The sequence below is a fragment of the Vombatus ursinus genome, unplaced genomic scaffold (assembly GCF_900497805.2).
Source record: "Vombatus ursinus unplaced genomic scaffold, bare-nosed wombat genome assembly UNPS02014779.1, whole genome shotgun sequence".
Taxonomy (NCBI): Eukaryota; Metazoa; Chordata; class Mammalia; order Diprotodontia; family Vombatidae; genus Vombatus; species Vombatus ursinus.
The window spans coordinates 23,322,284-23,394,372 of record NW_020954557.1 but is presented as its reverse complement, the minus strand read 5'-3'; the positions used below and the strand labels follow the sequence as shown (position 1 = coordinate 23,394,372).

Sequence of the window (72,089 nt, the reverse complement as noted above, 5' to 3'; positions counted from 1 at the left end):
TTGAGCATAGAATATCTAAAAGATATACACACCATGCTCTGAAAGGGAATGTTCACCTTCAAAACTTAGGTTTCAAAGCTATCCTGCTGCTTGACATTGTCTTGCTAGTGTGAAAATGTTCTGAGTGTTTTAAGAGCAAAAGATAAAAATGTTTCTGTCTTTCAAAAAATTCAAGAGCCTTCACCAATTCTGCAGCTGTGTATGATTAAGAATATAAATATACTCAGGAGACCAATTCCATTTTCAGCTCTACTGCTTGTGAATCACCTACCCAGAGACACAATTCTAATTCTAATGAAAATAATGGAGTTTGGCAACAATCAAAAACCATTTTGGAGGAACCAATAAAGGTAAGTTGCAGAAAGGATGTGAGAGGACAATATGTATTATAAAAGAAATTGTTATTCAAAATACACTGAAGATACAGGCTCCATTTCCCTTATTTAAAGGCATTTGGAAGAGTTGATGTGCAGTCAGGAAGTAAGGGCTTCTCTATTTTTCATTTTCTTGGAAAAGAAAAATGTTAAGCTTACCTTCCAATAATAGCAACTAAGTCTCCAAATTCTGTTATGGAGGATAAAAGAGCTTTCACTGAAAGGTGCAGCATTTTTAATGTTAAAAATAGAAGACACTGGTTATGGTTATCCAAATTAATATTTTTAATTTAAAGCACTCTTCCAACCTGAAGATGCCTCACTCAGATTTGCTGATAAAGAAATGTACAACCACTTCTCTCAAAATCAGAGTACTAAATAAGCTGCTTAATTATTAAACCAAAAAAGCAAGCATAAAGAACCCACTTCAAAGTTAAAGTCAATATATTGTTCTCTTCTATACAAAAGAAGGAAATAAATGGGGAACAGTAAAATAAATAGCCTAAAGCCCTTTATATACCAAATGAGATGGAGTTAGTCACTGAAATTGATGTTTACTTGTAGAATTGATCTTAACGGATTTGTTTTTTTGCCTCTCAAAATGTAGAGCCAATGTAAAGGTGACAGTTACATTACAAACATAAATATATACATATGTACACATATGCATATTAAATATATATACAGACTATGTTGATGAACTTTTACCAGTATAATCAACGAATTGACAAATGAAAATAAAAACTGTCATACAACCAAAATGTTTACCTATGAGAATTAATTCATGACAACTAGAAAATATTCATTGTGAAAGGAGAAAAATTACCTAAGGACTAAAATTCCATATTGACTTTCTATAATCAAACCTTACAATCCAGATTCTCCTGTAGTCCAGTGGTTCTGTGACTTTACTGGTGTGGATATTCTTTCCAATGATTCAGAATACAACTTATGTATGACCATTCTTTCTTACTCTTGTCCATGTCCTCCCATAAATTCGACACAAAACGTACACTCAACATTGCAGGGTCCATCCCCAAGTTCTCTTCACATGGCAAGGATACCAGTGGAGCATGTGGACCACCTATCAGTTATCTCTCATCATGCAAAGATCTCATCTTCTCTTTGGATCATAAATCCTCTTGACAAGATTCTGTATACCACTTCCTCTTCATAATTCCTTATTTGTTACGTGTCACTGGCTTCTCATGCCCACCACATGCCTCTCTATTGCCCCACAGGTGATCTTCAACTTTCATTCTTTGGAGAATATAGTGTTTCAGATTTGCAGCCAAAAAACATCACTGGTAGACCTTTTAAGATGTATTTTTTTGTTTTAAGTTCTAAACTTTCTCCCTCTCTCTCTCTCCATTCAGCACTAGAGAAGGCCACTGTTTGACACAGATTTATGCCTACTTCTATTTATCAGTTCTTTCTCTGGAGATGGACAACAACTTCCTTCATAGGTCCTTTGTAGTTGATATGAGTATTTGTAATACTCATAATAACTTGGTTGTTCACCATTATTTTTCGAACAATATTGCTGTTACTATAGATACAACATTCTCTTGGTTCTGCTCATTTCACCCTTCATTATTCCATACAAGTCTTTCTGTTTTTATAATCAAACAGCTCATCATGTCTTATAGCACAATAGTGTTCCATCACAAACATATGCCACAACTTTAGCCATTCCCCAATTGAGGGGTATCCCCTCAATTTCCAGTACTTTGCCACCATAAACAGAGCTGTTATGTTTTATTTTATTTTCAATTTGGGTAACAAAACAAGCATTTCCATAACACAGTACAATAAAAAGGATGATTGCACATGGAACTGCAAATCTACCATGTACAACTTGCTATTCCCTCCAAACATACAACAAAGTTATCACATAAATTTCTTCTTTGTCCTTTTTTTCTTCCCTCCCCCCTACCCTAGAGATGTCTACCATTACAAACAAATAGCTATATATACATGAAATTACTCTATACATCTTTCTATTTATCAATTCTTTCTCTGGATGCCAATAGCATCTCTCTTTGTATGTCTTTTATTTTTAATTTGTGTATTTATAATAGTAAAAAATGACAGTCACAGTTCTTAAAACAATATTGTTACTGTATATAATGTTTTCTTGGTTCTGCTCACTTCATTCATTTCTTTGCTGCAAGTATCATAAAATATATAGGTTCTTTTCCTTTTTTCCCTTATCACTTTGGAAAACGGACTTAACAATGGCATTGCTGGGTCAAAGGATATACACAGTTTTATAACTCTTTGGGCATAATTCCAAATTGCTCTCTGGATGGTTGGTTCAGTTCACAATTCCACCAACAGTGTATTAATGTCCCAATTTTTCCACATCCCCTCTAACATTTGTCATTTTCCCTTTCTATCATTTTAGCCAATTTACTAGGTGTGGGATGATTTCTAAAAATTGTTTTAATTTGTATTTCTCTAATCTTAGTGATTTAGAACATTTTCATATGACTATAGACAGCTTTGATTTCTTTATCCAAAAACTGCCTGCTCATATCCTTTGACCATTTATCAATTAGGGAATCATATTCCTATAAATTTGACAAAGTTCTCTATATGTTTGAGATATGAAACCTTTAGCTGAGAAACTGTCTATAATTTTTCCCCTAATTTTCTGCTTTTCTTCGAATTTTGGCTATATTGGTTTTATTTCTGCAAGAACTTTTAAATTTAATGTAATCACTGACAGGTCTTTGCAGCAAGGAGAAGCTTAGGGTCATTAAAAATAAGTCAGCAGTTTCCCAAAGGCTATCTATCTTTCTCTCCTACAATTGAATTTTGGGCCCCTTTCTCTCTGTCTGTTTTTAATATCTGTCAAAGATATATATGATGACAGAGCAATTCTATAAATTGTCTACTCAACTGTCTGGACAACTGTCATTATCTGTCCTCTTCACCTTTCCTGTATGAATAGATATGTTAATTCTTCTGAGTAATCTCATTTAGGAGTCTCTTTAATGTTACAAGGAATGATACAACCAATACAATAGAACACAAACAGGAATGTCTAGAGAACATTGCCATAATACCATGGTTGTGAATCTGGTTGACTAGAAGGATAGTTGTGGCCTCTAAAGGAAATTCAGAAAGGGTAGGTTTTGTGGGGAGATGGGGAAAGGAATGGTTTAGGAAGGTATTTCAGTTTTGAACATGTTGAGTTTGAAACATTTATGAAACGTTCTGTTTGGGGCCTAGTTGAGAAAGGGCTTTAAAAACTAAATGGGGGGGCAGCTAAGTGGCACAGTGGATAGAGCTCTGGCCTTGGAGTCAGGAGGACTCGAGTTCAAATCCAGCCTCAGACACTCGACGCTTACTAGCTGTGTGACCCTGGGCAAGTTACCTAATCCTGATTGCCTCACCAAAAAACAAAAAGCAAAAAAAAACAAAAAAAACTAAATGGAAGGTTATGTTTGATCTCAAAGACAAGAAGGAGCCATTAGAGAAGGGGTGTGACATGGTCAGATGAGCATTTTTAGGAAAAAATCACTTTAGCAAAAGGATGCCCACTCTAAGTAAGTAAGTAGCTCTAAGTAATGATAAGCATGATGAATTCAGAGAAGCATGGAAGACTTACATGAACTGATGCAAAATGAAGTAAGCAAAGACAGAAAAACAATATACACAATGACTACAACAATATAAATGGAAGAACAACCACCACAAAGCAATTAAAATTGAATGCTACAAAATTATAAAGAACAAGCTTGGTTCCAAAGGAGAAATATAAGAAGATACCTCCGCCCCCCCCACTCCTTTGCAGATGCTGGAGTGCACAGGTGTGTAAAATTACATATAACAGATTTTTTTCAGTATGTTTGGTTCTGCTGAATTTTCTCTTCTTCCTCTTTTTCTTTTTTCAGAATTATTTGTTATAAAGATTGGATCTTTGGGAGAAAGAAGGGAAAGGAATATAAGAAGAAATAAAGGCAATGTAAAAGTAACAATTAATATATTTTCCACTTCTTGCTTACTGTTGTGTCAACTCTACCTCCACACCAACTACCTTGTCCCTCTCCCAAAGGTGTCCTCACTCCACAACTTTCTAGCTCCCCTTTATGTTTTATTTTTCCCTGTCAGAATATAAGCTCCTTGAGTATGGGCCATCTTGTTTTCTTGTTTTTTTATCCATAGCATTTAGCACAATGTCTAGCACATAGCAAGCACTTAATGCTTTATCTATCTTTAAATTTTCTTAATGTTTAAAAATGTTAGTAATAATTTTGAAGAATGCAGTTTCACTTGAATTCTAAAGTCCAAAGCCGTATTGCAAAAGGCTGAGAAGACAGTGAAAGAAGTAGATGCAACATATATAGCCAAGTTTATCCAGGAGTTTGGCTTGTGAAGTGGAGGAGAAATATAGGATGATCACTTAAGGGGATGGTAGGGTCTGGTGAGGATTTTTCCAGGACGAGAGACTTGGACCTATTTGTGGGCAGCAGAGAAGAAACTAGTGTATATAGAGACTGAAGATTAGAGATTGGTTGGGGGAGAGAAATGGGTGGAATCTGCTTCACAGGAGGGAATGGAATCAATGGTACATGTAGAAGGGTAGCCTTGGTAAAGAGAAAAGTCATTTCTTCCTCTAAGACTACAATATAGGAGGAAACTATGAGAGACAGGGATTTGAGATGTAAAGAAAGGAAAAAGAGGCAGTTCATAGTGAACAGTCTCTATTTTCACAGTAAAATATGAAGTAAGATGCCCAGTCGAGAGGGAGGAAGGAAGGAAAAATGTAGGAACTTCAAGGAAAAAAGTGTGAACAGCCACAATGGTGAGTAGGACAGAGAATCAATTACAGCAAGAGCAAAAGAATTATCTTACTATGGAAAAAGTCCAGCTGAGATTACCTCATTATCATAAATAATGAGGTAACTAAATGGCTCAGTGGATAAAGAGCTGGGCCTGGAGTCAGGAACACATGAGTTCAAATCTAGCCTCAGACACTTACTTACTAGTTGTGTGATCCTGAGCAAGTCACTTAATCTCTGTTTGCCTTAATCCACTGGAGAAGGAAATGGCAAACCACTCCAGTATCTGCCAAGAAAATGTCACGGACAGTACAGCCCATGGGTCACAGAGTCAGACAGGATTGAATAACTAACCAGCAACAATAAATTATAAATAACCGTGGACCCACTTGGCTCAGCTGCATGATTTCCTCCAATTCCATTCATGTGTAACGGTAGCAATATCCCAAGCATTGCCACCATCACCACCCCAAAGTTGGCAATTTTTTCCTTAAAAACACAGAAATTAGCAGGGCAGAGCCAAGATAGCTAAAAAAGGCAAGGACTTGCATGAGTTCTCCCAAATTCCTCTTCTAAACAACTTTAAATAACTCCTCAAAATGAATTCTGGAGTGGCAGAACCAACAAAAAGATGAGGTGACAATTTTCCAACCCAAAACAACTTATAAGGTTGGCAGGAAAGATGTGTCTCACTAGGGTTAGAGCGGAGCACAGTCTAGTGCAGGCAATGGCCCAGCAAGACAACAGCAGGCTTAGGGAGCTACTAAATTAACAGCTTCAACTTCCAGAGCTCTCAGTCAACAGATGGTAAAGGGGTCAGATAACTGGTTAAAAGAATATTACGAGGGTCCCTTGCTGGCACTGAGTGCAGGACACAGATCCAGGCCACACTCCCAGGTTGTGGTCCTATGGCAAAAAGAAGCATTAGACACCAGAACTTGCAGTTATGGGGTACAAGGGCCTTGGTCACAGTTCCAAGGTGGAAAAGTGTGGTCACTCACAGACCAGAGTACAAGCCAGGGGAGCAATAAACACACCTGTTCTTAAATCATACCACCCTGAAAGAACCAAAAATTTACAGACACCCCCAGAACTAGCTCTGAAAACAGCTGCACAAAAAAACCTGAAACTTGGGACTGTGCCCCCTCTACCCTGGGAAAAGAATCCAACTTTAACATAAAGTTAAAAGTCATGAAATAGGTTGGAAAAGTGAGCAAACAATAACAAAAATGAACCTGACCATAGAAAGTTACTATGATGATAGGGAATATCAAAACACATACTCAGAAAAAGACAGCAAAGTCAAAACTCCTATATCCAAAGCCTCAAAGAAAAATGTGAATTGGTCTTAGGCCCCAAAAGAATTCCTAGAAGAGCTCAAAAAAAAAGATTTTAAAAATAAGAGAGATAGAGGAAAAATCGGGGAAAGAAATGATAACACCTTAAAAAAAACAAAAACACAGAATAGGCCAGATGGTAAAAGCACAAAAATTCACTGAAGAGAAGAACTCCTTAAAAAGCAGAACTGGTCACATAGGAAAAAATGTACAAAAATTCACTGAAAAAAAGAATTCCTTAAAAAGTCGAATTGGTCAAATGGAAAAGGAGGTACAAAAGCTAACTCAAGAATACAATTCGTTAAAAATTAGAATTGGGCAAGTGGAAACTAATGACTACATGAGACATCAAGAAACAATAAAACAAAATCAAAAGAATGAAAAAAATAGAAAAAATGTGAAATATCTTGCTGGGAAAACAACTGACCTGGAAAATAGATCTAGGAAAGATCATTTAATAATTATTGGACTGCCTGAAACCCATGATTACAAAAAGAGCCTAGACATCATCATTCAAGAAATTATCAAGCAAAACTGCCCTGATAATCTAGATTCAGAGGGTTAAATAGAAATTGAAAGAATCCACCAATCATCTCCTGAAAGAGATCCCAAAATGAAAACCCCCAGGAATATTATAGCCAAATTCTAGAACGCCCAGGTCAAGAAGAAAATATCACAAGCAGACAGAAAGAAAGAATTCAAATATCATGGAGGCATGGGTAAAAGTTGAATATGATGGGATATCTAAAAATAAAAATTAAATTAAGTGAGAAAAAGGAATGTACAGTCAGCTAGGTGGTGCAGTGTGGGTAGAGCACCGGAACTGGAGTCAGGAGGACCTGAGTTCAAATCTGGCCTTAGACACTTGACACTTACTAGCTGTGTGACTCTGGGCAAGTCACTTAACCCCAATTGCCTCACTTAAAAAAAAAATGGAGTGTACTGGGAAAAGGAGAAAGGGAGAGCTAGAATGGAGGAAATTATCTCATATAAAAGGGCACAAAAGAGCTTTTACAGTGGAGAGGAAGATGAGGAGGGGAGAACTTGAACCTTACTCTCAACAGAATTGGCTGAAAGAGGGAATAATGTACACACTCAGTTGGGTATAGAAATCTATCTTACCCTACAGTAAAGTAGGAGGGGAAGGGAAGAAGAAAGATGGGTACCGATAGAAGAGAGGGCAGATTGGGGGAGGTGGTGGTCAGAAACTGAACACTTCAGAGGACAGACAAGGTGAAAGAAGAGAGAGAATAGGATAAAAGGGGGGGGAGGAAATAGGATGGAGGGAAGTATGAAAAAAATTTGTAAGCAGTATCTCTGATAAAGGCCTCACTTCTAAAATATATAGAGAACTGAGTCAAATTTATAAAAACAAGAGCCATTCCCTACTTGATAAAATGGTCAAAGAATATGAGCAGTTTTCAGATGAAGAAATCAAAGCAATCTATAGCCATACAAAAAATGCCCTAAATCACTATTGACTAGAGAAATAAAAATTAAAACAACTGTAAGGTACCATTCCACACCTATCAAATTGACTAATACAACAGAAAATGGAAATAACAAAGGTTAGAGGGGATGTAGGAAAATTGAGACACTAAAATACACTGTTGTTGGAGTTGTGAACTGATTCAACCTTTCTGGAGAGCAATTTGAAACTATGCTCAAAGGAATATAAATGCATACCCTTTGACCTAGCCAATACCACTACTAAGTTTATATCCCAAAGAGATTAAAAACAAAAAGGAAAAGGACTTTTAGGTACAAAAATATTTATAGCAGCTCTTTTTGTGGTAGCAAAGAATTCGAAATCAAAGGGATGCTCATCAATTGGCAAATGGCTGAACAAGTCATGTTATACGATTTTGAGGGAATACTATTGTATTATAAGAAATGACGGGCAGGATTTTTTTTTTTTTAGGCAATTGGGGTTAAGTGACTTGCCCAGGGTCACACAGCTAGGAAAGTGTTTGGTCTGAGGCCGAATTTGAACTCAGGTCCTCCTGACTTCAGGGCCAGAGCTCTATCTACTGCGCCACCTAGCTGCCCCAATGAGCTGGATTCTTTCAGAACAACCTGGAAAGACTGACATGAACTGACACAAAGTGAATGCCAAAAGACTCATGATGAAAAATGCTATCCACCCCTAGAGAAAGAACTAATAGAGTCTGAATGTAGATCAAAGCATACTTTTTTAACCTTATTTTTCTTGGGTATTTTTGGTCTGCATTTTCTTTTGCAACATGACTAATATGGAAATATGTTTTGAATGACTGCACATGTACAACCTATATAAAATTGCTTGCCTTCTCAATGATGGGGGAAGGGGAAAAGGGAGAAAGAATTTGGAACTCAAAATTTTAAAAAAACAAATGTTAATTTTTTTACATGTAATTGAGAAAAAATAGAATATAAAATAAATATTTTTAAAATATTAAAATTGACTCAAGGTATTAGGGTTGGTTGCTTGGGTATTAAAAAAATAGGATATGAGGGACTAGAGCTTTTCCCATCAAGCCTATGACTACAGACTAAACTATATTCTGGATGAGCATCCCTTTATGCTCTAAATGTCCTTCCCCTGCTATAACTAAGTAAACCTTCTTCTCTTAACTGTTAGATGGACTATTAATATCATATGCCATTATAATTTTGGACCTAAAATATTGGGGCCCTGGCCTAAGTCAGGCCCAGCCCATGACAACTTGTCAGTAGAAGAGGAGGTGGATGGTGGGAGTAATCACTTTTGATTGTGAGGGTATGAGTATTGATAGAGAGTTAAGGGATTCCAGAGCAGCAGAGGTTATAGTTTGAAATGGTTAGCCATAGGGTCAAGACTGGGGAGGAAGGAAAATCAGATTAAATCAGGGGTGATGACATGAGAGAACACTGTGGGATGAAGGGATTGAAAGACACAGTGAGGATGAAGAATAGGTTTAGGAAGGGTGAGGCATAGAGGAAGATGGAATGATAGAAGGTTAAAAAAGGGAATTTTTTATCAGAGTAGCAGAATACCTGTGGGAAATTGCTCTGACTATCCATCCTTGTGTATAGCTGAGGTGGAAAGAAGGCTAGGTCCTGATAGTTGAAAAGTTGGAAGTTTGTTGGCTAAGACATCAACATACATGAAGTCCCTTAGTATGAGGGCAAGTGTCGAGTAGAGAAGATTGTGAACCACATAAACTAAACTTGAAGTAAAGAGGCAAAATGCCATAGGGAATGACAGATGTGATTATTTTGATTGAGTGATAAATTGTAATAGAATGAACCTCAAGGGAAAAGAAGTTGCTAAGGGATGAAGGCAAAGGAAGAGTCCAGAAGTAGCAACTGGGACCAAGGAGTATTTGGAATCCTACTCCAAGACCAGCATTTTATTGAAAGACATGAGAAAAAAAGATAAGCCAGTGTTGTAAAACAGGGTTAGGGAAGTAGTGTCATACGAAAGAAGCCAGGTCTCTGTGATTGTGAGTAGACTGAAGAAGTAAGGGAGAAAGAGACCTAAAATGAAAGGATATTTGTTAACTATGGATCAGGGAATTCCAGAGGGCACAGTGTAAGGAGAGGGCAGGGCTGAAGTGGGACATGGAAGAGATAGGATTGAAGTGAATAAGGATGAGAGGAATGGAAGAAAGGGTTAGGAAGGAGCATGACTTATGCTTAGGCAAAAGGTTATTCAACATCACAGGGATCTGAAAAAAAAAACTCAACGTAAATTTATTTTTGTATATTTATGTACATGTTGTCCCTCCTAATAGAATGCAAACTTCTTGATGGAAGAAATTTATTGCTTCATTTTTGTCTTTGTATCTCTGGCACATAGCATAATGTCTGGCACCTCATCATCCTGCCCAGGTACTCATCACTTCAGCCCTGGTATTCATACCCATCAGTATCCTCTGCCCCTGGGGTCCCTCTGATGGAAGAGGGTATAAGTACAGAGTACTTGAAGTACAGAGCTCATCCCACAATCTCTATTTAAGAAGGGCCAACTATTTCTTCATTTCCCACACAGCTGTACTCTTTTGGATATCTCCATCATGCCCCCAAGCTGGGTATCTTCACTTTTCTCCCCTCCCCCAAACCCGGATTTGCAGATTCCTTTGAGTATTGTCTTTCCTTATTAGATTGTAAGCTTTTTGCAGGCAAGAACTGTCTTTTTTTTTTTATTTGTACCCAGCACTTACCACAGTATCTGGAATGTAGCAAATGCTTAATAAATGTTTCTTGACTGACATGGTAGATATTTAATAAATGTTTATTGAGTCAACTTGAACTCCAGGCTTGAACTCTGCATGATAGTGCTGAACATCCTTGGCAAGCACTTATCTCCCTATTTCATGACTCCTCTGATATTAATGATAGAACAAGGTTCTCTTTGTTGTTATATCTTTTAAGAAATCTTATCTTAATTCTGACATGTGTATGATCTGATTCTAAATCCAATGCACTTTCCCCTATACTATATGGATTAGTACAGAAAATCACAAGCAAAATATTACTTATTCCCTTTCCTACTTACCTACTTATCAAGCATAAAACTGGAAAATACGTGGAGTGTTATCAAGTTCATTCTATACCAGTTCCATTTAATTTTGGGTCCAAGTCTCCACTGGCAAAGAAAAGCATAGAACCACATTTTCTAGAATTATCTAAGATGGTTCTGAGTCAAAAATAGGTGTTTAAATTAAATAGTTTGCATCATTGCCTCAACTCTCCCTTTGGCACTGTGAAATATCTGAGGCTAGACATTATCTTCTTGACCTGTAACAAGTTCATCTTTCACATACATAGCATCTTAACCCAAAAAACAATCCCAAAGATTTCTACTCCCTTCCTTCTTTACACAAGATGATTATTTCAGAGGAGTCTTCAGATGCAGTTACCAAGAGGTGTATCTCAAAATAGGAGGTTTTGAGCGTACCCATTTGTTTACCCATTCACAATTCCCTAAAGATAATTTATTTAGTTTGGCCTGCTTATAGATGAAGCTATCCATTTGTGATGACCCTGTTGTTCATTTTTCATTTTTGAAGAAGACCAATGACATCACAGGGTGACGTACTGACTTGCATGTGATTTGGATTTAAGTGAGGCAGAGTTGCACAAAATCATCAGCCTCATGCTTCCAGAATCATCGAAGTCCAGTAGCAAGACAAAAGTCAAGGCAACTGTCGATGGCCCAGGATGCAGCAGAAGACCTTAGCATCTTTGTTGTCTGATCAAGCTCCAAGTACTCCACAGCACCTGCTTTAGCCACCTTCATGGCCATTGGAACAAATTGTTCTCATCTGCCCATTCTGCCAGGGGAAGTCTTGATACACCCAGGGCAGACATTCCCCCTAACTCACCAAACAGTTTTGAGGCCTATTAATTACCTTCAAACTTGTTTAGCCCATTTGCCAAGATGGTTTTACCAAGGTGTGGCCACTGTGCATGCTGCAGCTTCTTGGAGCCACAGATGAGAGCTGAGTGACAGGTGGGCACCAAAAGTAGATGGGCAGCCCTGAAAAGGGTTCTGCAAGCCCTCACATCAGAGGTGCTAGTTTGATAACCCTGTAAAGTGGAGCCGACAGAGCTACGGCAGCCCTTCTTTATAAGATCCAGAGATAGCTAAGCACAGTTCTGATACTAGAGTCCTGAGAATCACTGTTAGGTAGCTGCAACCTGGCGTTGGGGAACAACCCTAAGATTATTTCCAGGGAAGCCTAAATCACAGAGTAGTGACTTAAACCTGCAGGCTTATTTTGGCCCCTTAGTGGGGAAAGTAGGACTCACTGAAAAGGAAAGAGAATTCTATCACTTAGGCTACTGTGAGCCCTTTGTGCTTTCCACATTATCTGTCCAGTGAAATAAAGGCAGCTAAGTGGCACTGTGGATAGAGTGCTGGGCCTACAGTCAAGAAGATCTGAGGTAAAATCTGACCCTGTGCAAGTCCCTTAACCTCTGCTTGCCTCAGTTCCTTAACTATAAAATAAGGATCATATGAGACCATATTTTAAAGTGTTTAGCACAGTGCTTGTCTATAGAAGTGCTTAAAAAATGCTTATTTCCTTATCTTCCATACTCTCTATACATTGTTCTCTTTCATGTTTGCATGGAAACCAGGAACCCTCTTACTCAAAACTGTGAAGATTTAGTGGGGCTTCTGAGGTTTCCAAAGAAAAGTCTGAGTGAGGGCAAAATGAACCAAAGAGATATGACGGAGGAAGAGCAGTCCACCAAGATTAAATCTAGATTGATGTACACTGAGATCTTATAGCCTTTGGCACTGTGTTGCATTGCAGCTTTATAGCCCAACCTTATCGTGTCTAGACATAATTTCTGTTCCTTATTTCAAAAATTGCTGAGATTTCTTTGTAGGTATAGAAGAATAACTGGAAAAATAGAATAAATCAGAAAATAGACTAGGACAAGTCTAATGTATTTATCTTATATCTAGATGTGATCAATCCTTAGATATACCCAGTAGCATTTTTCCTTTGATAGAACATTCAAAAAGCCCAGGCAACCTACCATAATCTTCCTTCTTCCTATAATTTTCATCACAGAGGACTGAACCATGTGCTTTAATGTTGATATTGGTAAGTAGCACAAAGCAGCCAAAAAAAAAGCACATTAACACTTAAAAGCAAGACTTATCTGGCAATAAGGCTAAAGCACAGGCTCCATGTGTTTACTAAATCCCAGAAAAATGTAGAGAATGCTTACGTCAGACAATACGGCTGCCATATGAGTCAATCATTTAGCAAAAGACTGCATTTTCGTACACATTAAAAAGGTTGGATAAACAATATACCCCAGTTTCCATAATGGAGATAATGACATTAAATAGATTTCCACTTACATGGGGGGCAAAAATTTTCAAACACCAAGAAACCCAGAATAAAATTCTCTTCCAATTTCTTATGGAAAAGTAAAATCTTTAATGTACAAAATAAAAATTTAAGTCACTGCCTCTTACCGTGCCTCTTTATAATCATAAATTCATTTGTGGCAAAATCGTTAACCATTAATTTTCTCCAATGGGTCTCACCATCTAAATTACTCAATCTCTACTCTGTATTTATGAAATCACTCCAGGCTACAAAACTTAAAGAATGTTAGAAACGTTTCAACCCTCCTCCAAACCACAGTCTGATGGAAACTTTGAAATGGAAAGTCTGGCACTTAAAAGTCTGCTTATTTTATAATTACAATTCATGATGACAGAAATAAAAAAAAAAGTAGCCTGATATCAAACACATTATGAGAGACTTCAGTTTAGAAAAAAGTTTATACAGAGAAATAGGATATTCTGTGATCTGAGAAATAAGGCATACAGTAAGAACTACCCTTAGGCTACATGTCTTCAAATAACATTTTGAATGATAGCTATATACTTGTTAAAACAAAAGCATTTATCATTTTTCACATTGGATAGGCAATACTTCACCTAGTAGACAGAAAGATGTATCATTTGAGAAGAAAACCATTTTCCAAAACAGGAGCAGGAAATTCTATAACATTTTTTGAAAAATACTAGAAATATTTATAAGTAGATAAACAATAAAAAATTACTAAAGTTATGCAGTTAGAAGAAGCTTGTCTAAAGACTAACTACAATGACATGGATGGTAGCAGATATCTTGAACTTTTATATCAACATTGTGATCTTGACTATAATGGTTATGAAAACAATGGATTGTTTGTAGATTCAACTTTTTAAATTGTCGCTAATAGAGCAAATTAAAGATGCAGCGATCTAAATTAGCCAAAAAACGTCTGCAGTCAAAAATAACAATTAACTATGAAGCTAATTATAATAGCATACTCACATTTATATAATGTCTTAAAGTTTGTAAGATATGCTATAAGCATTATCTTATTTGACCACTACACTATCCCAATGTGGTAAGACCTATTGATTTAACCATTTTATAGACTAGGAAACTGATGCTAAATTGGCCAAGGATTACATATCTAGTAAGTATTAGAATCAGAATTCAAACCCAAGTCTTCCTGACTTCAGGTTTAGCATGTACTATATAATATTGCTTCTCAAATATGAATTTGTGAAACTAGTCAGTCCTAATACATAGAGCCTATATAACAACACATTCAACAAATATATATTAAACACCTACTATGTACACAGGGCTGTACAAGTTATTGGGAATAACATAAAACCTGATCTTCTAAATCAGTTATCAATCAGCAAGCATATATTATAGAAATAATAAATAACAGCTAGCATTTTGAAATAACACATTAAGGTTTGTAAAGCATTTTACATGTTATCTCATTTGATCTTCACAACCCTATGAGATAGGTGTGATTATCCCCATTTTACAGATGACAAAACTGAGTCTGAGAAAGGTTGAATGACCTTTCTGACCTTGAAGGCCCAGGATTATATTTCCAGTAAATGAATGAGGCAGGATTCAAACTCAGGTCTTTCTGACTCACAAGTTCAACATTATACAAGCACTTTATGACGTACCAGGCACTACACTAAAAATGGAGACAGAAAAAGCAAACATATTCCCTGCCCTCAAGAAGCTTACATTCCAATGGGGGTAGATGACATGTATACATGGTACATACATAGATAATTATGATGCAAAATAATTCCTAAGTATAATAAGAAAAGTACAAAACATCGATATCCACAGTGGAGAACACTACTAACTGCATACAATCAAGGTTAGGCTTCATGGAAAAGGTTATGCTTAGGTAAGGGCTTTAAAGAATAGGTAGGGGAAGAAGAACAAGAAAGACATTTCCAGAATCAAGAGCAATTCGAGCCAAAGCATAGAAGGGAGGACAAGGTATATTCAGGAAACAGAAACCGTTTCAGTTTGTCTTGTAGTAGAATGAGTTAAGACAAAAGATCAGCTGGCACCAGATTATGGAGGGCCCTCAGTGTCATGCAAGGGAGTTCAAACTTTATTCAAAGAGGCAATAGGAAACTCCCACACATTTTTGAACAAAAGAATGACATTACCAGATGTAAAGAGCATGTGGGGAAAGAAGGAAAGGTGAGGAAGAGAAAAAGAGGAGACAGGATAATCATTGAATGACTACTATAATAGTCCATGTATTAATTGGGACTTTACACAAGGTGGTGACGGTAAGAAAAGAAGTTAAAGATTCAAGATATCTCTCCAAGACAGCTTTTCCCCAAATCTAAGACATATATTTATTGTCCTGAGTGATTAAGTATAAAGACAAATTTAATCCTGTGAATAAAGGGCTTTTTTGTGTTTACTCCAATGGATCTGTGATCTCTTTGTGATAGATTGCCTGCCCATCCCATGTAATTCTCTTCCATATTACCATGGCAAATATTGCGACAGCCCGTGACATAGCAGAGAAGTGTCTGAGCTTGCTGACAACAGAACTGTATTTTCATCACCTTAAAGCCATGTAAATAAACTCAGAGACTTTAAACCAATGGAGAATTTTTTTTTCACTCAAAAGAAAGGAACATGTAAACACATTCCCAACTACTCTATATTCCCTTTTTTGTATTGAGTGAAGAGTAATGGGGGTGTAAATTACAACATGAATGTAAATCTCTCTCTAAACTACATTTGTGAACATTCACTAACATAAGCAAGATTTTGGCATACACTTAAAACACTTTTTATATGCCAACAGAATTTCACCATCTGCAAACTCCACAGTAAAAAAGAGTTATAAGCTTTGGCACAGATGTCTTGCTTTATTACTGCTAATCTATAGTAAAATGATAAATAATAAAATATGGCAAATGATCATTTTAGTAAGCTAAAATTCAGTTGAAGGAAGCCTGTCATTGGGAAACATAATTTCTTAACAAAAGAACAATTCGTTAAATGTTTAAAGGGGAAGTAAGGTGAGTAAGGTAATTGTCATTAATGAAGACAATGAACTTTACACTCCTCTGGGAATGAACTGCTTAGAGGCACATGAGTTGAAAGAACTTTACCTGAGGATTCTATAGAGACTCCAGGATGATATTCATAGTAAAATGGAGGTAGGAGGAGAGGATAGGGAATAGTTTCTTCATGCACCAAATGCACTCACAGAGTCCTAACATCTGGTTTCGTTTACATACTTTAAGTATGACTTTAAGCAAGGAAATTAAATTTAGGCACCCTGCCCAAGAAGAAGCCTGTCCAAAAAAGGACTGCATGTACCATCAACAGCTGGAATTTGTATTGATCCACATTCTACAGTATTACATCCTGCACACCACCCATGACCCTTACAGACCCTAAACTACAAATCTAAAATGTCACAGAAAACTATTTTCCATGTTCATGTAACTTTAACAATATGCAGCGAGGAAGAAAAAAAAAGGAGAAAGTTTGCAGAAGTCTTAAGACAAAGTTCAAAGAAATTTGAACAACTGCCAAGATGCTTGTTTTTCAGAATAAAGAAACTTATATTTATCTTTTGGCAATTCTTCACTCTCAGGGAAAGAGTTTAAGAAAAAAATAATTTGTCAACTTCCAGTAAGTCTACACATAAATTAGTAAAACATTAAAAAATACCTTTTGATTCTACTAAGAGACAATCATAACCTTCCCTGTTTCCTAACAGAGTATAATGAACTTTAGAAGTTAGTGTAACTTTGCTGCCATCATGTGGCAGATGTAAAGTTTTGCTGTTTTCATTATAATTAAAAAAAAAAAAAGAGTATGCTCTTCAGCTGTCATCAATTAAATGTCCAGAGTTCCACGTGGTACCCCAACTTAATAGTAAAAAGAAGATCTGTGCTTTTTTGACAACTCATATACAAATCAATAAATAAATACTTGTGATTTCCCCTGTGCATAAGATCCTGTACTAGACATTCATTCTAGAAGACATAAATAAAAAGTCCCCCCAAGTAGCTGATAGCTGTAATAGGAGCCGACGGTGGCTCTACCTTTAACGGGAGCTTTCTAGTATGACTTCAAGGGCACACAATGAAAAGAAAAGCTATTTGTTTGGAAAAAATGAAGAACATCAAACTCGCATGGGAGCTTGTACCCATGCAACGTTAAATTGGAAAAGGAAGTAACTGACCCCTAGGAAAATGAAGAGACAAGTGGGCTCAGCATCTGAAGAATTGTGAAGTTTCCTGAGCAACTATGAACAGAAAGAGCAGAGCTGCCAGAGCAACAAGGACAAAACAGCACAGACAGGGAGACCAGATGCATGTTATAATTGGACTGGGGAGGCATCCCTAAACCCTGATAGAATCCTGAAAACATCAGCACTAAGCTGAAAGACTTCTGCAGAACTCAGGGAGGCAGATGGAACGGCATGGTTAACTCCTACCCCTGAGTCCCTTATTCTGTGAGGATGAGTGAGGCATTGAAGGAAAAAGTATATTTCCCCTTAGCACCTGTAAAAGATTATGCACATTTAAGGGGAGGGGAGGGGAAATTTTAAAGCTTAAACAATGACTCTGCAACTTGACTCTCCCCTTTGTTGTTCTACATTGTTTTATGGTTTAATTAAATGCCTTTGCAATTTGATTTATAACTTCATGATCCATAAGACAGAAGATTGTATACTAGGTAGGGATATGGGGGCTTGGGATGAGATTTGCATAACCGATTACTCAAACCAGCCATTATGATCCTGAGAAAAGTAAAAAGGGGCTCCCAGAGTCAGAGATCTTAGCGTTCCAGATGTTACACAAATTTACAGAGATAAGACTCTCACTTATATCTGTGAATTTACCAGGGTGAGCACACTCTCTATTGACACTCTTCACAATGCCAGCACACCTTAATAGACTATTTATGAGTTACTGCAGTCTTTTCTTCCCTCAAGTCATCATGTGGTGGCTACCTTCTGTTGATAAGCCTTTCTCTACTTAGCTAGGCTGGGTCTCTGGAAGAATATAGTCCAAAAGGATAAAAGTTCATAATATGAAGACTGATTGGTCAGTCAATAAACATGTATTAGGTAGCTACTATGTGACAGGCACTGTATTAAGTGCTGACCAAACAAGAAATTATCAGTCTTGAGAAAACACCAAGAGGAACATAGTTTGTAGAAGAAGGATTAGACATGATTTGTTTGGATCAAAACCAGGAGCAATGGGTAAAAATGGGAAAAAGAAAAATTTAGGTTTCACGTAAGGAAAAACTTCCTAATAATCAGAGCTCTCCAAAAATAGAATGGACCACCTTGGGAAGTAGTAGGCTACTTCCTGGCCATCTCCTGGCTATGCTACAACATCCTCATTTCTCTTCCAGAGTCTTTGGACTCTGCGCTCTGGACTTCCCAGCTTTGATAGAGGAGGATTTGCTTTATCAAGCCTGGAACCAGGCCTCCATGACACTCCCCAGCAATGTCCTCACTACACTGCCTACACTTCATCTCTTTCCCTTTGAATCTTTGGGCTCCGTCCATAGGTCCCCCAGTTGTGAAAAGTGAATTTTCACCTGGTGTTGCCCAGAACCAGGCCTCCACGATGGTGATACAAACAATATCCTAATTCCTCTTGATTTTTGCAAGTTGGGTTAATTTCTCCTTATTTGGTTCAAGGGACCAAAGGCTCACACTGTTGATCTCATTTCATCAATTGAATGCAAAGTAGCTATAGGGGCTCTAAGGTACTCTGAGGGTTGATTAGTGGATGACAGATGGGTAACTAAAACAAGGGAGCTTTGCTCAGCTAACTCAACTCAAGGTGTCCTCATTGGCTATTCTTGTTGAATATCTCCTGCTGTGGCTAAGTAAAATTTGGTTAATTACTGAATGACCAAACAGAATCTCATTTTGTTCAAGTATTCAACCTTAACAAACTTCCTGGGGACCTGCCTAAATCAGGCCCACCCAGAACAGCACCTCAGGCCACTTCTATATCATGCCACTATGCTTATCACCACCACCTCCTTTCCAGCCCATCTTTATGTGCCTTCCCCCATTAGAATATGTGAGTTCTTTGAGGGCTGGGACTGCCTTGCTTCCTGTATCTGTATCTCCAGCATGTAGCACAGTGCCTGGCTCATAGTAAGTGCTCACTTAATAAATGTCTCTATCTAGCTAGCTATCTAATGGATTTCCCCTCATTGGAGGTTGTCAAGCAAAGGCCAAATCAGACCAATCAATAAATATTTATTAAGTACCTATAATGAGCCAGCAGAGCAGCTAGGTGGTACATGTAGTGGATAGAGTGCTGGACCTGGAGTCAGGAAAACTCATCTGGCCTCAGACACTTGCTAGCTGTGTGACCCGTTGGCAAGCCACTTCCCTATTTGCCTTGGTCTCCTCATCTGTAAAATGAACTAGAGAAGGAAATGGCAAACCATTTCAGTATCTTCGCCAAGAAAACACCACGTGGGGTCACAAAGAATCAGACCTAACCAAAACAACTGAACAACAACAAAATAATGAGCCAGCTAGACAGTCTCTGCTTACAAGGAGCTTACATCTAATATAACAAGCACATATGTAAGTATATACAGAATAAATATAAAGTGAACAAAGTCCTTTATAACCAAGTCCCTCCCCACCACCTTTTTAGTCTTCTTTCACCTAACACTCCCCCACAAACTCTTGGAACTAGGGACACTGGTCTCTTTGCTGTTCCTCAAACAACTCCTTCTGACTCAGGTATTTTCATTGGTTGTTTTTTATGCACAGAATGTTCTTCCTCCTCACCTCTGCTTCTTGGCTTCCTGGGCTTACTCCAAGTCCCAAATAAAATCCTAACTTCTACAGGAAGGAAGCCTTTCACAAGCCCTTCTAATTCTAGTACCTTCCACTATTGATTATTTTCTATTTATCCTATCTATCTATCTATCTATATGTGTGTATATATATATATGTATATATATATATCCTATAGCTTGTTTGCACATAATCTTTTGCATATTGTCTCCCCCTTGAGAGAAGGGATTATCCTTCCTCTTTTTATATCCCCAGTACTTAGCACTGGTGTCTGGTACATAGTAGGTGCTTAATAAGTTCTTACTGAGTGATGGACTAAATACAAAGAAATTTGAGAGAGAATTCACTAAAAGTTGAAGTAATCAGGAGAAGCTTCCTATAGAAGGTAGTGCTTGAGTTCTATGAAGGAAAGCCAGTTTAGCTAATCACAGAATATGGGAGAAGGAACATACAATGATGCTAGAAATGCTTCAGTTTGGGCCAGGTTGTGAAGGACTTTCTAAGCTAAACAGAAGTTCACATTTTATCCTAAAGGCAATTGGAAACTAACAATGAACAGAATAATGACATGAATAGATGTATACTTAAAGAAAATCACTTTGGCAACAATATGGAAGATAGACTGAAATGGAGAGATAATTAACCTAGGTGAAAGGTGATGTAGATCTTAACTAAGATGGCACCTATGCAATTAGAGAAGGTATTAAATGCAAGAGATATTTGTTGTTGTTCAGTCATTCAATTGTGTTCAACTCTTCGTGATCCTGTAGACCATAGCACACCAATATTTTCCGTGGGGTTTTCTTGGCAAAGAATCTGGAGTGTTTTGCCACTTCCTTCTCCAGTGAATTAAGGCAAACAAAGGTTAAGTCATACAGCTAGTAAATGTCTGAGGCCACATTTGAACTTGGCTCTTGCTGACTCCAGGACCAATGCTCTATCCAATGACCACTCAGCTGCAAGAGATATTATAGAGATAGAAATGCCAAGATTTGATTCCTAACTGGAAATGTGGGGTAAGAGTGAGTGAGGAGTTGAAGAGAATACCAAGATTATAAACCAAAGGCTGGGAGAATGATGGTGCCAACAACAGAATTTGGATGAGGGGATAATTTAGGTGGAGATATGAGTTCATTTTGGGACATGGTAAACTTGAGATGTCTGGGACATATAGTTAAAATGACCAATAGTCATTTGATGATGTTTCAAAGTTCAGAGAAATACTGGGACTGGATAATTAGATCTGGGAATTATCAGAATAGAGATAATAATCAAATCATGACAGCTGAGAAAGTTATCATGAAAGAATATAGAGAAAGAGAAGTGTAGGGGGTCTAAGATAGAATCTTGGGGAACCCCCAAAATTAGGGCAACATGATATAGATATTGAACCAGGAAAGGAGACTGAGCTAGAGTGTTTTGGACAATTAGGAGGAAAACCAAGAGAAAATAGTATCATAAAAGCTCAGACAGGATTTTGTTGTTGTTTAGTCATTTCAGTCATGTTCAACTCTGTGTGACCCCATTTAGAGTCTTTTTGGCAAAGATACTGGAGTGGTTTGCCATTTCCTTGTCCAGCTCATTTTAGAGGATGAGCTAAGGCAAATAGTATTAAGTGACTTGCCCAGGGTCATATATCTTGTAAAGGTCTGAGGTCAGATTTGAACTCAGGAAGATGAATCTTCCTGACTCCAGGACAGGCACTCTGGCTACTGCACCATCTAGCTGCTCCAAACAGGATAGAGTATCCAAAAGGAAAGTAGTCAAGTGTCAAATGAAGTAGACAGATCTAGAAGGATAAAGTTAGAAGAAAGACTCGTATCTTTGGCAATTAAGAAGTCACTGATAACATTAGAGAAAAGAGTTTCAGTCAAATAATGAAGCTAGTTCAAAAAGGTTGAGGAATAAAACAAGTTAGGGGAACAAGTATGGACAATTTTTTTCAAGGAGTTTGGCTGAAAAAAAAGAAGAAAGATCTAGAACAATAACTTGAAGAGATGGTGTGGTCTAGTGAATATAAGCATTGAGAACACAAGTATGTTTGAAGGAAGCAGGAAATGAACCAGTAGATAGGGTGAGTATAGAGATTTGAGAGTGAAAAGGGATGGATGAAAATGGTAGAGTGAGAGGAAGCAATGCAATAAACTCTTCTCCATAAACTCTTCCTAATAGATCTAGAAAATGCACCAATCCAAATCTTAAAGGGGAAATATAGAAAAAGTCACAGTGAGTCCTTTGTCCAGCTCAGCTTGGCACAGGGAGATAGAGAGGGAGGTCTATAAGCACTGCAGGGCAGGACAAGAGCACACTATTCAGGGAACATTCCAGCTGTGCACCAGAGCAAGAAAAGATCTCAGACCCATGCTGAGGTACTCCCAGACCCACCTTAGGGCACAGTAACAGAAGCAGGTGCCAACTTCCAGGTCTGTTGCATGCTACCCAGACCCAAGTTGCAGATAAAGCAACCCTCCAGGTGAGAAGGAACCTGTATATGATAGTGGCCTTAATAGGTAGGAAGGCCATGGGCAGTGTATGGATAAAGGAAGAAGTTTAAAAACCAGCAGAAAGTAGCCACAACAATAGTAGTGTGGCTCAGACCTCAAGTGAAAAGCAGGATCTTATTTTCAACTCCTAGCAAAGACTGTAGAGGAATAACCAGAGTGGAAATCTCAAATGAAAGTGGAGCCTACAATTCTGCTACTCTGAACCACTGTGAGAGAGCTTTTCAGATGGCTAATATGGCCGAGTCCCACAGCAATCTACTCTTCCTCAGACCCAAACTCTGGTCAGGATCTTCTAGAGCTCAAATTAGAGGTACAACAAATCAGACTTTGCCCTAGTTCACATCACTTAGGGGGGCAATGAAAGCTTACAAATCCTCAGCCTGTCCCTAAGATCCTGGAATAACATAATATTTGATTCGCCAAGAAAACAGCAACAAGACCAGCCTAGACTGTCCCTACAGAAGTGTAAGGCAGAGCCCAGCCTTAACACCAAGTCAAAAGTTGGGAAGCAGGCTGGAAGACTGGACCAAAAAAAAAAAAACAAAACCCTACTTTAAGAACTATTTTTAGGGGCAGCTCAGTGGATAGAGCACCAACTCTGGAGTCAGGAGGACCTGAGTTCAAATCCAGCCTCAGACACTTGACACAACTAGTTATGTGACCCTGGGCAGGTCACTTAACACCACTGCCTAGAAAAAAAAAAAAGAACAATTTTTAGTGGCAGGGACAATTAAGACACAAATGAAGGAGGAGAGAATGACTCCAAAACATCTGTAAACATTGGCTTAGAGAAAAACAAAGACTGGGCACAAACTCAATTATAATTCCTACCAGAGATCGAACAAGAGTTTTTAGGGTTTTTTTAAGTATTAAAATATTTTTTCAAGGTCAGTTGTTTTTTCAGTGAGATATTTCACATTGTCTTCCATTTGTTCATTCTTTTGTTTTTGTTTTACAATTTCTTGATTTATCACAAAATCATTAGTTTCCATTTGCTCCATTCTAATTTTTAAGGAAGTATTTTCTTCAGTGAGCTTTTGGACCTCCTTTTCCATTTGGCCAATTCTGCTATTTAAGGCATTCTTCTCCTCATTGGCTTTTTGGACCTTTTTCACCATTTGGGTTAGGCTATTTTTTAAGGTATTATTTTCTTCAGTATTTTTTTAGGTCTCCTTTAGCAAGCTGTTGATTCACTTTTCATGATTTTCTTGTATGACTCTCATTTCTCTTCCCAGTTTTTCCTCTACTTCTCTTACTTGCTTCTCAAAATCGTTTTTGAGCTACACTGTGGCCTGGGACTGATTCATATTTTTCTTGAAGGCTTTAGATGTAGGAGCTTTGACTTTGCTGCCTCCTGGTTATATATTTTGATCTTTGTCACCAAAGAAAGATTCTATGGTCTGACTTTTTTTTGCACTGTTTGCTCATTTTCCCAGCCAATTATTTGAGTTTTAAACTGAGTTTGTTAAGGTGGGGGTCTGCTTCCAGTGTGGAGAGTGTACTGTCTGTCCCAAGCTTTAGGGATTTTGTGCAGCTATGTCTTCTCATTCTCTTTTCTTTTAAGGCATACTTATTCCTTATAATTTTGCAACATTTACTTTTGGGGGTGGGTAGTCTTTCCATTTACATTGTTGCAATCATTATATATATTGTTTTTTTGGCTCTGCTTCCTTTGCCCTGTATCAATTCATGTAGATCTTTCCATACTTCTTTTTATTCATCAACTTCACCATTTCTTACAACACAGTAACATTTAACTACATTCATGAGCAATTTGTATAGTCATTCCCCAATTGATATGTACCAACTTTGTTTCTAATTCTTTGCTATCACAAAAAATGATGTTATAAAATTTGGGTACACATGGACGCTCTTTTCTTATCAATGTCCTCCTTGGGTATCAAGTGATGGAAGCCCAGTAATGGAATCTCTAGGTCAGGGTATGAAAATTTTAGTAACTTTATTTGCATCATTTCAAACTGCTTTTCTAAAACAGCTATATTGACTCACAGCTCCACCAACAATGCACTAGTGTGCCTACCTTCCCAAAACCCCTCCAAAATTAACTATTCTCATCTTCCCAATTTGCAGGGTCAAAGATGGAAACCTCAAGGATTTTTAAAAAATTTTCACTTCTCTTATTATTAGTGATTTGGGACATTCTCTTACATGGTTAATAGTTTGTAGCACTTCTTTTTATAACATTTTGTTCATATCCTTTGACCATTTATCTATTTGGAAATGGCTTTTATTTAATGTTCATATATACACATAAATATACATATATGTGTATATATATAACATACATATAAACACACACGTTTATCTAATAGCAAATCCTCATGAGACATTTGATATAAGTTTTTTTTTCCTATTCTACCACTTCCCTTCTTAGGTTAGATGTGTTTTGTTTATGCAAAAGCTTTTCAATTTCATGTAATCAAAGTTTTATCTATTTTCTTCTGTAATTGCCTCTATTACTTGTTTGGTTAATTATAACTCTCCTATCCATAGCTCTCCTATTCACAGTTGTGTGACATATGAAAAGATATGATCTCTTCTAAATTTTTATAGCATGATCTTTAATATTAAGGTCTACGTAAACTGTATTGTGGAACATAACATAAGGTATTGGTCTAAACCTAATTACTTCCAGGCAGCTTTCTAGTTTTCCCAGCAGTTTTTATCAAATAGGGAGTTCTTTCCTAGATAATTTCTATTTTCTGGTTTGTCGAACACCAGATTATTGAGTTCCACTTTTTCTCATTCTACCTTGTCACTGATCTATGTATTTTTTTTAACCAATAGCAGGTGGCTTTGATAACTGCTGCTTTATAATATAGTTTGAGGTCTGGAAGTGCTATTTCCCCTTCATCCCTACCTCTTTTCATTGTTTCCTTTGATAGTCCAGATATCTTATTTTTCCAATTTTGTTAATCTTTTGCTGAGCTCTATAAAGTATCCCCTTAGTAATATCATTGGTATAGCATGAAAAAATGTAAATTAACTTTGGCAGCACTGCCATTTTTATTATATTGGCACAGCTCAGCCACGAACACCAAATATTCCTCAAGCTATTTGTTTTTTTTTTTTTGAAGGAGCACTTTGTAATTGAATATATATGTATGTGTGTGTGTGTGTGTGTGTGTGTGTGTATAATTATCTATGGATTTCTATAAGTAAGCTGTAAGTTAGTTCTTTGTGTGCTTTAGGAGACTTATTTCCAGATACTTTACACATTTTGTAGTTATGTGGAATTAGACTTCCCTTTCTATTATTGACTCTTGAATTTTGTAATTAATTAGATAGAAATGTTGATTTTTGTGGATTTTGTAGCCTACAACTTTACTGAAACTGTATCAATCAGTGTCCTTGTTAATTCTTTAGATTTCTAAGTAAATCATCATATCAGCAAATAGGGATAGTTTCATCTCCTCTTTCTCTATTTATATCCCTTTAATTTCTTTGTCATATTGCTGTAGCTAGCATTTCCATAGAACTATACAAGAAATGGTAGAGAGTGGACATCTTTGATTGACTCCCCTATTTACTGACAAAGGTATCAATGTATCCCTGTTTTATATACTTGCTTTTAGTTTTAGATACTTTTATGCTATTACAAAAGATCTTCCAATGCCTACAATTTTTGGAGTTTTTAATGAGTGTTGTGCTTTGTCAAAGTTTTTTTAAAAAAAATTTTTCCCTGTTATCTATTGAGATAAGCATATGTTTGGAGATGTTTTTGTTTCTAATACGATTATGTTGTTTTCCTAGCACTGGATAATCCTTGCATCCCTGGTATAAATCCAACTTGGTCATAATGAATGATTTCTTGGATAATTTGCTAAAATCTGTTTGGCCGGCAGGATGTTCTTTAAAATTTTTAAATTGATATTCATGATTGATGGACCTATAGTTTTCCTGTGCTTTATCCACAGGTATTATGACTATATTTGTCTCATGAAAGGAAAGTGGTAGGATGCTTTCTTTCCCAATTTTTGAAAATATATAATTACTAATTTTTTTTCAAGTTTAATAGAATTTTCCTATTAATATACCAGGACCAGAACTTCCCTCCCAACCCCCTTTGGTAATGCTTTTACACTACTTCCATTTCCTTTTCTGAAATTGGGTTGTTGTTGTGGTGGTGGGTTTTTTTTAAGCTATTTGGTCTTCTAACTTGGGTATTTTATATTTTGAAGGCATTCCTCTATTTCTTTTAGGTTCTCAGTTTAGACTATAACTGCATATAGTAGGTTCTAAATATTTTTTAAGATTTCTTCTGGTTTTTTGATTTCACCTTGCTCATTTGCCATTATGTTGATTTGATATTCTACCCTCTTCTTTTTTATCAGAATGACTAAAGGTTTATCAATTTTTACCCTTTTCAAAGAAGTAGATTTTTAGAGTTTTTTATTTCTATGGGTTTTAGGAGTTTTCAGTTTGTCTGTTTCTTACTTTCAATACCTCCTCTTTTCTGTTTGCTTTCTAATTTTTTAAGTGTATTCAGTTCAATAATTCTCTTTTCTGTTTTGTTAATGGATATCTGTACAATTATAATTTTTAGCTGTATTCCAGAAATTGTGGTATGTTGTTTCAACATCTTCCCATTATATAAGTATTATTTCTATTATTTGTCCTTTAATCCATTTATTATTTAGGGTTTCATGGTTAAGTATCCACTTGGGCCTGGGTCTTTTGTTGCGTTCTCTGAACCAATTAGCATTTTTATTGCAATATGTTCTGTAAAGGATGTGTTTACTACTTCTTTTTATATTTGCAGTTTCTCTGTGCCCTAAAACACGGTGTTTTTTTTTTAAGTTCCATGTGGTATTGAAAAATACTTATATTCTTTATTAGTCCCATCTAGATGTCATAATTCTTTTAGCTCTAGTTTCTCCAGAAATTTTTTTAGTTTTATATTTTCCCTTTTCATCTGTTGGACTTGGCCAAAACTGAAAGGACACTGAAATCTCCTGCCACTATTGTATTAGTCTATGTCTTCTTGTAGTTGTCGATGTTTCCTTTACTTATTCAGATACTAAAATACTTGGAGTATATAAGTTGAATATTGATGTTAGTTTGTTTTCTATGGTTCCTTTCAACATAATGTAGTTCCCTTGACTTCCTTTTTTTTACTTTGTCTGATAGCATGATTGAAACTACTGCTGTTTTTGGATTCACCTAATTAAAAAAATTCCAGCCCCTTATCTTTATTCCATTTATTTCTTCGTTTTTTAAATGTTTCCTGTAAGCAACACATGGTGGGGTTTTATTTTCTTATCTGTCACTTTTTTTTAAATTGGATTATTTAATCCATTCACATTTAGTTATTAGTTAGCTTTACATCTCTCCCCATTTGTCTCCAATAAATTTTTTTCCCAAAATTAGGATTCTCCCCTCCCCCTTCTCTGTAAACACACTAAGTATATGTCTTCCGTTACTTTAGTTTTAATGTATTTTATGGCAACCTCATTCCCACCAGCTTTCTTCTGAGTCCTCTTACTCCCATTTGTCATCTCGTTCCCTAGTTTTGGAGTGTTGCTTATCAGTTCCTTTTTCTTTTATCTATTTAATTATCCTTTTTTTTCTGTTAATTAATCAAATAAAATTCCACTTTCTCTCCCCTTCAAGTTTTTAGTTTTTAAAACTTAATACCTTTTCTAAAAAGAATTTCTTTTCCTCTCTTCATTAATCTTCTCTTTATGTCTGTTTTAGACTGTTACTAGATTTATGGCCCTTCCTTAATCCTTGTTTAGTCTCTCCATTCCTCAAGCAATTAAAGTTTCTAAGGTTCCTATTTTGGGTTCCTTGTTCTAAACAGTTTGTGTTATTGCCTTGTACACTGTACCACTACTGAAACAAGATTTGCTCCTTTCTTTTTCTCCGTTTCCATCCTTCCCATTGCCTCTTCACCCATTCTTGTGGAGTCTCTCTTCCTCCGGAGAGACAACAGCAGTAATTTCCCCTTCACTGTTGGTCTAGCTTAATTTTTTTTCTTTTAACACTGTACCAATTTCTTTTACAACGAGCTTAAAAGTTGCCTTATCTCGAAATCAACAAATACTTAAAACCTATATGAAGCAAAGTTACTTAGGCTTTAGAGAATACACTTTTTACAAAAGACAATCTTTGATGTCCCTGAGCTTAGAAAACATTGTGATTTTCACTAATTTATTGAAATAGAGTTAACTCGAGATATGACAAGCTCTTACTTGATCAGAAATTTGTCTACTGTCGTAGAGTCATGTAGTGGCCATAGCAGCAAACGGTCAAGCCAAAGAACACTGACCCATACTATCCTGCCTGCCTTTACCCTGATATAGCATACACGCTATCACTAAGCAGCTAGCAACAGACAATTAGTAAGCCGTTATTATCAGATGCCCAATTTTGCATAGCACCTAACGGATAATTTCAATAGGGCTATTCTGCTCTGGCTACGCATGAAAAACAGGACGAAATTTTTCCCCTCGTACTTCAACTAGAATTATAAAAACAATCACATTAAAGTATCACATGAAGCATGTTTTCTTATTCACTCTTTCCCCTAGCTCTAAAGAGGGCGGTATAAGCGGAACCACGAAGTTGATTGAGGTACAAAAACTCTGGAAGTTTGCCCAGGCAATCCTATCAGTTCAGACTCAATGTTTTCTTTTGGATGTTCATTGCATTCTTCCTCTTCTTTCTGTTTTTTTGTCCAAATTTCAGTGAAGCAGAAAAGAGCCCTGGAGAAGGTCTCGGGGGTGGACTAGACGGCTCGGGTGCAAACCTCACGCGCTGAGACTAAAGAGACTGACAACTGGAAAAAATGAAGACCCGGGCAAACCTCAGCCTTTGCGCGCCAGAGGCCCGAGCGCCACGAAAGACACGTTTGACCCCTGGTTATAACGTCATCAGGAAGCGCCGAGACAAGCCTCACCAATGAGACGTCGCTTGCGCCTTTCAGGTGGGGTGAGGGAAGCCGACGCGTGCCCATGGAATCGCCATATTTACTACGGGCGGAGGAGACTTTCGAGGCTTATTTCTTTGGCCAAAATTGAGTGACGGTTTTTTGGATAAAATGGATGATTTATATGATACGCTTTGTGTCAGCTTTCGTCTATTGAGAGTCTCCCCCAGACGGACTATCGTCCAACTTACTACCTAACGTGGACTCTTCCGCCTAGAACAAACAGCTGGGTGTGCCCGTGGAGCCATAAAAGCAGAAGCCCCGCCCCCAAGGCCGAAGGTCGGAGGTCAGAAGCTCCAGCTCCGGGGCCAAGATGGTGGCAGAGGAGAACCTTCGCGTGGTTCGCAGCGGAGGCAGCAAGTTGAACTTCCGGAGAGCGGTGTTTTCGGCCGATTCCAAGTAAGAATTCCGCGGGGGGGCGTGAGCAGCGGGGAGCGGACACGAGCTGAGGCCTTCCTCGCGCGCCTCGCTGGAGGTGCCCGCCGTGAGGGCTGGGGCGGGGGAGAGCGGAGGGAACGGCGATCCGTGGATGTGCCCACGCATGACGGGCGATCGAGGCGGGAATGAGGTGATCCCGGGGCGATCCCGATATCTCCCGCACCTGCTCCAGAGTGGGGAGGGCCGGGAGGTCCCGAGCTCACAGTGCCGGACGCGTGAGACGTGCACACCTGCACACACACGCACGCACGCACGCACATCTGCCCTCACACACTGTGTGTGTACACAGTAAACTGAATCCGGGGACAAAACCCCCACGCGCGATCTCACAACTCTTTATCCTCCTAGAGCCGCTCTAATTCTGCCTTTGGCAGGAGGGACGTCGGTCTTTTCTTCCCCCACGAGGATGAGCAGCAGCGTCTCGATGGCTTGGATGCCACCCGGCATTCAGCGTCGGGAGAAACCTCTGGGTTTGACGGCTTTCTCTGATGCTGCTGGGTGATGGTAGGCAGGCCCTTGGATCAATGAACTATCGCTTCTCGAGTGCCAAGCTCAGTGCTAAGCACGGGAATATGAAGAAAAACATATGTATAGTTCCTGCCCTCAAGGAAGAGCTTACATGTATCCAATAGAAGAAATAACGGAAGGGAGCATTTATTAAGCTCTTTCTATATGCCTGGCACCATGCTAAGCACTGATAAAGAAAGGAAGGCAGTTGTTTCATATTTACTTTGTGTTCATCCACTGACACATTCACAGTGAACTTCCCGACCCACTCTCCACAGTCTCTCAGCCGAGAGCTTTGCCTCATGTTTTATAGGGAAAAAAAATTGAGGCTCTTAGCAGTGTTCTCCCTCTTCTCCTTTCTTCCTCTGTCTCCTTCATCCTTGTCCCAAGGAGGTGGCATTACTCCTTACTAAGGCAAAGCCCTCTATTTGCATAAAAGGTCCCATTCCATCCCATCGCCTCCAACAAATTGCCCCCTTTCTCATTCCCACTTTCAATCTGTCCCTGTGTACTAGTTCCTTTCTTACTGCCTACAAACATGCCTATGTCTTTCCCTAGTGCTCACTTAACCCTTCCATATCTCTTCCACCCTTTGTGGCTAAACTCCTTGAGAAGCCTGCCTGCAATAGGTGCCTCCACTTTCTCTGACTCCCTTCTGACCACTTTCAATCCAATTTTGGACCTCTTCATTCTACTAAAACTGATGTCTCCAAAGTTATCAGTGATCTCTTGTCAAATCCAATGTCTTTTTCTCCATCCTAATTCTTGACTTCTCTGAAGCTTTGGACTCTAGTGATAGTCACCCTCTTCTCCTTGATATCCTTCTGTCTTGATTTTCAGGACACCATTCTCTCCTGTTCCTACCTGCATCTCCTTTGCCAGAAATTCATCCTGGTTATGCCCTGAAACAATAAGTGTCACATATGCTCTATCATGGGCCTTCTTCTCTTCCTCCTCTGTATTATTTCACTGGTGATCTCAACAGTTCCCATGAATGTAATTATCTCTGTGATAACTATTCTCAAAACCACCTATCCAGCCATAACCTCTCAGCTGACCTCCAGTCTTCCATCGCCAGTTGTCTGTCAGACATCTTAGGCATCTTAAACTCAGTAGGTCTGAAACCAAACTCGTTATCTTTTCCCCAGCCATTCCACCTCCAAACTTCTCTGCTGCTGGCACCACCAAATTCCCAGTCTCCTAGGCTCACAACTTAGGAGCCATCCTGGAATCCTCACAGCCTCTCATCCCCCCACATCCAATGTGTTGCCAAGACCTGTCAATTTCACCTTTGCAACATTTCCCAAGTAGACCCCCTTTTCTCCTCTGACATTGTCACCACCCTGGTGAAGGCCCTTTTCACTTCACAGTTAAACTCTTGCAATAGCCTGGTGGTGGTGGGTCTGCTTGCCTGTCTCAAGTCTCTCCCCATTTCAGTCCATCTTCCATTCAGCTACCAAAATCATTTTCCTAAAGCACAGATCTGTCCTCATCACCCCCTTCAGTAAACTCCAGTGGCTTCCACTTACCTGCACGATCAAATACAAAATCTTTTTCTCTGTAGGACATTCAAAGCCCTTCGTAACTAACACTCCCACTCCATTTCTGCTGAACCTTTCTAGTTTTCATGTGTCTTATTCCCCATTACATACTTTTCAATCTAGTGACTGTTCCATGAATAGGACACTCCATCTCTTGGCTCCAGGCATTATTTTTAGCTGTTCCCTATGTCTATATAATGCTGTCTTTCCTCATCTCTGCCTCCTGGCTTCCCTGGCTTCCTTCATGTCCTAACTAAAATCAAATGTTCTACAGGACGTCCTTCCTAACCACTGTTAATCCTAGTGCCTTCCCTCTTTTAATTATTTCCTATTTATCCTGGTTATAGTATGTTTGTACATTTTTTTGCTTGTGAGCTCAATGAGGTTAGGGACTATCATTTGCCTCTTTTTTTAATCCAGAGTACTTAACACTGTGCCCAGCACATCTTAGGCGCTTAATATTATGTATTGACTGATAGTTTCTTAATTTGCTGAAACATCTGTGAAATGAGGTTGGACTAGATTATCTACAAGACCCTAAATCCTATGATGCCTTCATGTCTTCTTATTTTGTGTGATTATTGCATATATTTTATTTATAAATCTTATGAAGGATCTACCTAATATAGCAGGAATTTTACTCTTTTCTCTTTATTAAAGCTACTATTCAGGTTGTGTGTCCGTTGGCAATGTTAATACTACTATTGATGAATGAGTCTTCAATAAAATGTTAAATTATATTCAGAAGATATTATGGATAAGTCAAGGAGTATATTTAAGTATATAATTTTTAAAATTTCATCATTAAGATTTACTCATCCAGGATACTTCAGTCCTCAACCCTGCTGGAAAATGAGATATTATTACTTCTGCTCTTCTTCCTTTTCAAAAGTGATGATGGTGTCTAATGTAAAAGATCATAATAGTTGAAGCCACAAACCAAAAGGGAATATGTATGGGTAGTGATTTCTTTTAATTAGATCATTTTTTTAATACCAAGGACACCCATATGAATAAAATGTGAATTGTTTCCAGGGTAAAAAGATATTTAATGTTAGTTACCACTTGTACTACATAATATTATTTGAGCTTCAACATAGGAAACTATAAGCACTAAAATGCCACTTCGGACATTTCATTAGGACATGTATTTTTCAGTGCTGCCCTCCATATAGAAGATAGCGTGGCTCAGCTGCCATCAGTGGAACACTGCTTTGTTCTGTTTTTCCAGTGCTGGCCGTGGATTTGCATTGATGTGTTTATTCACACAGTGACCTAATTCACTTTGTGACCTTGGCTCACTTCTTCTTTAGTAATGGAACAAGAGGCAATGGAAAGAACTCTGGAGTTTGAGTTCAAATCTCATTTCTGCCATTATTCTGCCTATGTCATTAGGAAAGTATTGTTTTAGTAAGGTCTAAGAAAACTTAGTAAAATAGAAGTAGTAAAATATTAGTAAAATAAAAACATTTGTAGAATGACATCCCTCCTAGCTATGAAATTCTTTGACCATCCCTCATTGGTATGCTGTTCTAGTAAAAGAACTCTTTAAGTCACAGATAGCATTTTAGTTCAACAAATTTAGTTGACCAGATATTTATTTAATACCTACTCTGTGTAAACACTTTCATAGTATGCTATCCCACTAATTTATTTTCACTGTATAAAAACCATAATATTGACAGGGGGGAAAGTTTGTTGCATATCCTCATTTTTATACATTTTATTAGAAATGCTTTTGGTCATCTGTATAGTTCATGGGACTGCCCTACATATCTCTTTTCTTCCTTTTAATGTGTCTTTTATTTCTAGGTACCTTTTCTGTGTCTCTGGTGACTTTGTGAAAGTATTTAGCACAGCTACAGAAGGATGTATGTATGTACTGCAGGGACACAGCAATTTGGTTACTGGAATCCAGCTCAATCCTCAAAACCATCTACAGGTTGTCTGATTACTTATAATTAAATATTTAAACATTTGCTTCTCTTACTGATTTTACCAGAAAATTAGAATTGAAGCTAGTTTGGGAATTTAGTGGGTTTCTGCTAGGAATACACCCAAGTTCATTCATTCCACTTGGAAGTGAGGCAAAACGCCATCCTTTCAATAGTCTGAATTAGTTTAAGACACTTTGGTTGGAGGTAATTTTATAAACTGCTGATGATACTACAGTAGGGGTAGGGAACCTGTGGCCCCAAAGCCACATGGGGCCTCCTCAGGTGCCGCCTTTTGACTGAGTCCAAGTTTTACAGAATCGGTCCTTTTATTAAGGAGATTTGTTTCGTGAAGTTTGGATTGTAGAGTCTGTACTAGAGCCATTCAGACATAGAGTTAAATAATTTTCCTAGTCTCTTCAGAAATGAACAATTTTCTGATAATATAAACAGCCCAACATCAGGTTAAACCTCAAGTTTTAGTAAACAGGACAGCCAATTAATTCCAGGGGTACAGTTTAACCAAGACTTTCCAAACTAAAATGGCTTAAGACTGATAAAAGTACCTAGCATAAACAAATATAGTAAGACTGTCCATTTTTCAAAGACAGAAAACCTGTCTTAATTCTTCAGAGGTAAATAAGAAAAACTTTTATTATTTATGAAAAGCTTAATTTTTTATAATTTGATGTTTTTATTGGATTCTGTTTTCTAATCAGTTATATGTTGCTCTCACCCTTTCAGCTGTATTCTTGTTCTCTTGATGGCACAGTTAAACTCTGGGACTTCATAGATGGCATTCTGATAAAGGTACGTGGATTGGCTTTCTGTCTCTCAATGTGAGATAGCATGAGCTAATAAAATTACATCCTTAGTGGTCTAGGTCTGTTTGAAGTTGTCCATTTTGCATATTCTCCAAGGCTGGAAAGATAAAGAGGACATTGACTGAGGAGTATACTCTAAGAGCAAAGTTTTTTCTTTACAATTATTTGTGTTGAAAGGAAGGAAAGAAACAAGCATTAAGTGCCTATTATGTGCCAGGCACTGGGCTAAGTGCTTTACAGTTATCTCAGGAGGCAGACAGGTGAAGTGACTTGCCCAGGGTCATAAAGCTAGTAAGTATCTAAGGCCATATTTAAACTCGTGTCTTCTTGACTCCCAGATTCCCATTTACCATATAGTTGCAGAAATTTGGTAATCTAGTTACCAAGGATGTTACCTTTTGTTGTAAGGGAATAAGAATCATTTTTAAAATTCCCCATTGTAATTTAAAATCTTTTATTCTACCCCTAAAATTATCCCAGTGTACAAATACTGAAACACTTGTGGCATTGTGTGCAATGACTGTTAATACACATGCAGAAAGAAAAGAAGAAAAGTGCCTTATAAGCATTTAATCAGTATTTTTTTAATTGAATATTGATGAAGCTATCTGTGTCTGTAGAATCAAAGGGCTGTTGTTTAGAAATTACTTTATTCTGTCACATGGGCTAAGAAGAAGCCTGGACCAAGCCTAATCTCTCCTTTTTAAAGTACACTTTGCAGAAGAAATCATGTAGCTGAATCTTAAGAGAAAGTAGAGTCAAGATTTTCCAAATTCATTTTTTCTACTAGATATTAGTAATTTTGGAAATTAAAAGTTTGCAGAAATTGTTTTCTGACTGAATTATGGAATATATACCATCCTACATGAGTTATGTTTAATAACAAGCAAAGTTATTTTCTAGATTTACCAACTCATGGTAACAATTGAATATTTTAATTTTAGATTTTGTAATATTCTTGTGTGATTTTTATCTTTCAGACTTTTGTGGTTGGGTGTAAACTCTATGCCTTCTTTGCACCTGTCCATCTTGAAGACTCGGTATTTATTATAATAAATAAAGAAATACCAGGTACATTTTAATAACTTTCTTTGTGTAGTATCGAGTACAACATCATATATTCAGATTCCAAGATCTCTCTGTGTAATTAGGGCTCAAACAAATTTCTGGCTGTAATTACTGACTTAATTTTTATATGAACTTAACAATTTTTGTAATTGGAGCTTAATTTTATATGTTATCACATTTTGGGGCTTATTTTGACTTACACATACTATAGGAATGATGGAACATAACATCCCAACAAACTTGAATCTGTGGTGTAGTAAAGGAGTGGTTGCAACAAAAAACAAGCCTAACAATCACAGATTGTTTTTTCACCCAGACTTGTAATGTGTTCTTGTAACTGAAACATGTTCTTTTTGAATGTCTGTTCTTCATTCCATATTCTTGACCATTACTATTGCGCCAGACATACTGGACAATCTATTTGCTCAAAATGTTGGAAAAGAGGAGAGTTGAGGTATTGCTGCTATTAATATATTTTTCAGAACTTAGGTTTTTTTTAAAAAATATTGCTGGATATTTGTTGTTAGCAGTTTTATAACAACTTACTTCCATCACTGTAACATTTAGACTCTTTTAACACTTCAGTTCCTGATACGCTATAAGAGAATGTCACTTACTACCACTTAAGAAAAAACTAGACCACTCTTATCAGAGATCTATGTGAAAGTAATAAAATTTTAAGAGTACCACGGGAAGAGGATTCATTTGCAAGATATTTAGAAGAAAGATACCAAATCATTGGGAAAAAATCACAATATTATTACCAAAGTAAAGGTTATTGGAAGGCATCAATGACTACAACCTTTGTGGTTACTTTCTTATCTTTATGAAATCTTGGAGGATGTCCTCCTGCTTATGCATGAAGGAATCCTTGATGAAAATGAGAAAGTAATAGGCAAAGTTTAACAAATAATTGTATACAGAAGACCCAGTTTGTCATACAGTTGACAAAGGTATAGTGAATGCAAAAAAAAAAAATTTGATTTGGCATAGCAAAATACAAACTTACAGACTTTCTATTCATGCATCTGTTAAGATTATTTAAGATTCATTGATAAATTCATCAACATACATAACTTCAATGATTCCCTGACTAGCAATATCCAATAAAAGATAAAGCTGAGAGAAAGATTTGTGTTCATTTTTTTTCATGGAAGATGTCCTAAGACTATCAAGATAGAACAGAACCACCACCTGGCCCTCTGTGTCATTTACTTTATTTATTACCCTTGAAGACACTAGGATTCTAAGGGGAACCCTTTCCCCTCCATTATTAGCATGTACACAATTCATCATTACATAGTTACTTCCATTTTATCAAATGTTTGTGCCTTTCTGTATTTCACTTAGCTCCTGTATTTTTGTTTCAAAGTATTTACTTAATTCCAACCTTTTCATCTAGAATGCTTGGAAATTCTTTACTTTGTTAAAGGTCCATTTTTTTCCCCTGCTGTTGTAATATAATCAGTTTTGCTAGATAGGTTATTAAAAGCCTTAATCTTTTGGATTATCACATTCCAGTCTTTACTCTCATTTTTAGAGGCAACTGTCAAATCTTATGTTATCCTGACTTTGGCTTCTTTATACTTGAATTCTTTCTTTATCTGTTTGTTTTTGGCTGCTTGCAGTATTTTTTTTTTTTTTTTTTTAATTTTTTTGACCTGGAAGCTCTCAATTTTGGCTATGATATTCCTGGGAGTTTTCATTTGGGAGTTTCTTTCAAGAGCTAATTGATAGATCTTTTTTATTTTTACTTTGTCCTTGGTTCTGAGAGATCTGGGTAGTTTTCATTTTAAGATTTTTTTGAAATCTGATATCCAAACATTTTTATGGTCATAGTTTTCAAGTAGTGTGATGATTCTTAAATTATCTGTCCTTGACCTGTTTTCCAGATCAGTTGTTTTGTGTAATGTGCTTTAGATTTTTTTTTTCTTTTCTTTTTTAAAGGTTTTTTTGTTTGTTTCAACATTTTTTCTCTTATGGAGTCTTCATTTTCTGTTTGACCTATTCTACTTTTCAAGGAGTTTAATTCTTGGGTAGGGTTTACTACCATCTGTTCTAAGATGTTATTTCTCTTTACACCCTAGGTGTTCCATTATTTATCTTTTATATTATTTCTTCTGGGAATTCTTGTCCTTGGGACCGAGATATTCTTTTTTCTGAAACTGTTCTTGAACTTGTTTTAGAATTGCTCTCTTTTTCTGGCTTTTACCTTGGTTTTCTCACAGTCTCCAGATTGGAGACTTGTGCTTGGGACAAGCACTGCTCCCATACTCCTGTGTGGTTTGGGTAGGCCCTGCTTGATGCAGAGTGTGATAGCTTAAAATGAAGCACCATCTTTTGGAAGCATTATCTTGTTTTGTCTCTTGCTGTAATTTAATCTCAGGCTTCTTGGATGCTGAACACTGGTCCAGCCCTGTCTCTTACTATACATGGGGCACCTGTATCTCCTCGTGCTTGGCACTGGTCTAATGCTGTGAGATTAACCTGTTTGGCACTTTACTTTTTATCTAGCTTAGCTTATCTCCACAATTCTTCAGGATTTTGTCAGTCTTTTTGTGCAATCTCAGATTGTATTAAAGAGTTTGTAGATGATTCTCTTTTGTTTTCTTCATCATTATTCCTTCTGGTGCATTTTTGTAGCTTTTCAGCAGTGGTTGTGGGGGATCTGAGCACCTCTAATACTTGACAGACTGCCATCTTTCTATAGTTCCTAAGATTTCTCTTAATGCTGATTTCATGTTTGCTTAATATATTTAGTGAAAGATGAAGAAGATTCCAGGAGGCTATAATAGAAAACAACCACGACCACTACCACACATCTATCATGTTGTTCTGTTTCCAAACATAGGACTTTAGAGTTAGAAGAGATTTCAGAGAACATGTCATCCAACTCACTAATGTACAATTGAATGAAGAAACTCAGGCCTAGAGAAGTTAAGTGATTTGTCCACAGTCATACATACATTAAGTTTTGGTGATGCCTTCTGACTCTAATTCAATTATTTTCTATTATGCCAAAGTGCATTTTAGAGTTTAGAAAAGTTATTAGAGTAAAAGAAGTTATCCAGTAAGCAAAATCTATCTTTGTTTTTTAATATAAGAATCATCATCACAAAAGTAGGGTCATAGTGATCATAGGTTTAGAGATGGAAGGAATCTCAGATGTCATATAGCCCAACCCCTTCATTTAAAAGCAAAGAAACTAAGGCCTGTGAAAGAGAATGGTTTGTCTGAGATCACACAGATTGTAAACAGCAGAGCTGTTTAGAGAATCTCAGGTGTAGGAGACTTTCCTTATTTCCACACCAGTTTTCCATTGCTTTCAAGTGCCTTATTTATCAATAGAATTGTTCTCTGTGCCTTTAAACTCTGTAGTAATCTTTTTACCTGGTTTAAGGCTTTGGAAAGTAGAGGCTTGTGGAAAAAATACTTAATCTTTTATTTATTACTGTTTTTATGGTATACGTTTCTGTTGCATGAATTTCTACTGTGAAAGGAATATCTTTCTTAATATTTCCCAGAATTACTAACGATTACTAAGAATCACTAATTATTAAGCATCAAATGAATTTCACATTACTAATGTAAATCTCTCTGGTAAAAAAATGCATGTCAGTCCCTCTGTAGACACATTAATACAATTTTTTTTGGCTAGATGGGTTCCAATTGGCTTCGTTGAAACTTCCAAAATCACCAAGCCAAGAAGTAGAAGCTAAAGAGTTATCATTTGTCTTGGATTACATAAACCAGTCACCTAAGTGCACTGCCTTTGGAAGAGAAGTAAGTTTTGTTTCTAGACTTTCTTTTTTGTGTAAGCCATCTACCATAAAGTTAATACATTTTACATTTTTGTTCAGATGACTTTTTGTTTAGAATTTTTTAAATCGCTAAAATTTTAGTGTTCCCAAAACTAGAGAACTCCCTGTTTTAGATGTTTGTGACAACTTTAAAACCAAGTATGAACAAATGTCACTGAGTATCCTTAAAACGAATGACATTTTTAAGAAGTTGTTATTTTGTTTTAAAGCATTTTAGACCCTCTGACAATGGTTATCATCACAAAATAAAGTCTTCTTACCAATAGATTACAATTTGGGATCTTAGACATCATTTAATATAGAAACTGGGTCCCAGAGAAGGGAATTAAGTTAGCCATGGTTACAAAACTACCTCATGGCAGAACTTCCATGCTGCCTTTTAGGGTTTCTATCAGTACTACTAGCAAAAGAAAGGAATCCTTGATATTTAGCTCCAGAAATGTAAACTCACTAAAAGATCAGCAGCAAATTAGAAACAATTAATTTTACAATCCATGTTGGAATTTACTTTCCTTGACCTACAAAATTGGCTTAAATATACTTTGTGGGGCCTACCATACTAGTTACTCATTATTCTTGCTTATAATTACAAGTTAATTTTACCATCCTACCATCCTCTCCTCCAGAACAGTCTCATTTCTTATCCCAGTTCTCCCAATATCTCGTGAAATTTAGGAAATATCTGATTTTTTTGGGATACCTGGCCCATGTAGAAAACTAAGGATGAATACGAAAAGGGACCTTGGGAACACATTTTTCAGCTCATTTTATCTATCTGGTCAACAAATACTGCATCTGATAGGTAAGGCCTGATATACTTTAAGTAGAAGACTGGGTGGAATCATGTTCATGCACCCTGATGCACCTTTCTTGGAGGTACCATTTTTGTTTTTGTTTCTTGGCACTTATGATTAATTCCTATTTCAGAAGATGAATAAATATATTTTAACAGTTATGGATTTTGTTTATTTACATGAGTAATAGAAAATAGTGAGGGCTAATCTTTGAATAAGAGAGACCTAAAATCACATCCTACCTCTCATACCATGGGCAGTTCATTTAAAATTTCATTGCTTTAAGCAGCTCTCTGACACAATGAATTACTGATCTACTTCAGGAACTTGCACGCTGGCCACCCCTAGAAATAGTAATGCTGAAAGTCTTTAAATAATAACTCTGAAGTTATAGATCAGGGGTGGGGACCCTGCAGCCTGGAGGGCCACATGTGACCTCAAGGCTGCAGGGTCCCCACCCCTGTTACAGATATTCCATAGATACAGAGATATGTGGCCAGCTTGTGTTGGCTACAATCAGTCAACTAGCATTTATTAAATTTCCACTATGTGCAAGACCCTGTGCTAATCACTGGCAATTCAAAGAAAGCTCCCCCATCCCAATCTCTTCTCTTAAGGCTCTCCTAATATAATAGAGGAACACAACATACAAACAACTGATGCAAGCAAAATATAGACAAAATAAGTTGGGGGTGGTCTCAGAGGGAAGGTACTGAAATTAAGGAGGACTGGAAAAGGCTTGTTGCAGAACATGAACTTTAACTGAGACTTTAGGGAAGCCAGGAAGCAGAGATGAAGAGACAGAATGTTCCAGGCCGGAGAGATGACCAGTGAAAACACTTGGAAGTCTGGAGACAAGAGTGTTTTGATTGAGGAACAAGAGAGGCCATTGTCACTGGATCTGAGATTATGTGGAGGGGAATAAGACATAAGAAAACTGAAAAGGTAGGAAGGAGCCAGATTACAAAGAGCTTTGAAAGCCAAAAGATTTTATATTTGATCCTAGAGGTAATGGGGAACCTCGGGAGTTTTTTGAAGGGAAAGAGGAAATGTCAGACCTGTGCTTAAGGAAGATCAATTTGACAGCTTAGTGTTGGAGCAGAGTCTTGAGGCAGGGAGACAGCCAGCATACTAGTCCAGGTATGAGTGATGAGAGTCTGGAACAGGGTGACAATAATGTCAGGGAAAAAGGGGGTATTTTCCAGGGATGTTACATGAGTGGAAAAGACAGGACTTGACCATTAATTGGATATGGAGAGTGAAAGAGTAAGAGGAAAGATGGAGTTGATTTTTAGGCATGTTGAGTTTAAGATGTCTATGGGACATATAGTTCTAGATATCCAATAGGCAGGTGGAAGTGTAAGACTGGAGGTCAGGAGAGAAGTTAGGGCTGGACAAGTAGATCTGGAAATAATCTGTTTAAAGATGATAACTGAACTGAAAAATTGAAAGTTTGCAATTAAACGGGAGCTGATGAGATCGCCACATGAAATAGCTTAGGGGAAAAAAGAAGGGGGTCCAGGATAGAGTATTAGAAGACTCAGGGTACCTCAAAGGACCAGAATTATGTACACCACATCATGTTGTTCCATTTAAGACATTGACAGGGTGACCACTGTTGTGGCTATATAGAAAGGAGAGATTATTTCTGATGAAATGGGGAAACTTCATACTGTTTGTAGCATTAACAACTTTAGTGGCTTTGAAGTCCAGGCAAAAGAGATGGTAAACATATGTTCTCATTGACTTTAAGAAGCTTTTTGGTGATAAGCTATAATATCCAGAGGTGCCCCAGAATTTTTAAAAATTTGACTTCCTTTATAATTAAAAAACATTCTTATTCTCTCTTTCCCTCTTTCTCTCTACCTCCCACCCACCCCCATCCCTGGCCATTCAACAATCACAGCATAAAGAAGACCCTTGTAGCAAATATGTGTAATCAAGCAAGCAAATTACATTATTGGCCTTGTTGAAAAAGATGTATTTCTCGTTTGTATTTTAAGTCCATCACTTCTCTATCAGAAAACAGGTAGCATGCTTCATCTTTGGTCCTCTGGTTTACCATTGCATTGCTAAGAGTTCTAAAGTCTTTCCGAGGTTGTTTTCCTTTATAGGTAGGCACCCCTTAGTTTCTTTTTGGATATCATTACCCTAATAAACTTTAAATGTTTAATTTTGATAGAAATATGGCACATTTATAAGGAGAAGAATATTTGCAATTAAACAATTTTGATGCTTCAGTTTTAGAAATATAATCAGCTTATCATGGCTAAGATCAAGTTGTTTCTCTTTCAAAACATAGGGCCAGTATGTTGTTGCAGCTCGAGACTTGTACCTGTCTGTATATTTCTTCAAAAAGAAAAAGACATTTAGGTAAGAATTTATTTTGTTATTAGTTGTCACTATTTTTGTTTAATGTGTTAAGTTTTTTCTCCATAAAATAAACTTATTCTAAAACTTAAGATTGTTATTGTTGTAGTTGTTTAACCTGTAGCACTCTAAATTTCAAAAATGCTTGTTAATGCTTGTTTAATACTATAATGGCTTAGGATTTTTGTATCTTTTCCTATTTGGATTCTCTTTTTTGTTTTTCTGAGTTAATTATAGCTGCAAGTGCCAGGAGGTTGACAGTGAATAGCCCATGCAGTGAATCTAGGCCAGTTAATAGGTGCCAGATCCTCTTCAGTCACTTAATGCCGTGAGTGGGTTGATGTTTTATTTATACTTCAAAATTATCTCCAAATTTCTCCAAATTATCTCCATAGTTCAAGTGGAAATTTAAACCTTATGAAGGGATTCTTAGTCCCCAGTCATAGAAGTGTCTGGCTCTAACTCAACCTCAACTAAACTTAGACTATCAGAAGTAGAAGACACCTGAGAAATTATGTAGGCCACCTTGATCATTTTATATGTAAGGAACCTGAGGCCCAAAGTTTAAGCCATCAAACAGGGTAGTGGCAAACCTTCCCATTTATAGATTAGGAAACTGAGATCTATACGGATCTCAGTATGTCTAATAACATACACCAAGGTCTCTAAGCAAATTAACAAGTAAAATAGGGGAATGTTAGATTCAAATACATGTGGAATTTGCATATTATTGTTTACTTTACTGGTCTATTTTTTGTTTGCCTCCTAATCTTCCATTTAATAGATTTTGAAAATTACAGTTTTTTCCTTCCAGTACTTTTAGGAGTCCCTTTTATATAAACATAGCACTACTGACATAGGTAAAAGTTATTTTTATAATCATGAAAAACTTTTCCTTTAAGGTTTTCTTTGCCTTCAGGAAATAAGAAGAATTGCAATAATATCTTTACTTGTGTAGCATGTCACCCTAAAGAAGATTGTATAGCAACTGGACATCAGGATGGCAGAATTCGTCTTTGGTAGGTTGATTCATGAAGATCATATCAATCTTGTATACAATAATATTGCATTAGCTTTGAAGAACTTGTAATTGTATGTAAACAAAAGAGAGAGCGCTGAAGATTCACTTAATTAAAATTAAGTGCTGTTGTCTTCTTTTATTGTTACCTTTATTAACAAAGTTTTTATATTGGCCTTTGGAAGATAGTAGCTTTTATCTCACCACTTTGAAAAGGAAGAAAGTGAAAATAGGAGGTGTGTTTCAGCACAGCTCACATAATGCTACAGATGATAGGTGGTGAAAGAGAAAAGTATTTTAACTTATGAATGTTAAAAACAATCAGCCTTATGTGATGATTTAGTCAGTAAATTGTTAAGTGCTTGCTGTGTACAGGACATTGTGGTAGGTTCTGAGGTTGTAACAAAAATAAACAGTCCATCCTCTTGGTGCTTATACTCTACTGAGAAGATGTGGCATACACAGATAGTAAGTAGAAATTTTATGCTATCAGTGTTTTACACATCACTCAAACTTTTGGAACACCCTATACATAGACTAAAATTTCAAGAGGAGAGAGAGAGAAGCAGTATTTACGATGATAAGATAAGGAAAGGCCTCATGGAAGAGGTAGCATTGAACTGTTTTGTAAAGAAAGCTGAAGATAATGAGAGACAGAGATAAGAAGCAAGTGCATACCAGACATGGGAAATCACCTCTACAAAGTCATAGGGATAGGTGATGATTTGAGTGTATTGGGCAGAGTATAGGCAAAAGTAGTTTGTTGGGAAAAGAGAGTGTGTGAGGGAAGAAATAGGAATTAAGACTGAAAAAGCAGGTTGGAGTTATTGTGGAGGGTTTTAAATCCCTGTCTCTGGGTGTTATTTTCTAGAAGCAATAGGAAACCAATGAAGTTTTTTGAATAGGGGATGTGAAATGGTCAGATATATGTTTGAGGAATCCCAATTTGGTAGCTGTGTGATGGATGGATTTGAAAGAGGAGAGAGTGAAATCAGGAAGTAATTGGGGCACTGTTGTGTTAATCTGGTAGAGGTAAAAGCCATGAGAGTGGACAGGAGGAGCTGAAGTAAGGAAGTTCTGGAGCTTGGCTGCTGCTGGGCTAAAGAATCAAAAAGAACTCCAAGGTTGTGAAACTGAACAGCTAGAATCATGGTAGTGCTTTCCACAGAAATCAGGAAGTTTAGAGCAGGGATGGGTAGGAGAGAAAACGTGAGTTGCATTTTAGACATCTTAAGTTATAGGTTATCCATGTGAGGATATCTAGCAGACAAGATAGCATTTATAGGATCCAGGCTGTTACCACATTCCTGATGAATTAACTGAAATTAAGTGTCTTTTTCCTCAATAGGAGAAATTTCAATGACAATAAAAACTATACTTATACATCTCTACATTGGCATCATGATGTAGTTATGGATCTAGCTTTTTCAATAGAAGGTGAGTATATGTGTAATATTTTGAATGTGGAAATGAATCCTGAGTAGTACACTCAGCAGTTTTTGGATCTGCTTAATCTGTTAGCAGAAATGTATAATTTTAGCTCTTCTTTTTGTATATGTTTTCACATTGCAATATAGTTTAACATAAGTCCTGCTCCCATCTTTCACTGTGCCATGGAAGGGACCCCTAGGGTCATTGAAAGGTATGACAGGAAGACACAGGCTCTAGTATATTCTGCCAGGCTAGACATCAAGTGGAGTAATGATAACAGACTGTACCTCCTTTCCATAGAGCAGTCTGACTGAGTCTGGAAAAGATCATCACAAGAGGCTGGACACTAGATAATGAATTCTGCTACTGTGGCAACCCCTCCACTGCCCCCCGAAAAAAATTTCAAAATGGCCCTCACTTCTAGGCAGTCTCTTCCTTCACAGTGGCAATGGCAGAAAAGAAGGATAAAGAATGCTAAGAATCAGTCTTCTTAGCCTGTCTATGAGTATGAATTTAATAGTAGGTACTTTAAATGTGCAATCTTTATATAATGACCAACAAGTTGAGAAACTAGAGTAAGTGAATTGTATTCATCTTGACAGTATCTATGGAAATGAGAAAACAAAAGGAAGTTTGAGTTAAATGGAAGGATGGTTTACAAGCTCTCCGTAAAGAGCCATATTTAAGAGAGTTGCCTTTGGACAACAATAAAATAACATCTCATATTGCAGTACTCATGATGAGTTTTTTGGGGGGGGAAAAACCTGAAGATAATTGCAGCTTCAGCACCAATACCTATTTCAGAGAGAATGAGAAGATAGAGAAATTCTACAGAAATATTGATAAAGACCTTTTAAATTAAATCTGTGTGTTACTTGGTAATTTCAAGGCGAAGACCAGCTTAGGTGTAAACTATGAAAAAATGCTGGAAAATATGATACAGGATTTAAAAAAAAGAAAATGGTCAAAGTCTTGTGTAGTATATAGAAAACTCACAACTATCCACAGTGGCCCAAAAGTAAAGGGGTAGAGGGGAGTGTTAATTAATAGCATAATTAGCAACTTAGTATCTGAACCTCCCTCTTCCCTTGAAACACATCCTACCTATCGCTGTTTCCCCTTTCTCTCTTAGATGTAGAAAACAATAAAACCAAGACACAATCAAAAAAGCCTTGTCTTTGAATTTACTACACTGTATTACACAAAACCAATCTATACATTGACTGTGTCTAAAAATGTGTATCTTATTCTCCATATTACATCTTTTACCCCTTAAGGGATCAATTCTTGAGATAATCTGAAAGAAAGCTATACACACTTCAAGGACATCCTTAGTAATAGTATAAGGAGGGACCTGGTTGGCATTTGTGAATAATATTCTACAGTAGACCACATCTTTACTATCACACAGTTGACTGAAAGATTTAGAAAATACAAGATTCCACTGAGTATATCCACTGAGCTATAAAAACAATTGATTCAATAGTGCAAAATGTTGCCTTAAAGGCTCCCTTCGTTAGTGTGACTCCCATGCATATGTTAAGGTCATAGAAACCATAATATTAAGCAAGGTGTAAGACTAAGGTTTTTGCCACTGGTCTGGAGGTTATCCAGCAAAGTCTCAATAAAAAAGAGCCTCTTTAATTGTTGGGATCCTCCAGATGTTCCTGTTTTTAGACAACTTTCTGCTGTGTATCAGGCCCTGCAATGTCAGATATCTTCCTAATGCAATTCATAATTACTCAAGAATTTGCCAAACGACACATATGTAAAAATCTAAGGGCATGAAGTTGTACAAAATGTAATATGGTTTTCAATGCACAGCACACAAAGCTAGTCCACCTGGATATATACATCTGATAGAGTCTTGGTTTGGCTGTGAAAACATGCTAGTTACATTAATTTATGAGTTGCTTTTCATTTGTGCCTTATTAGCAGATGCACAATAACAAGCATTATCAATGTGTCAAGTTAATTTTACAAGTTGTATTTGATTTCAACGCCAAGCACAAACATCTATCACAACTTACAGGAAATGTAAAGACAAGTCACCATGATCTCTACCATCAAAATTTTTGTTTTGCACTATTTACTAACAGATCAGAAGGCTCATTAGTCTTTGAACAAATGCTTAATACATTTAAGTGATCATTTCTTTCCAAAATAATAGTAAAACAACTGTAAGTGGCATATGAGATCTTAGAAGTTAAATTCTTATGTGTATTTTGAAGTATTCATACCTTTAACACTATTATTTAAAGTTTCTCTAATAAATATTTTCTTCATTCTGTGTGTGTAATGGATGGAAAGGCACCAGTCTTTTGAGTGGTGGGCGTGAATCTGTCCTAGTAGAATGGCGAGGAGGCATAGAGAAAAATAAAGAGTTCCTGCCCCGTTTAGGAGGCACCATTGAACACATTTCAGCTTCACCAGGAGGGGATTTGTTCTGCACTTCTCACTCTGATAATAGTAAGTACATAAATTATCTTAAAATGATCTGGTAATATAACCAAATAAAAAGTTAACATCCCGTGAGATAGAAAACAGGACTTAAAATCAGTCAAGATCTTGGATAACTTTATTTTTTTTTCTTTTTGGTAAGGCGATCAGAGTTAAGTGACTTGCCCAGGGTCACACAGCTAGTAAGTGTTAAGTGTCTGAGGCTGGATTTGAACTCAGGTCCTTCTGACTCCAAAGCCAGAGCTGTATTCACTATGCCACCTAGCTGCCCTTGGATAACTTTTTAATGGGCAATTTTATTCCTATTCCTCCTCCTTTAGTTTTTTATGAAGTAGATAGGGTAACAGCAAAGTGGCATGAACTATAACAAAGCTTGATTTCTCCATCTTTTATGTTCTTCCTCCAAAAATCAATAAAATGGCAAGTGACATTCTCTTGTAATCTCAATCATAGATTTAGAGAAGAAAACTTCTGTCAAGGCCAACCCCTTTGTTTTGTAATTGAGGAAACTGAGGCCCAAGAAGGTTAAGTGCTAAGGTCATACAGGTAGTAAGTGACAGGGCCAAGATTTGAACCCAGGTCCTCTGACTCCAAATCCAGCATTCTTTTCACTTCTCTGCAGTGCCTCCCTGAGTACAAAATGTCAAAATATTTATACTAAAATGAGACCATTCCTTGTATAGTATGACTTTTTCTGAATCAACATTGATAGCATTCTTTAGCAGTACTTGGTAAAATTCTGAAATGCTCAATGCTTAACACAATTTTTTTCTGTTAGATCAAAAATATATGTATGTGATATATATAGATATAGATACATGGTTTAGTTGAAAGAACTGAGGGGAAAAAAGGAGTCTTAAGGACATAATGTACATAATCAAAAGCTTTTTCTGTGGAGGTTGGATTAGACTTAAGTCTGCTTGGTGCCAGGGGATAAAAATAGGACCAAAAGATGGAAGGTTCTTGAGGTACACTTTGATTGAAAAATAGCAGGAACATGCTGCTCATTAGAACTGTCCACAAAATTAATTAACTGCCTGGGCGAGTGCAAAGTTCCCTTTGAAATTGAGTTTTTTCAAATATTGGTTGGGTGACCACTTAGGGGTGCTGTTAAGAGGTTTCATTGTTCAATTAGGTGTTAAAGCAAGGATCCCTTCCAAACCTTAGAGTTTATGATTAAGTGATTTTTTAGATAGATCACTTACAATGCTTTGAGTAAACTATCAGTTGTTCCCTACATTTAAGCATTATAAAGTTCTGAATTAGTCCAACTGTAAAAGGTGTTTCTTCCACTCCCCCACTCCCTGGCAGAGGTTGGGGGTCCATGGGTATGGAACACTGCATATAATGTCAGATTTTTTTTTCAATGAATTGGTCAGTGTTGCTGACTACTTTTTTCTTTTTTCAAAAAAAAAAAAAGTTGAAGAGAAGAGGGATATGAAGAAGTTTTAGTGATAAAAAAAATATATTAATAAAAATCCATTTTTTTAAAAAAGGAAAAAGTAGTTGTTGAATCTGTATGTTTAGGAGTCACATAAAATCAATTAAATTTATTTATTTTCCACAGAGATTATGATCATTCACCGAAACCTTGAGGTTTCCGCAATAATCCAAGGACTTGTGAAAGGTATTGTGTAATAAAGATCATTTGTAATTGCCTGTGTTAATAAACCATCATTTCCTAACTAGGAAACTACTTGTCACTTTTCCTTTGCAGATAGTGTTGTCAACACTGGTTTGATGATTGATCCAAGAACTAAAGCCCTGGTTATGAATGGGAAACCTGGCCATCTACAGTTTTACTCTCTCCAAAATGACAAACAGCTGTACAATGTGAGTTTATATTCAGTGCACTGTCAACAGAGTATTGCCAAAATAATTTACAGAAGATCCTGGAGGTCAAAGAAACTGTGTGTTTAATAGCAATCAGTAAAAAGTTACATGCTTGTGTTTACTTGAACACAGTAAATACCATCTGTAGCTGATTAGTTCAACCAGTGCTAAAGAGGTCACATTTTCAAATTAGATCTTCTTGTGGGTTATTTAGTTTTGTTTTATTTCATGATCACACAGTGAACCTCAAATTCTGACTGTCTTGCTCCCATTGTTCCTTGGTAATAAGGAGATCAGATGAAATCATGGATGGATCAGCACAAATCCATCAGCTCTACTGAAAAAAAAGCAACACAAAACATAGAACCTAGTTATTTGTTTTCTTCTGCTTGAAAGACAGAGACCTTTTTTTCCACTCTCTTTGTAAATGACCTATTTTTACTTTTTCTTTTTTTTGGGGTGGGGGGCGGTTCCTGTTTCCTCTGTACAACAGTGATGTGATAAGTCTAATGAAATAATTGTATAAAGCAGTGGTATCAAATAAGTGGTTGACACTTCTGGGATAAGATATTTAATTCATTTTAGAAACTGAGTTACAGATCTAATTATTGTTTCAATACGGGACATTGAGACCATTTATGATAAATAAACATCTTGTATCCCTAAAGCCAATTAAGTCATCCCTGAGTTTGCAAAAAGCTACTGATGTTTTAAGGTAGTTTGTTTTCCTTTGTGTTTTTGGAAGTTACATCAAGAGTTTAGTTATTTCAGCTCTTCTGTACTAAAAATTTTCATCTCTATAAAACATAATAAAATTTATTTTCATATAATCTTTTTAAGATACTGAGAAAGTTAAGACTCAGGCAATCTGGGTTCTAGTTCCAGTACTGCCACTAGCCAGGTGATCTTAGACAAGATAATTAACCTCTTTGGACCCTAGTTTCCTCATCTATAAAATGAATCTCCCATCTCTGATATTCTCAGATTCTACATATTACAGGGAATTACAGATTTTGGCAGTTGGAAAGGACCTCAGCTGTCTGTAGTCCAACCCATACTTGAAAAGATTTCCCCAGTGTAACATAACCCACAAGTGGTTGTCCAGAAGCTGCTGGAAGGCCTCCAAGGCTGGGAGGTTGGGGGGCCAAGGGGGCAGGGCGGTGGAGAGCAGCCCACCACCTCTTTAGGCAGCCTATGCAGCTTTGGGACAGAAAAATCCCTATGTCTGTACAAGTTAATAACATTGTTAGGAAGATATCAGTGTTCTTTATCTTCGCTGCAACATAAAAATATTTTGTCATATGTTAATAAATACTTTTTGTGTCTTTTTTTTCCCCAAAACTTTAGTTAGATATTGTACAGCAGGAATATATCAATGATCCTGGTCTTGTTCATATTGAACTAATGAAGGCTGCCTTTAGTTCTCAAGGCAAGTGGCTCGCAACAGTGGAGCAACGGCACGAGAAGGATGCAGAGCTTGAATTACAGATGAAATTGTGGGAGTTTAATGAACAACAGCAAGGGTAATGTGTGACCAGTCAGTCCATAATCTGAAAGGATTAATGAGTTGACTTGTTATTAAGCTCATCACTATGTTTTTCAAGTATCAGGCTTTAAATGAGATTGAAAAGTTTGAAAAAGGCAAATTGAATGTGACAGAAGCTTTCTGAAAGCAGAAACACTGCATTCTATATAAAATTCTTTTTCCTTTTCACGTGAAGACTCTTAAATATTTGGTGAAAACCATTCCAACATGCAAACAGGCCACACAGTGTGTAGCCGTAATAAGCCTCTTGAGAACAGGAACCATACCCACAATTTCTTGTACATAATAGGCATTCCATTAATGATTTAATGAAGATAGTAGTGTATCGCTTGGCCTTTTCCCAAATAGAAGTATATACAAAGAAATAAATTCTGTGTAAAAGATTTTATAGAGGGGCAGCTAGGTGGCGCCATGGATAGAGCGCTGGCCCTGGAGTCAGGAGGACCTGAGTTCAAATCCAGCCTCAGACATTTGACACTAGCTATGTGACCCTGGGCAAGTCACTTTACCCTGATTGCCTCACAGGCCCCCCAAAATAAATATACATATTTTATATAAATGTGCACTTATGACTGACATATGTTGTAAGATTTGTAAAAAGGAGATTTTATTTTCTCTCATTTAGGTTTATTCTTAACACAAGAATCAACATGCCACATGAGGACCATGTAACTGCTCTATGTTTCTCCGATACGGAAAATTCAGAAACTCCTACCTTGGTGACCACCAGTAAAGATGGCCACTTTAAAGTCTGGATATTAACAGATGACTCAGATATATATAGTAAGTTTATTTTTTTAAATGTGTTGTTTTTTTTCACAGTGTTTAAAGTTGAGTATATTATTTGGCTTGACATTTGAATAGTTTTCCAGTGAAACTTTATAATGTTTTCTATAACAGAAATGTTTCTGTTCATCTTTGTTTTATTAAATTAATTCAGCAAATTTTTAAATCAGAACTGTGTAAGCTGTTTAGGAAGTTTTATTCAGTTTATCCATATCATTGTTTAAACAGTACTTTTAAAATAGCATACACTTGAGATGTCTTTGTGGTTTGAAATGTTGACTGTTTTGCTTTGACTCTGTTTTGCTGAATAGAACTTTTGTATATGTCAATGTTAGTCACACTTTCTATTGACTTACAATTTCTAGAATTATATCCATTCCTGACATTTAGCATGTCCAGAAAAAAAAAGAACTTAATATCTTTCCCCAAAAACTCTACACATCTTCTAGATTTCCCTGTATCTAAGGTGCCATCATCCTTCTAGTCACCTGGATTTGCAATCATAGAGTCTTTCTTACCTCATTCTTCCTCATCAAACACAGCCAGTCAGTTGTCAAGTCTTACTGTTTCTACTTCCCACATACCCTCATCTCTCCTTTCAGCTGCCACCCTAGTTCAGGCCCTCATCCCCTCTTACCTAGAATATCACATTGGCCTTCTAGTTGATTGCTCTGCCCCAGCTGTCTTCTCTTGAATCCATTTTCCGTTCAGCTGCTAAGCTCCAATGGCTTTCTCTCCTGTTAACCCCGTGCCCAAACACAAGCTCCTCTCTTTGACACTTAAAAGCTCATCACAACATTACTTCAATTTAGCTTTCCAACTACCCCCTTCACACAGTCTGTGATCCAGCCAGACAGCTCTTCTTTTGGTTCCTAACACACAGTCTTTCATCTCTCATCTTTATTTCTGTTCCTTGGCTGTCCCTGTACTTGAAATTCCTGGTTTCCTCTAAAGCTCAGTTCACACTCCACTTTGTTTATAAAGCTTTTCCTCGGGGCAGCTAAGTGGTGCAGTGGATAGAGCACCGGCCCTGGATTCAGGAGGACCCGAGTTCAAATCCAGCCTCAGACACACAACACTTATTAGCTGTGTGACCTTGGGCAAGTCACTTAACCCCATTGCCTAGCCACCCCCCCAAAAAAATGAAGCCTTTCCTCATCTCCTCATGAATCCCCCCTCCTCCCAAAAAAATTTCATTTGCTTTTTATATATTTCATAAATAGTTTTATGTTGTCTACTGTAAATTCTTTATCACAGTGACTAGTTCAATTTTGTATTTGTTTGCCCAGCACCTCGTACAGTAAGTAGCATGTAGAAGGCACCTAATATATGCTTATTGATTGAGATTTTTGAGCATTGTTTTCTTCTGTTGGTTGTTTTCATAGAGTTCAGATTGTTTTAGGTAAGCATAGTCTTTTAAGTCTTAATGCTTTTGTTTTAGTCTGCTTTACATTTTTAGAAACAGTATCTTTTGGAGTTTTGTCTGGACTCTGGAGTTTGTTTTCCATTTCAGTTCATTTCCACCAGAGGGAGCACAAGGGCAAAATAAAAGACTAAATACAATTTAACAATTCAGATCAGTCCATTTTGCTTATAAGCAGGATAAGTCAGTAATGGAGGAAAGTATTCAGCATTGTTAAGGCTATGTTAGGAAAAGGAATACTCTCCCTTCTCCCCTCTCCCTTCTCCTTCCCTTCACGCCCTTGCCTGTGTGGAAACTAGTAACTAATGGATTTATCCCCAGTTGAACCAACTCAAGTTTTTTCAGGGTATATTTCCATTTTTAAAGACAGTAACAGTTGTTAGCATAAATGAGAATGAAGTAGAAGGCATCTGTTTCAAACCTCCTTTTCTCCTCAGGTCCTCAGCTGTAGTCTCTAACCTAGCTCCTCCTGTACTGAGAATCCAGAAACTAATTTGTTGCCAAGAAAGTTGATGCTAAGAAGAGAGGATAAGATGTTTGTTCACATGGGGTAAGGGGCACAATGCTCCACTAGTATTCTTGTGATGCCAGGGGAAACTGAGGAAGGACTCTGGTACATTGAATTGACTTCTGTGGAAAACTTAGGGCATGATCAGTAATCACACAGGATTGATGGGCCTCCATACACTGTATCTGCATCTTTGGAGGGAACATTGAGATCATGTAATCCATTTAAAAATTCTTTTTTCAACATTTTCTCTTCTTCATCGGTATTTATTACACATATTGAGTATGGTAAATTATATTCACATTATGTAACGTAATCTTTTATATTATATTAATACTTCTGTTTTGTGAATATGCAGGTTTGTTATTATGATGTATGGTGCTGTTTTGCCAATTAGAATTTCATTCACTGTTTTCACAGAACAAGCTGTGGGCTGGACCTGTGATTTTGTAGGCAGTTACCACAATTACCAAGCAACAAATTGCTGTTTCTCTGAAGATGAGTCTTTGCTTGCAGTTAGTTTCGAGGAAATAATAACAATATGGGATTCAGCTACTTGGGAGCTTAAATGTACATTTTGTCAACGTCCTGGGAAAATAAAGTAAGTAATCTTTAATGTTAGCTGTGGTTGTATTTATTGACATTCTAAAATTTGGAAATAAATCTTTGTCCAGAGAAATTTGTTACTGTGTTTACTCCAAAGATAATATATAGCAGAACTTGGAACTCAGAAGTTCTGTTCCTACCTGCAAGAGCTCTGTGTTAGGTTTTAGTGTGAGAGATGTTCTTTTTCTAGCTAAATAAACATTCAGTGATAAGTTCATCTCGTTCTTGTATTTGTCAGATGATTTGGGCAATCTCTATAGAAATATATGATCAAATGTGAGATATAAAATTGATTCTTTTCCCCCCCAGAAGTCACCTACTTCAATTTTAAGAAATAAAATGGATTACCTGAATATATCTTGCTATCATATCCCATGACCCATTTTCCACTTGAATAGTTGTAAACAATGGAGTTTTCATGTGTCCCTTCAAAATTATAGTTCACGTAAATCTAGCTAGTCCAGGGACTATAAAATATGAGAAGCAAGAGTGCATATTTCCTGTATTTTTTTGGTTTTGTTTTTCTCCAGGAACCTTTGCTTTGGGAGACAAACTTGTTGCAGATACCTTCTGGGTACAACTGAAAAGAGTTTCCTGTGCTGTTGGAACCTGCTCACTTGTGCATGTAAGATCTTTTTCTAATTCATTATGACTTCCAAAGAAAATGCTCACAACATACAGGAAATTGCTAGTGAACTCTGGAAATTATAAAAACCATCCAGATTCTCTTTTAATTCTCTAGGGGCCACTCAGTTTTTGTTGTTTTCCTAGCCAACTAGATTCCCCAGCTTTTGAAGTATTGCACCTTTATAGGTGTCAGAATATTTGTTAAGGGGACATCTAGGTGGTTCAGTGGATAGAATGCCGGGCCTAGAGTCAGAAAGTCATCTCCTTGAGTTTAAATCTGGCCTCAGACATTTACTAGCTATGTAACCCTGGTGAAGTCCTTTAGCCCTTTTTGCCTCAGTTTCTTTATCTGTAAAATGAGAAGGAAATGACAAACCTCTCTGATATCTTTGCCAAGAAAACTCCAAATAGGGTCATGAAGAGTGGACCACAACTGAAGTGACTGAACAACAATTTGTTAAGGACAAAGTTAAGAAACAAACTCACATTCTCTAACTCCATAGTATTCTTTATACCGCATCTTGCTCTCTCCAATAGAAAAATATGTGAGACAGTTGCCACTGATATACTTTGGTTCAATGAAATTTGTTTGTCACCAGGGGCAGTTTGATGAGGTGGGAATAGGTTATAGAGGGTGTTCTGTAGCTCTGCCCTGTTTTTTTGGCTTTCTAGCATAATATTCCAAAGAATATTTAAGTCTATATACATACTTGAGATAGAAGTGTTAAATATTAATTCTTTTTATGTTGTCTTCTCTCCCTCGTTTGAAGTCACTGTAAGTTTGGGAAACTTATTCGTCTGAACTTTGGACAAAAAATTGTCCATTTTTTTATCGTTTGGTAAGACTAAGAATTAAGTAGTTTCTTTCTGACTGATTATTCTTACAGTGGAATGGAGTGTACAACTCAATGTTAGAGTTTTGGAGCCTGATCCCAATTCAGATAATATTGCTGCAGTGTCTTGGTCCTCAGGAGGTTCAGATTGTAAGTACAAGGCCTTCCTTCACTAGCAAATGGTGATCAAAGTAGATAGAGATAATACTTGATTATTTTTTTAACCTGTGAGATAATTGAGTTAGATTTAACTTCAAAACAAATCTTCATTTGCCTGAGACAGACCACTTCCCTTTCCTGATTTCTGGTCCCCAGGCACATTTTAAGGCTCTGCATTCATACTTGGTTCTGAGAAAATTATATGTTTTCCTGAAAATAATTAAGGACTAGGACATATACTTTATGGAGCAGTTCATAAGTTTGGAATACCTTGCAATTCTTTGATGAAAAAATATATGTACTTACCTAAAACTAACTTTACCTTTCAGAGTGTTAACATGTTTCCTTTTCTCCCCCTCAGTATTTGTATTTAAACCTAGTGAGCCAAGGCCATTGTGTATTCAAAAGAGTATCTGTAGAGAAAAAGTCCAGTGTGCTGTGTTTGTTCCAAGAGATGTCCCTGAATCATTTATCTCAGAAGATTACCAGTGGCTAAACAAGTCCCAGTTTTACTTCTTAAATGAATCACAGGTAACTAGCACTTAGAGATTTTTTTTAAAGTGAAAAAAAAAACAACCTTCATTTTTAATTGGTAACTAAATAGTGGAAGGCTTGCACTGATTAGGATGTATCTCCTTGCACCCATTAGCTGTCCTCTCTCATAGCGACTTATTTCATTAAAGTTTTCAGTTTCCAAAAGGAGTTTTATTTTCTGAATTGTCCTGTGTTATAAATTAACAATTATAATAATAACTCATTTGTATAGTGCTTTCCTTAATAGGAGGCTTAGTGTGGCATGCTGACTGGGGGGCCAACCTTGAAGCCAAGGAGATTTGAGTTAAAATCCCACTTCTGATACATACTGTGTGACCCTAGACAAGTCACTTAACCGCTCCATGTTCTGAATAGTTCTCTAGTACTATATGTGGAAGAAATTTATGCATAGTATCAAAATCCAGGCAACCCACATGCCAAGGTGTGGACACTTTATTAAATGTCATAGTAATTCTACACATTGCAAGCAAAGGACATTGACATTGACATAAAGTCTGTAAAAAATTTCAGGGGTCCTTGATTTCATCAGTGTAAGTACTTCCTACCCAAAGAGCAGCACCTCAGGGCTGTAGTAAATAGTCTTTGTGTATTTCTATAGTGAAAAAAAAATTGATCACTTTTGGCCAGTTGAGTGATGCGTCTCTCCAGACTTGTCCCAGCTGATCCTCGGGTCAAAGGCACAGACTTGCCCTCTCCCTTGTTGGCCTTGCCAGAGCTGAAGTTCCATCACAGACACAGCCTTCACCAGCCCAGGTTTAACTAAGCTTTGTGCTGCCACGAGGTGTCAGAATAAGGCTTGGGTGGACAATGCTATAAACCAATAAAACAACATTGGTTAAACCATAATTACCTAAGTATTGTCCTTCAGTTTGGTTTTACTAAATTTTATATGGAGTCTTCCAAGAGACATTCTAACATTCTTGAAAATAATGGTTGAATATGTTTAAAGTCTTGCATTATTTTATTTTCTTGATTCAGATTTATGATTTTGGTGTGGGTAACTGTCAGGGTAGAAAGCAAATCATCTTCTAGTCTTAGAGAGCTGCCTGGGGCATTAACTGTGGATCCTTATCTAGGACCACACAGCTAGGATGTATCAGAGGCAGGCCTTGTACCCAAGTCTGCCTGACTCCAGCAGACCACCGGCCATTTGCTACTATTATCTTTCTATGAAGAAATCTATATCACAAAAGATGATAGCTTTGTCTGACATTTCTCAACCTTTTGTTGCTGTTTTTTCTCTTTTTAGGATTTAATGACATTCAGTACAAAATCCCCAGAAGAGAAACTTACTCCATCAAGCAAACAGGTATGTTAGATCCACCCTGGTGCTGAGATTCTGAAGGCGACCCTACAAAATAAGGGGCTCTTATATCTCAACAATGAGCTGACCCTTTGCACAGAGCTAAAAATAATGAAATATTGTGCATAGCCAATTTCTGAATTTAAAGCTGCATTCCTTTTCTTCATAAATGAATGTAGGCTTTTATTTTTTTCTTTCCTTCACCTTTCCTAGCATAGAATCATAAAATCCTAATTCTTAAGCTAAGTCATCTAATTCAACCCTTGGAGAAGTTATTTACCCAGAGTCACACAAGTAGTAAGTAACTGAGCCAGGGATTGGAACCCAGGCCCTCTTGACCCCAAACCCAGCACCTTACTCTGTTCTGTGAGTCTCATTCCAAAAATTATTCATAGTGTCGAAACTGGAAAGGATTGAAAAGAGTTCATCCAGTCCAAGCACTTCTTTTAAGAGAGGGAAACTAAAGGCCAGAGAGGCTAATTAACTCACCTGTGCTTGCATAGCTAGCAAAAGTTAGAGAAAGACCTGGATTTAGATCCCAGGTAAGTAAGTCCAGCCCTGTATCTAGTATGCCATATTGAATTAAGGAAGGAGTAAAAGCAGTGACTTGCTTGAGCTCTCCCCCATACCCCTTCAAATACCTTTTAAAAATTAAAAATGGCTCCAAGCACATTGCATTAAGGAATATTTAAAGACTTTTAAAAAATATGTGTTGCCCATGTCCTTCTATTTTATTTTTGTCTTTTTTGCAATAATATCACAGTCATTTTAGAAGGGAAAAATCTGCTCCTGATCTCTCTAGATTGAACCCTCCCTTATGACAAAGGAAAGTAATTAAATATATCCAATACAGTGACCACCTCTGAGACTATATACAAAGGAATGTTGAAAGGCTAAAGAATACATGTACCTGCTAATATTTAGTATATTTGTTATTTTAAATTTATGCTATAGCCAGTGATGTTGTAAAAATTAAAAATATACTTTGCCTGGATTCATAATTATATGATATGGGCACTCCTACCATAGGTGCAAATCTGATGAGGAGGAAGATGACAATAATAATAAGTAACATCGTTAGTGTGCTTTAATTAGTTCAGAGTACTTTATACTCCGTATCCCATTTGATCCTCATGACCATCCTATTAAGAAAATACTAGAGCTACCATCCCCATTTTATAGATGAGACTATCTTTCTACTTGTATTTATATTTCCAGTGCTCAGCACAGTGCCCGGCACATAGTAAATACTTATTCAGTGCCTGTTGAGAATGAATGAATGAGTGAGTAAATGAGGAAGTTGAGAATCAGGAAGAGCAGATAAGTCACTTGCCTATAATCAATCACAGTAAATTCAAAGACAAGAAAATTCCAGCACTGTTTCTACTTCTGTCATGCTACCACAATCTTTTCATGATTGTGTCTGTGATTTTTATCTGTGTCCTTCTACAAATCTTCAGGAGAGATCTACTCCCCATGCACTGGAAATTTTCCTTGAGGTTTTTTTTTTTTAATATGTTCTGAGCCCTATTGCACACTTGGACTTATCTATTCTTCGTTTTTGCCCTGTGACAACTCCACTTCTACAGTCATTCCTGCATTTTTCACATAAGCTTTGACCCCATTATATTTCTGTTGCCTTTGTGATGACCTTCAGTTTTGATTCTAGGATTCATACCCTTGGATTCCTTGGATTTTGGTGCTGTGATTTAAAGATATTCACATAGGATTGTTAAAAAAAATTTATCAGGAGGATGCTGAGCTCAGGTGGAAGTGATTGAAAGGGTAGAGAATGGTGGGGATTTGCCCCAGGGCCCAAATCCAGTTGCAGCTGATATTTGTAGGCTGACTGCTAATCAGATTTGAAGGGTGATAGTACCTGTTGTTAACTATATATACAAGCACCTAAGACCAGGCCAACAGCAAATAAGCCTCCAATTAGCACCATGCCAAGACAACTAGCTCAGGGTCAACCAAAAGTCCACTTCTCATCCTGGACCCTGGTGGATTAAGCTCTACTTGTATTCCAGGTCTTGGTTTTGCCATTGTTTTCTCCTATTCTCAGGGCATACTTGCTAATTAGCAAGACGTGACCAAGAGCCACAGCAACTAAGAAGAAGTTCAAATTCTGCTTAGATTTGATTTGACATCTATTTTATATATATGTGTCACAGGAGTTAGAGAAAGGAAGGGCCTTTCTACTATTCAGATATGGCTTGAGGCAGATACCCTTAGGTTCTTTTTTTTTTTAGTCCAGTAGCCACCTATAAAATAGTAAATTTCATACTCTGTATTTTAGATTAAGCAAATAAATAACCTGCTGTCTTTAGTCTCAAGCTGATGACCCCATTGTACAGTATGAGGTTATAGTAGAATAATCCCAGTAACTTTCTAGGAGATTCTTTTGCAACCCTTACAATAGCCTTCTCTCCACCACTCTCTTTCATTTCTTACAGCTAATAGCAGAAGAAAGCCTTCCAACAACCCCCTTCTATTTCCTAATGGGAAAGCATAGAAGGCAGCAAGAAACCAATCCAAATGAAATGATGGCGAATGAGCTCGTCTATCACCCTTCAGCAGAAGATATACCAGCAATCAGTGAGGTAATACCAATAAAAATGTCAGACTGCATACAGTGAAGGTGATGGTTTTTTGACCACTTTACTTTTCTAAATAACTTATTACTCTGCTCAATATTTAAGAACCTGAAGAGAAATCTGTCTTCATTTTGGTCAAGTGAAGCCTCCTCGAAGTGAGGGCAGAGGAGGGGAGGTAGAGACATTGCAGGGGAGAATTAGTTTCTTAATATTCAGAGAATGTTGGGGCTGGAAGAAGGTGGGAGGGGCAACATTAAAGATATCTATTTCAACCCCTGTCCCCGTTTTACAAATAAGGAGAATGAATCCTAGAGGAAGGAAGGTGACTTACCCAAGGTCAGAGAGCTGCAAAGAGGCGGAACTTGTCTTTCTGATTCAGAAGTCTAGTGCTGTATGCAGTGTACTATGCTGCCTTAGTTCCTTTAAGATAATGCTAATTAAGTAATTACATAGCTTGCAGATTTAAAGCAGAAAAGATCAGGACAAGTTGTGTGTTGCTTTGAGACATATAGAAAAAATAATTGTATATTTATTTGGTTTTACTTCTCTCCATACCATTCATTCTAGTATTTATTGCTATACTTTCTTTAATGTAACTAGGTAGGGTACATAGAAGGTGAAGGTAATAGCACTTAGTAAAATGAGGAATTGAAAAGTTCTGAGTAAAACAAAAGCAAAACTTAAATTAAAAAATTTTTTTCTTTTTTTTTTTTTTTAAATTTAGCTGCTTCAAACTCCTGCCCATGTACTACCATCTGCCTCTTTTCTGTGTTCCATGTTTGTTAATTCATTGTTGATATCCAAAGGTACTAAGAGGTAAGTAAGAAGCCTTGAAATAAATCACTTACTAGTTCGTGGTTTTGTATAATCGTACATGATAATGGCTGTTATAACTGTTTGGATGCTTTCTTCTTCATAAGGTTATTTGGCCAGTATGTTTTTGTTATGCTAAAAATTAAAGCAGTTTAGAAATTAACATATTAAACTGTAAACTAATGTGGTGAATGCAAGTTATAGGAAAAACCATTATTTCCTGTGTACCTTAAATAGAATTCATTGTGATTTAAAATATTTTGTAGAAATTCATGAAGCAAAACCCAATTTATAAAACGTAATTGCTAAGAAATCTTTTTGGTAATATGTTGCTGTATAAGTAAGATGAGTGTTATAAAAGTCACTGTATAGTAATAATTTTGTATCTCTGAATAATTTTGTTTTGTTGTAGTGCTGAGGAAATTCCGGATGATATAGAAATGGAAAATGAAAAAGCAACTGATGACTCAGATGAAGAAAATGATTTATCTGAAAAGATCCAGAATGCAACAAATGACACAGTTACAGGGGATGAAATAATACCTCAGCTTTCTAAAACTCAAGAAAAAGAATTACGGAAACTTAGAAAAGTGGACTATAGCTGGATGTGTTCTCTTTAACAACAGAATAAGAGACTTTGCACTTTATTTTTTTATCGTACTGCTGTGTCTGTCTTAACGTTATTCCTTTTCTAAAATAAATACTAAATTTTGGCAGCCTGTATTTTTTAAGAGATAGACATTTTCAAAAAAGTTACAGTAGCATCTTGTGTTTTTATAATACATTACCCTTTTTCAAGTGATCTTGTGTATGTCATGCCTTTTAATACTTACAACTCTTTAAGGTAGTCAGGGCAGATATTTTCAAATCAACAAGAAGGAAAGATATTAATGATTAGCAAAAAGCAAAAATGGTTTCAGTTCTCCCCCCCACACACACACACCCCTCCCAAACAAAGGAGATGGATAAAAAGCAATTAAAAGAACGTGTACAAGCAATACCTTACAGCAAAGCTATCAAACACACCACCTATGAGCAACGCTTCTGATTGCAACCCAAACTAGATTAAAATGTAATCGAGAAATATTATCAAAATAATAAAAATATAATAAAACAATAACTATTACATTTTAAAATTAAGAATCTGCAGCCTGCAGGGATTCTTACATGTAGATTAGTGGTTCCTGTTTCTATTTGAGTTTGGAACCATTACCCTACAGCATACAAACATTAAGTTCACTTCACCTCAATCACTTTGCCAGGCACTGGAATTGCAAAGACAAAAATGAGACAGTCTGTGCCGTCAAGGAGCTTACATCTTACATCTTATTGAACAATACAGAAGATAAAGGCTTCTGGTTTAGTTCATTGACTATAAAAGAGCATTTGACTTGGTAGATCAAAATGTAGCCTTGAAGACTCTTCTAACGATTCCAGATATCTGAGAATCATGAAACACCCATATTTTGATGAGAATTTTACTAATACAGTTTTACCAATAGAGAGTGATGTTCAAGAAGCTTTGCATGAAGTCAAGAAGATGTATGACCCAAAAGGAGTTGGGACCACTTGTGAAGCACAAAAGTGAGTGTTAACATGAAGAGCTGAAGTGTGCCTGCTAAATGTTAAAGACCCAAAAGGAGACCTCCAGCAAATGAATAAAGTATTTGCTAAGTGTATACTGTGTGTTGAACCTGGGAATATGAATTGAAAAGAGAAACAGTCTCTGCTCTCAAAGAGCTCACTTTGTGATGGAGAAGGCAGCAAATGAAAGATTTCAGCTGTAAGCCAGATGGAGAAGTCCTGTGGATCTTAGGGTAGAGTGGCAGTGCAGCTGATAAAAGCAGTTTCTGATGTTAGACCATTTGACAATGCCAGGGACTTTAATGAAAGAACTTTCTGTTATGGGAATCAGTAGATATGGCCAAAGCATCTGAAGGGACCATTGCTAGGCGGTATTGCCACAGGGGCTGCTTCCAAGCGTGATGGCTGTTTCCACCAAACTGAAAGCGTTATTCTTCCAAAAGCTCTTGGGTTCAGGGCCCAAGCGGAGATGATGGTCAAAGTGATGGTGCTGGTGAGTCAACTTACCTGGCATGTACTGCCTCCTATCTATTTTAGGGTGCCCAGTGCTTCAGCTAGGCCAGCACATCTGCCCTGTGAGTGGCAGTTGGTTGGCGCTTGGTGGAAATGGATGGTCTTCAGACAGTGTTTGTGATGACTGGATTAGAAGCAAGATTGATGGTCTGAGGTCTGAGGAATCCTTTGGGTAGATCCAGAAGGAAGACATGGGCAAGAATTATACAGGATAAGGTTCAAATGGATTACAGTCTATACTACTGGAGGTAGTACAGACATCAGTGTTAATAGATTCATTAAAGTATTACTCTTCAATAGTTAATCGCAGTTGCTATGTAGGAAAATAAATATAAACTTCCTACATACTCATAGATACTGACTCGAATGTCAACTCTCCTGATTCTCTTCTCTGATTGTTTTTTTGTCCCCTTTGCCTGATTATCATCCATCTCTTGCCCCCTAAGAACTATCCTAGGGCCTCTTCAACTTTCTCCCTCGATGATACTTCGGTTTAATTAGCATTTAAATGCAGATGACTCCTTTATATGTATATCTCATCCTACTCCATTCTACCAACTTTACTGGCATCTCAAAATCAGAAATTCAAAATGACTCATCTTTATCCCAATCTTTCCTGCTTCCAAACTTGACTATTTCTGGGGAAGGCGCTACTTCTGCAGTCATCAGGTTTGTGACCTCAGTCTTCCTTTATTTTTCACTCTCCCTCACCCTTCATATCCAATCACTTCCCAAGTCCTATTTAATTATACTTCCATAATTTCTCATGTGTGTTTCCTCTCCACTCACATAGCTATCATCCCAGTTCAGGCCCTCCATCTCTTGCCTGAATTATTATAATAGCCTCCTAATGGGTTTCCCTGCATTCAATCTCTGCCCTCTCCAATCCATCATCCAAATGCTATGAAAATAGCCTTTCCCAACCTGACCATATTATTCCCTACATCAACTGTCTGTTGTCTGGAATAAAACACTAACTCTTCAGTCTGGCATTTGAGGTTTTTCATGTGCTAGATCCAGGCCACCTTTCCAGCCTTTTTTCTAACTGCATTCCTCCACCCACTCTACATTCCAGTAAAACTGGACAACTACCTGTTCCCTAAACTTGACACTCCATCTCTCATCTCTGCACATTTATAGATCCTATGCACCAGGCCTTCTTCCTCATCTCCAGCTTTCAGAATCCTTCATGGCTCGGCTCCAGGGTCACCTTGATGAGCTTTCCCTGATCTCCCCAGTTCCTAGCGGTCTCTCTTGTCTTAGATAACTGTCTGTGCATGCTGTATCTCTCCCTCCTCTTTAAGAGCAAAATGCTCTTAAAAATGCTCTTTAAGCAGAGCATGGCAGCTAGCTTAATGCTGTGCTTAATAAAAGCTAACCACTTGAATAGATGCTTAATGTTTGTTGAATCAGACATACAGATGATGTGGTGGAACAACTGTTGGGAGTTTGGATTTGGGGTTTTATTTTGGGGGGAGGATAGTTTGGAAAAACTAAAAGCCATGACCTCAGTGAAGCTCATTATATTTATTGCGAAAGGAACACAAAATGTTTCTATCTCCTATTACACAGGGTGGCTGAGAGATAAGCACTTTAAAACTCTCAAGTTTATATACATGTGAGCCATGAGATCATAGGATCATAAATTTAGAACTGAGAAGGGACCTTAGAAGTCAAATCAGATCCAACCCTTCACATTATAAAGAGGAAACTGAATCCAGGGAGTTTACATGACTTGCCCAGGTCACATAACTAGTGCCTGAGGCCAGATTCAAATTCAGATCTTCCTGACTCCAAGTCCAAAGTCCGTTCGATTACCTTCTTTCTTATATGGAGGATGTGTGTGTATGTGTGTGCGTGTGTGTGTGTATCAGTATACAATGGTGACTTCTTTATATGTATATCCCACATACATATAAAGACACGTATCTCCTATGTATTCTATGTGTGTATCCATACACATATACGTGTGTATATGATCATGTGTATGTATGCGTATGCATACACACCTACACATTAACAGTCTCATCCTTTACTATTTGGCTATGCCCTCCCTTAAATCTTCCACAGAAGCTTCCCAACATATTGGGGATCTTCCTCTCATTTTACATTGGGCAGACACCAGTGAAACATATAGACTACTTGTACCTCACTCCCTACATGACTGCCCCATCATTTTTTCTGGTTGTAAGACATCTCTCAGAAATCCTGCCTACTATCTAAACTGCTCTTCTCCAATTTCCCAAGTCCCTTTTGTTTTCCTAGCTAAAAATATGACCACATATGCATTCCTCTTCTCCCAGTCTCCAAATCCAGAACCTTACTATCAACTTTCCTTTCCCCCTCTGCCCAAACTATATCCAGCTTAGCATGCCATCATCTTCTATATCTTTTCACAATACCCCCCCATACCCTATCAAATCCTTCATTAAATCCAACCAGTTTCTACAATATCTCTTAAATCTCAGAGCCTTGAGGATTATGTATCCACATCACCATGACAACTTCCTAGGTGTTTTCTGCCTCCGCCTCCCCCCGTTAAACACTTATTTTATCTTGCCATTACCCTGTTAGGAAGCCAAATCTATCATATCTCCTACTTCTGTTTGAAAATGCAAGCACTAAAACTCCATTCTCATTGTCCTCTAGCAATTAGGAATAGAGACTGGACTAGGGAATTCCCAAATGAAGAAACTCCTTTGCCAAGAAAGGTCAACATCTCTGCAACTTAAAGCCTTAGAGAAATGCTTAGAATTCTGAGAATTTAAGAGACATGTGCAATTGCTCAAGTCAGTTTGCAGCAAAGGTAGGATTTGAACCCATCCTATTTCCAGGCCAGCTCTCTATCTGTTATGGAACTTCACTTTTTATACTTTTCAGATAATTGTGTTTTTTACATATTGAAGGTTTGTGACAACCCTCCATGAAGCAAATCTATCAACATCATTTTTTCTAACAGCATGTGCTCATGTCATATCTCTGTCACATTTTGGCAATTATCTCAATAATTTCAAACTTTTTCATTATTATATCTATTATGGAGATCTGTGATCTTTGATGTAACAATTGTAATTGTTTGGGGGCACCACAAACTGGTCCATATAAGACAGCAAACTTAATCGATAAATGTGTGTGTTCTGACTGCTCCACCAACCTTTTCTCTGAGATACAATAGTATTGAAATTAGGCTAGTTAATAACCCTGCAATGGCCTCTAAGTGGTCAAGTGAGAGGAAGAGTCAATTGATGAGGCAGACTTCGTTGTTGTCTTATTTTAAGAAATTGCCACAGCCACCCTGCGGTCACCACCTTGATCAGTCAGCAGCCATCAACATCAAGGCAAGACCGTCCACCAGCAAAAAGATTATGACTCATTGAAGGCTGAGAAGTTGGCTAGCATTTTTTTTGGCAATAAAGTATTTTTGTATTAAGCTGTATATGTTGTCTTTTTAGACATAATACCATTGCACACTTAATAGGCTATAGAATAATGTAAACGTAATTTTTATGTGCCCTGGGAAACAAAAGCATACATATGACTCGCTTTATTGTAATGGTCTTGAACTGACCCCACAACACCTTTGAGGTATGCCTGTAGTGATAAGCCTAACCTAATTCTAAATCTCTCTACCCCAGAAAAGCAAAGTTATATAGATATCTGAGGCCATCTATATCACTGTTGTTCCCTCCAGCAAACCTAGGTAATAATAGCTAGCATTCACATAGTACCTTAAAGTTTTCAAAGGGCTTTACACATGTCATCTCATTTGATCCTCACAACAATCCTGTGAGGGAATTGCTCTTATCATCCCTATTTTGTAAATAAACTAAAACTGAGAGTAGGTGACTTACCCAACCTCACACAGCTAGTAAGTGTCTGACAAAGAATTTTAACTCAGATACTCCTGTCTATCCACTGGGCCACTTAGGTGCCTGGGGACTCGTGATGTTATAATCTAAGAAATTCAAAAAAAATACCTCAGGCATCTATTTTGGCTTTAGGCCTAACCTGGTTGTAATAAAAGAAGTGTGAATATATATTCATTTGGCTAATTGACTCCTCTCTTTAAAATGTGTCTAACAAATTAGAAGAGTTAACCCTTTAACCAATTGAATTCCTTGAGGGTTTATCATCAGGTACTTCCCAAAAACACCTTAAGTTGGAATTTAAAAAACTTAAGCATGTTAAGTCATTCTGGAAGCTTGTTTTCCTGCTAAGAACTAAATAGATCAATAGCACTGAGAAAATGCTTGTTTCAGTGTAGAGGAAAGGTTGGGAAAGTTCACTGCATGACTGCTTGAGCTGAATGGAATTGGGTAGTGAAACTATGTAGTGCTGGAGCTACTGAGTTAAGTTTTGTGTAGAGTATTAGAATTGGATTCAGAATAACTGGGTCAGAATCCCACAAGATATATGGCCTTTGGCAAGTCACTTGTACTCTTCATAACTAAATACCTCTTCATAAAAAGAAAGCATTAGACTGGATTATTTCTCTGTATGCCTTCTAGCTTTCATTCCTCTGAGACTCCAGTAAACAGAGCTGGAAACACTAAAATTATAGGGTAATGGGTCAAAGCAACTAGACCAATGGATATGCAGTTAAGAAACGTTTGGTGCAAAGTTCCAAATTTTTTGTGGTTATTCATTTCTGGGTTTGTGTCTTGAGCATCCTTGTCACCATAGATTCTTATCATAATAAGAATTCTTTTTGGTTTTCTCCCTCTTTCCTTACTTTGGGCTTTGTGTTAGGACCAGGCTCTGTGCATGTCTGATGGGGCATGGCCACCCTGTGCTAGATCTTGCTTTGTGTCCTCGTGGATCTTACTGCTGCATTCTTGGGGTATTGAGTATTCTGTTGTTACAGGATCTCAAAGACAGCTCAGGCTGGTGACCTTCAAGCTTTCCAAACTGATCTGATCCAGGGCAAAGTCTGAGCATTACAAGTTCTTCACCTGTGTTTCAGTCTGAGCAATACAAATGTGACCTTGTCCCTGGTTGGAGCTCCAGGGGACTATTGCTGGATTTAGACTCTTTTGGCCTGCTGGAAAACTTCAGAGTGGACAGAACAGCAGAATCAGCATTTACTCTGGGCTCCTTGGTTATTCCACTGCAGTGGAACTGGGGTATGGATCTGAGTCTCTGCTCCTCTCTCAAGGTCAGAGTCTCACAGCTACTGCTTGCTTTTGTATATGATCCTTTGTAGTATATAGCCAAGGACCTGCAGTGATAGTGACTACTGCTCCTTGCTTTGGACCACCACCAGGTTCAGGTCTCCTCCTTAGCTCTTACTTGATCTTTGTAAGCTGTGAACAATCTGTAAGTCAGCATCTGTTCCTGCTTCTGGAACAAGCTTGGGCCCTCTGGATCTAGGAACTTTCTTCCCCTGGTGCTTACCTATATACAGGTGCTTGTTCAGTCCCCTGCAGGAAACTCCTTATGTGCTCTGGGCTAGACCTATTCCCCAGGGTCCAAAGAACTCTCTGTCTCCCTACGCTGACCTCAGATTGAAAAGTGACTCCTTGTGACTTTTTTTTTCTTGTAATTCCCAATCAAGACTTGGTCTGATATATTTTCTAGATCTTTGTAGAATGGCTGTGAGGTTCATTTTATTCATAATACTTTCCTTCTACTCTGCCATCTTGGCTTGTCTGAGGTATAGTTCTTGACCATACACTTACCTGCTCAAAAACCTTCACAGCATCTTATTACCCTCAAAATAAAATATAACCTCCTTAGCCTAGTTCTCCTGGTCTTCCATAAAATGGCTCCTAACCTCCCAGCCTTTTTTTTTTCACACTTCTTCCCTTTATATACTCTACCCTAGGACAGAGTGAACTGCCAGCTATTTTTCAAACTGAATGTGGTCTCCTACCTCCATGCATTTATCCAATACTTCCTCTCCCCACCATCTACCCTCCATCCTTGAAATGTACTTCCTCCTCATCTCTGACTTTCAGAATCCCTGTTTCCCAGCTGAAAGTGTGGCCTCCCTCCTCAGAGTGCCTTGGAGAGCACTGTCAGGATCTCCTTGTACACATCATTTCCTGTTTTGCATTATTCTATATTTCACAGGTGACTCTAAGACCAGTATTTACGTTTGATGTTGAGTCAAAAATAAGGCACTTGTAAGGGGCAACTAGGTGGCACAGTAGATAGAGCACTGACCCTGAAGTCAGGGGGACGAGGACCTGAGTTCAAATCCGACCTCAGACCAAACACTTGACACTTACTAGCTGTGTGACCCTGGGCAAGTCACTTAACCCTAATTGCCTAAAAAAAAAAAAAAAGAAATCCATCAACTCCGAAAAGCCTAGACTTCATGTGGCCAGGGCTTTTTGTGCTCTTAGATGACCAGTGAAACTGGCCTCAATGAATTACCAAGGCAGTTTTGTTTTCTTTTAGGGAGACCCTCTTCACATTATGGGTGAGAAGAAAGGAGATGTACTAGCAAAACACAGGTCCTATCACACCCAATACATGTCTACTATAAATGCCCCCTATTTTCCCACCTCTGGACCTTGACTCACACTCTTCTCTATGCATAGAATGCCTTCCCCAATCCCTAGTTGACATCAGTTGAATTCTTATACATCCTTTGATATATAACTCAAATGCTACCTTCTCCATGAAGCCTTCCCTATTTTCCTCAACCAGTAATGAATTTGCACCTCCTTTATTCAAAAATCATTAAAGTTTTAGTGTTACTGTTTTTGGTATATATGGTTTATGCCCCAATCTGATCACAAACTCTATGAAGGTAGGGAATAGGCCTTATCTGAACTTTTTTTTTTTAATCTCATCCACCCCTCGTTTAGGGATCTGCCCACAGTAGGTACCTAATAATGTTTGTTGAATGGTAGCACGATGTGTGAAGGGGAGTTACATACAAAACTTTGAAGCAAGTATATCGTTAGTGAAAACAGACTATCCTGTAATGGAGTAGAGTAGGCTAGAGACAGGAGAGTAAGGAATCAAGCAGAAGTTTAATTTCAAAATGAGGGAAATGGCTTTGCAAGCAAAGACACACATAAGAGCTCCGCCCCTACTGGAGGGGACCCCAGGCAGTGTAGGCAGATCTCAATACTTATACCTCTGGCTACACAGTGAGTTGTAGCCCTGACAATGAGGGGTAACAGCAACAATGAAACAAGTTTGATTCATAGCAGGACTTCAGGACTAGAACATGGGAATTTGTCCGAGCTTATCCAGTGTTTGTCTGAGCTCAGAGAACACCGGTGCTGGCCAAAGCACTACAATAATTATGTGATTTTGCCCGAGGGTATGATCATCCAGAAGGTGAACACAAAGGATTGTTGTTATGCCAAGCTCAGGTTACAGCTTGCTTGCTGGGCCTTAGCTCTGGAAAACAAGATGTCTCATAATATCTTAACATTTCCCCTTTGTGGTCAAAGGGAGAGAGCCTGGAAGAACCCCTACTCTTCTGGCCGATAAAGGAGAGGCAGATATAAGCCAAGATTCCACAAGAGGCCAGTTGGGCCAGGATGAGCATTTTTATCCCAGGAAGTCAGTTCCTTGAGGGGACCTGTTGGGGAAGTGTGTCCCAAGTATCATTGCTAGCCATTGTTTGCTTGCAAGCAGAAAAGAGAGGGGGCCAAGAATGTAGAAGGAGAAAATGCCAATACATGTTTGAATCAGGGCCTTGGTGGTTGGGCACATAACAAAAGGGAAGAGGAGAAAGTAGGATGGTATACTCAGCCCTCATCCAGAATCTTGGCGCAGCTGACTCTTCTAGATGTCTGCTGCTTCTGGGTCCATACCAGATGAACCTTGAGGTCCTTGGAGGGTTCTGTCATCTGCTCAAGAGCAGAGTCTTTCTTCAGATGATCCAGGAGTCCATACCCACCAGTTTGACAGCTGTGGGAGTAGTCAGAAGGAACTGATAGGGTCCTTTAGAAACAATGATTGGTTGATCAGTACAGGGCCAATTTTCAGATAAGAAAACTTCTTGCATCAATCTTTGGATCTGAGTTTCTGGTCAGCATAACACAGGTCCTTAGTTAAGAATCTCTCAACAACACATAGAGATGACCCAGTTTCCCAGCCATACAGGAATAGGTTCAAACAATGCAATAACATTTTTCTCACAATTCCCATAATTGTATAATTACAGTAAGTCAGGTACAGGTCAAACTAATTAGAGGGCTAACAATGGATAAGTTTTGAGAAGGGAGAGTTACATATCACCAAGGTAAACAAGAAAACCTAAATATAAACATCTTGAGACAAAAGACAAAAGTAATACAATTAGTCATCACCAATATTGACTAAAATCAAGTCTCCTTGTATTCTAGTGACCCATTCTCAATATCCATTTAATCAGCACACTTTTTGTAGTTATCTGGTCCCTAGATATCTTTTCTTGGACAGTGTGCTTATTCTCAGGACAGCTCTACAAGGGCTCTGCTTCTCTGGTTCCAAATCTAGAGGTTCCTAGATAATTCTGACTTGGTATAATTTAGTATAATCACTTAAATTTGGTTCTCCAATCTTAAAACTTCAGATAATTTCAGTTTATATACAATTTGCTGTTACTATCCTTAGCTAAATCCTATAGCTGATACAAGAATCTTTTAAAAATTTA

At 37.4% G+C, this 72,089-nt stretch overlaps 1 protein-coding gene across 1 annotated transcript; it reads left to right on the top strand.

Moving 5' to 3' along the window:
• The first annotated feature begins 29,854 nt into the window (after positions 1 to 29,854).
• Positions 29,855 to 62,106, top strand: WDR75 (WD repeat domain 75). The gene is made up of 21 exons (XM_027866183.1): positions 29,855 to 29,994; positions 33,894 to 34,023; positions 34,760 to 34,825; positions 35,820 to 35,910; positions 39,566 to 39,690; positions 42,825 to 42,895; positions 43,795 to 43,911; positions 45,259 to 45,347; positions 47,652 to 47,810; positions 49,369 to 49,428; positions 49,519 to 49,634; positions 50,982 to 51,157; positions 51,806 to 51,963; positions 54,318 to 54,498; positions 55,034 to 55,128; positions 56,018 to 56,113; positions 56,484 to 56,653; positions 57,927 to 57,986; positions 60,437 to 60,583; positions 61,302 to 61,393; positions 61,803 to 62,106. The coding sequence occupies exons 1-21, from the start codon at positions 29,909 to 29,911 to the stop codon at positions 62,008 to 62,010; spliced, it is 2,493 nt and encodes an 830-aa protein (XP_027721984.1). The 5' UTR covers positions 29,855 to 29,908; the 3' UTR covers positions 62,011 to 62,106.
• Positions 62,107 to 72,089: the final 9,983 nt, after the last annotated feature.

What these genes read in the sequence shown, in the direction of transcription:
- WDR75 (XM_027866183.1), top strand. Translation starts at nt 29,909, where the DNA reads ATGGTGGCAGAGGAGAACCTTCGCGTGGTTCGCAGCGGAGGCAGCAAG. An exon ending in AATCCAAGGACTTGTGAAAG is followed by an intron (nt 49,429 to 49,518) that starts GTATTGTGTAAT and finishes TTTCCTTTGCAG; the next exon opens with ATAGTGTTGTCAACACTGGT. An exon ending in GAACCTGCTCACTTGTGCAT is followed by an intron (nt 55,129 to 56,017) that starts GTAAGATCTTTT and finishes TTATTCTTACAG; the next exon opens with TGGAATGGAGTGTACAACTC.